The sequence below is a fragment of the Lithobates pipiens genome, unplaced genomic scaffold (genome assembly GCF_037356315.1).
Source record: "Lithobates pipiens isolate NorthernLeopardFrog02 unplaced genomic scaffold, aLitPip1_a1.2 Scaffold_27, whole genome shotgun sequence".
NCBI lineage: Eukaryota > Metazoa > Chordata > Amphibia > Anura > Ranidae > Lithobates > Lithobates pipiens.
The window spans coordinates 21,165,947-21,238,035 of NW_027507788.1; the positions used below are offsets into that span (position 1 = coordinate 21,165,947).

General features: G+C 42.0%; 1 protein-coding gene across 1 annotated transcript; it reads right to left on the reverse strand.

The window, feature by feature from the left end:
• Positions 1-1,519: 1,519 nt before the first annotated feature.
• Positions 1,520-41,522, reverse strand: LOC143933638 (uncharacterized). Its single transcript, XM_077456589.1, has 9 exons — positions 41,358-41,522; positions 34,048-34,154; positions 29,259-29,615; positions 26,892-26,933; positions 23,538-23,768; positions 20,330-20,368; positions 13,194-13,287; positions 9,101-9,239; positions 1,520-3,541 (listed from the first exon to the last, which is right to left on the reverse strand). Exons 2-9 carry the CDS (start codon positions 34,115-34,117, stop codon positions 3,392-3,394), a joined length of 1,122 nt encoding a protein of 373 aa, XP_077312715.1. The 5' UTR covers positions 34,118-34,154; positions 41,358-41,522; the 3' UTR covers positions 1,520-3,391.
• Between the last annotated feature and the right edge of the window lie 30,567 nt (positions 41,523-72,089).

Genomic DNA, 72,089 nt, shown 5'->3' on the forward strand with positions numbered 1-72,089 from the left:
TCAAATCTTTGCCAGTTCAGCAGGGTCCTGCCAACATTCGAACCATCTATGGTCAGGATGATTGTATCAAACTCGATACATCGATCGACTTGGGTAGAACCAGCATGTCGGATTTTTCCATGCGACTATTGCCAGTGGCTATAACCAGTAGCGTTCTCCTCAATCCTCATATGCTGGGCCAGGATAAATCGTCAATCAGTATCTCCACGTGTTTCACCAAACGGCTTTCTTTAGGAGATCTTATTTATGGCATCACATCCATGAAAAATCAAATAAAAATAGGGGGGGGGGGAGGAATTTAAAGGTTGCCATAAATAACCCCAAAGGAGGAGAAAAATGTTCCAACATCCACAGAATCAGATGTACAGTCACCACATCCCAATGATAAGTGCAAAGGATATCTCCTTGGAGAAACAGGACTTTAAAGGTGACCAGAACACCAAATTGGTATAAAAGGTTTATTATGACAAAAATTATATATAATGCATTAAAACTGTCTCTGCAAAGACAGAAAAGATGAAACACAAATGGTGATGATACATATACAGATACTTAGAGCCCATTCACACAGGGGCAACACGACTTGTAGGCGACTTGAGTCAGGCAACTTGGACACGACTTGGACAGAAGAAGAAGAAGAACGGAAGGTGGCGGCGGCGACAGAAGACCGGGCCACCGCCTGCAAAAGAGCTATAAGAAGGCGCGGTGGCCCGGCAGAAGAACCGAAGAGGGGGACAAGACCCCCGAAGTCGGGAGAAGAGGCCGGCGGCGGGGAGGAAGAAAGCCGGACTCCTCCGCTAGCAAAAGAGCTACAAGAAGATAGCGGAGGAGTCCGGCGAGAAGACCCCCGAAGACGGAAGACCCCCGGAGCTGTGCAATAAAATATTTTTTCCCTGTGTTGTGTTTTTTTTTTGTACTTTTTTTCCACAGGTGAATGGGTAGGGGTACATTGTACCCCATACTCATTCACATAGGGTGGGGGGCCGGTATCCGGGGGCCCCCTTATTAAAGGGGGCTCCCGGATTCCGATAAGCCCCCCGCCCGCAGACCCCGACAACCAACGGCCAGGGTTGTCGGGAAGAGGCCCTTGTCCTCATCGACATGGGGACAAGGTGCTTTGGGGTGGGGGGGGCCGCACGCCCCCCCTCCCCCAAGGCACCCCCCCATGTTGAGGGCACGCGGCCTGGTACGGCTCAGGAGGGGGGGGGGCGCCCGCTTGTCCCCACCCCCTTTCCTGGCCGGCCGGGTAGCGTGCTCGGATAAGGGTCTGGTGTGGATCTGGGGGGGACCCCCACGCCGTTTTTTCGGCGTAGGGGGTTCCCCTTGGAATCCATACCAGACCTAAGGGCCTGGTATGCTCTCGGAGGGGGAACCCACGCCAATTTTTTTTCAGAAATTTGCCGTGGAGTTCCCCCTTCAGAGCTAATAATTCTGTCAAAGTCGCCTCCGTATAGACGGAGATCCGACTTGGAGGCGATCTCCATTGAAATCAATGGGTACCGGTCGCCTACAAGTCGGATAGAAGTAGTACAGGAACCTTTTCTGAAGTCGGAGCGACTTCAGTAGTGTGCATTAAGACGGCTCTCATTCACTTACATTGCTTTTTAAATGTTGTCCGACCTGAGGCGACTAGGGGCGACCTGAAGTCGGATCAGAAGTTGCCCCTGTGTGAATGGGCTCTTAAAGAGGAAGTAAAGGCAAAATTTTTATTTATTTTTTAAACGCACCCTGTAAGGCAAAGGCATAATGAGCTAGTATGCATAGTTTAATACATAACTTACCGGAGATCGAAGCCCCCGAATCGGTCCTCTGTCTTCCTCTTCGTCGCTGCCATGTATCCCGTAGTGACTTCCGGGCATGCGCACCGGAGCCGATACTCGCGGCATATCGCCACGATCTGCGGCCTGCCCAGTGCGCCTGCGTGCCGCTGTCTACGGCGCATGCACCGTAGACAGCGGTGGCTGTCTTCGGGTAAATATCTCCTAAACCGTATAGGTTTAGGAGATATTTCTTGGACCTACAGGTAAGCCTTAATCTAGGCTTACCTGTAGGTCAAAGTTGGTTGTAAGGGTTTACAACCACTTTAAGACATCTCTGGTGTACCCAACGTTTTTGGCTTGACGCTTTTCTTGAGGCGTTTATACAATCAGAGCACTAGTCGTATAGCATGTCTATCAAAGAAACATATAAGGTTATAGCAAAACATCAAAAATAAAACATGGCTGGACAACAAAATGGATGACAATAGAAATCACATACCAATGGTATCCTAGGATTTGTGCATGGATAAAAGGCCCCAAAAGGGTCCCAAGAGACAAAGAAGCTGGACAGACAAGACGTAAAGGTGGTCACCCCTCAGAACAAAAGAAGACCCCATGGAGGTCCAGTAGGGAGGGCCACAAATAAAACACCAAACTTTATTTGACCTGAAATTATCAAAACATATAATATAGTATAATGGCTGGTCACTCCTATGGTTATACTCACTCATAAACCAATTACCTTATAGTATATATATGTATGTAATTATACATACCTAGATAGTAATAATGTGTCATGAGGTGAGAGGTCACCACACATGCGTATAGTGGCCGAATAGGACCATCTGTTATCGGAAAGGCATGGGGCCGCCCCACCTGTTTTTTAGGCTGTTTGTTAAACTCTAAAGTGAGTGTTTTTAACCATTTGCTGCCTGCCCACCGTCCAATGACGGCTTTGCGGCTCACGTTCTGTGTGGATGTTATATGATGATGCCCAGAACGGCTGCTCCCGCGCGCCCCCAGGGCCAGGACACAGCGCAACCCCCGATCTCTGTAAAGAGCCGTGGCTCTTTAACCACAAAGTAAAGGAAGGTTTGTCTGAGGGCAATACAAACGCTGATTACCCACACAGAGGAGCAGTCTGGAGACTGTAGGATTACCATTGGAGAGTGAAAGTTGATCCATTGTGGTGGACACGAGGAGTGATTTGTCTATGCTTTTACATTCATCTTTGAGGTGAGCAGGCACTTTAGCTGGTGGAGGTGTGCACTGGATATTGGTCCTTTTGAGGACGAACACACACAGACGTGATTGTTTTGGAAGCACTGACACAGATGAACTGTTTTTTTTTTTTGACATTTACATTTTTTAACTTAAAATATTTTTTTGATCATGAAATGTTTAATATAAATTTTGTATACACATTATTTAGTGAGACACAGAGCTGCACTATTTAGAAAATTTTATGAAAAGCTTCCGTTACTCGTAAGGTCCTCTGCTCTTTTTCAGCATCCAACATTCAACTTCTGTAGACTATCCATGGCAATGTATCTTCCTTTGGTTGTAAACTGTCCAAATGATGATTTGGGCTAAAAAGAAAAATGGTTAAATGTATATAAACTGTTCCAATCCTATTTGACTATTTCAGCATATTCTGTCTCGAGTTGTATTGGTAAGGTCCTGGTGGGTTGATTTGAAAAAACTATGTTTGAGTAAAGAATCTCTTCTTGGTCATTTGGGTTGTTGTTTGAGTCCTCTTGCTCCTTGGCATCATCAGATGTCTGATAACAAAACAAATTAAAATAAAGTAAGCATAGAGTTTGTGGAAATATTTTTATACCAACTTATCCCTAGTTCACCCTTTGCATAGGCATTTGGTCGACTGATCTTTCCCTTCATCGAAAATCAAGTGACAAAGTGTTTTTTGAATCTCTAAGGATTCTCTCACTTGACCAGTTGTTTTGGGATCTCAGAGTAAAGGTTTTATTGTTATCTGAGGCTCCATTAGAAATATTTCCCCTCATTTGCTGTTCGTATGACAATAGTTTCACCAATCAGGAAGTAACAGAAAATCTACAGCGGTATTGCAAAAATATATATTTTTTGCTTTTTTCATTATTATTATTTTATAGAGTAAGACTAGTAACTAGTAAATGAGTAGTCTTTGTTGCAAATATGCCCTCACTTTCTGTCTGGTAAAACCAATATTGCTCTGAGGGTAAGCTAAGAAGAATTGAATAGCTCGTACACACGATCGAACTTTCCACCAACAAAACCATGGAATTTTGTGCGAACAACATTGGCCCAAACTTTTCTTGCATACACACGGTCACACAATTGTTGACCAACAATTACGAAAGTAGTGAGGTACTAAACATACTATAAGGTTTTTCAGCTCTTTTGCGCCACCTTTTGGGCTCCTGCTAATTTTGTGTTAGAAGAAGTTTGGTGAGTGTTGATTCCCACTTTTCATTTCGTACTTTTCATTTCACACTTTTCATTTTGCGCTTTTCAGCTCACCATTCGTCAACCAGACATGTTGCAGAATCAGAGGAGATAACGTGTTATTTATTATTGGCCTTGGAGTAATTGCTTTGACATTATTTTTTTGGTTGAAAAATAATGATTTGATTTGGTATATTTTCTAGATTTTTGGATGCATAGAATGCACGTTTTGGTTAAGTTCTATTGGCAGATAGCATGTCTAATTTTATTTGTTTTCTTTTTTTAACGCACAATAAAAAAAATTGTGTAGAATAATACTTGACTATGTGTTTTACTTCAAATGACAGTTTGGGAGTAGCAGTTACATTTGAAAAAATACAACGTAAAAATTGACAAGGGACACCAACATAGATGTATCTTTGATCTTATAAACTACGGGATAATGGTGTTGTGCATAATAAAGCATAATAATATTATTCTTGATGTCACTAGAAAAAAAAGCCTTTGAAAAAAATTTTGTGCAATCACTCCATCAGTATCACCAGCAAAGCAGCTTCATTATTATCCCATTAAAGAGGAAGTAAACCCTGATGGGTTTACTTCCTCTTTTTTTCCCTGCAAAGGTAAAGCATAATGGACTACTATGCATCGCATAGTAGCTCATTATGTGTCACTTACCTGACACAGGAGCCAGCGAAGTCGCCGCTGTTACCTGTAGTCCGCCGCATCCATCTTGGTTGTGGCGTCTCTCGCAGCTCCGACGAATGACAGCGGAGAAGCCGCGATGACGTCACTCCCGCGCATGCGCACGGGAGTCGCATCTCGGAGCTCCGACGCTGCCATTCGCCGCAGCCGCGATGACGTCACTCCCGCGCATGCGCACGGGAGTAGACAAATTTGGCAAATCCATTCTTGGACTTGCCGCATTTAGTGCGCCTGCGCGCCGCTGTCTACGGCGCATGCGCCGTAGACAGCGGTGCCCATTTTCGGGCAAATATCTCCTAAACCATATAGGTTTAGGAGATATTACTTGGACCTACAGGTAAGCCTTAATCTAGGCTTACCTGTAGGTCAAAGTTGTTTGGAAGGGTTTACTTCCATTTTAAAGAAGAAATGAATTGTGCGCTGCATTTAGAGATTTTATAATTTGCCACGTCACGAATGTTAATTCTCCATTACGAATGCTAGTTTACAAAACCGACCGCTTCTGTCTAGTCCTTGCTTCCCAGCATGTGTGTTTGTACTTTGGACTTTTGTCCGATGGACTTGTGTACACACGATCGGAAAATCCGACAATACATATTTGTTGGCGGAATATTTGAAGACTTGCTAGCCAACATTTGTTGGTGGAAAGTCCAACAACAATTGTCCGATTTAGCATACATAAGGTCTGTCATCAAACATTTCAAGTCAAAAAATCTGATCGTGTGTACGGGCCCTTACCCTTCAAAGAAGGTTGAAGAAAAAAGTTTTGGAGGGTCATACACTGTAAAGCTGAATTTTGGCTAAAGAAAATAAAACCATTAGCCCTTGTACACACGGTCGGAGATTTCGGCAACCAAATCCGTCGGATTTTGTCCGTCGGATTTTGTCTGACGGATTTTGTCTGAAACTGTTGCATACACACGGTCGGACAAAGTTGTTGGAAAATCTGACGTGATTATGTTATTTTGTTACGACGGGACTACATTCACGCTAGTAGCCAATAGCTTTGGGGTAGGAATTTGAGCTGAGCATGCGTGGCACTTCGTCCGATCGGAATTCTCTACACATGATCGGAGTATGTCCGATCGGAGCATTTTGTCGGAAGATTTTACCAACAAGTTGGAAAACTTGGTCCGTCAGAGTATAGTCCGATGGAGACCACACACAGTCGGAATATCCGACAAAATGGTCCGATCTGACACATTTCGTCGGAATCTCCGACCGTGTGTACAAGGGCTTAGTGTTTAGCTCTTGCCCTATTCCCAGCAATTTTTTTCTTTAACTTTTTGATTTTGGTTTCAATGACTCAGTAATACATACCTTCATCCATGGTCCAGCATTTTAATTCCCCATTCGTCATTCCTACAAATTATGAGGGTACTTCTGGATGGGCCAACATCCTATCCCCATTATATGAATGCTGCGTATTTGTTAGAAGATTTTGAGTTAAATAATATTTTAAGTGACAAAAGTTTCTAAAAAATATATAATACACATGAATGTTATGCCCCGTACACACGAGAGGGATTAAGTCTGACAGACCTCCAAAGGAGTTCCGCCAGAGTTCCGACGGAGTTCTGGCGGATTTTTCGACCGAACGGACTTGACCACACACCATCACACCAAACTCCGACGGAGTCGAACGTGATGACGTACGACTGGATTCGACGTAGGAAGTTCATAGCCAGTAGCCAATAGCTGCCCTAGCGTCGGTATTAGTCCGTCGGAGTAGCACACACACGAGCGAATTTTTCGAAGGGGACCGGGTCCGGCGGAGTTCCGACGGGAAAATTTAAAGCATGCTTCATTTCTAAAGTCCGTCAGACTTTGGCGAATCAAAAGTCCGTTGCAGCCCACACACGATCGGATAGTCTGACGGACTCGGTCCGTCGGAGTTTGGATGTCGAAAAGTCCGCTCGTGTGTACGGGGCATTACTGTATATGTAATAGGTGATGGTCTTTGAAGGTCACAGGGACAGAGGGCAGAGAGAAGTCATTCTGCTGTATAGGTAATTCTATTCTGAGTAATTGTGTCAGGACAATGGGTGGAGTTATATAACTTAACTTTAGACTGAAGCCATATAAGAATGGGTGTTATTATTAGGAAATGCTGACATAACATTATGAAACAGTATAAGAATGGATAAGGGTTGTATGGTAGGGAGGAATGTGGAAGAGAGGTGGGAAGAGAAAGAACTCTACGCTTTGGAGAATGTAACATCTGATATCCCTTCCTCCTTCTGAGGCCATCACCATGCCACATGTTACCAGATGTCAGTTGTCTTTGCTTATCTTTCTGAACAATAAAGTACCTTTCTGGAAGTATCATATGATCAAAGGATTCTTCAATTTGTACTAAGAAACAAATTCCTAAAAGTAAGTTGGAAATGCGGCCATGGATAAATAAATACACACCCTCAAGGAGTGAGGACACTGACATATTACACAAAGACGTTGCTATACATCCAGAAATGTCCCTGTGAGTATAGTAGAATACTAGAATACTAGATTTGAGATATTTCTACATTTTTCAATTACCTTGAAAAGATACCATTCTATTGGTCCTACACTGATTATAATATAGATACACCTACCTTGGCATGAGGAGGCATGTAGAGTGATTTCAGTTGACCAATATCTTTTACTAGAATTGGCAAGGCAGAAGATTAGAGGACCAAGGATGATGGCAAGTATAACTGGGTCATAGAACTGCTCACAGAAGTGAGAAGAGAGCTAAATACTATTTTTCTCCAGCCAGCGCTCAGCTTGAAATAATATCTTATTTAGTTCTGCAGGCAGCAACTGCAAGCTCTCCAGCCAATCAGGTGAGAATTAAAATCCATAGTACTTGGCAGTGAATGCTATGTGCTCTGAGATACACCAATCTACCTCTATAGTCTGAGCAGGTTCCAACAGATTTCAGACTGAATTGATGTAGGGGAACTGTGCTACATTTGCCAAATAGTACTGGGAGACAAAAGGTACAGGGAGCAGCTGCAAAATGTAAAGTAAATTTAAAGTAATATAAGGATTGCAGGTCCAAAGGACAAGCCAAGGATCTTCACAATGGAAATATGCAAGACATTTTGGGTTTATGCAGGAAGGAAATGCAAGCCTGTTTGCTCCCAACTCCGTGGCTGTTTGTCTTAATCTTTCTACCACAGGCTCTGCTTTAAGCTCCCTGGAAGTATGATTATGTACGTTTTTTTGCGTCTCAATGTGGAACATTGTTTTGCATGGAAATTTTGTGTTTTATATAGTAAGCCTGTCATTTTTAGGAATAACTCACTTAAATCTGTCCAAACAAGAGTCTAGTGGAAATCCCAGGTATGATAAAGTTTGAAACACAAAATAATAAATGATAATATTATAAATAATTAAAGCAAATAATAATATAATACTAATAAAATGTATTCAATAATGTAATCAAATCAAAAACACTAAAATTTGCTCAGTTGCAGAGTTGTCGCTGTCTTCACTTTCAGTGTCTGATGAGGAATTTCCTTATGAATCACTATCACTCAATTCTGCAAGTGATTCTAATTCATTATTGCTGTTTTCTAGCTGGTCTAAAACCGCTTTTGACGTAAAGGGCCGATTTTTGGTTGCCATGGACAATCTCAAGTTTCCAGGCAGAAAGAACAGTATATATTTATATATATATATATATATATATATATATATATATATATATATATATAAAATATATATATATATATATATATATATATATATATATAAAATATAAAGCTGCAAACAGGGCACTGGACAAAGCACTAGGGACAAAAGGGATGTGAAATGATTTGATATAGTCATGTAATCTTACAGATTACAATGTATTATGTGTTATGTTTTTTGCAATTTTTGAATTTGCCTCTGGGCTTCACCACCATGCATTGTGACGCTCACAGGGAATGGACCGCGGCACACAGTAGATTGGGCGGAGGATCCGGCAGAGTACACAGCCCGCGGACACAGTGGGAGGACATTTCAGGATCCTGGGGACAAGGTAAGTAACTTTCCCAGGATACTGCAATGCAATCCCAAGTATGGCTTGGTGTTACCGCTTTTGGTAATGAAAATTCACCCCAGGCCACACTCGGGATTACCGCCAGGGAGGTTAAACTGCAGTAAATATTAATATATATGAAAGAAAGTATAGCAATGTAACCTTCTGTTAGTCTACTGACCTTGGTTATGGGCTTTAGGTTGTCAACATTCATATACACTTTGTCGAGATGTTTCTCTACTTTGTCTTCTTCGGGAGGTTCCTCAGTTCGTTCATACTCCATAGGTACACATAAACATATGTTCATTTTGAAATACTTCCTGAAAGTAGTATGAAAGATTAATTAATTCATATACAAATTTACGGTAGATTTTTATTTTAGTAACTATATTTAATAGAGATGCTGGTAGTTATTTTACAAGTTTCATTAGTAAAGAGTTAAACTCTCAACATACTCATGGAGGACTATTGCATGGTTTACAGCCCACAACACACAGGGGGATAAGGGTCTGTTTAACCTCCCTAGAGATAATCCCGAGTCTGGCTCGGGTTGGGAATTTACTAGCAGGAGCGGTAACCCCGAGTCTGGCTCGGGTTGGGATTTTACTAACACAAGCGGTAACCCAGAGCCAGACTCGGGATCGCTTCGCTGGATGCAGGGGAGGACACAGTGAGACTTACTTTCCTTGTCCCCTGGATCCAGCGATGTCCCCCATGCTGTGTGATCGAGCTGTCCTCCGCTCGATTCACAGTGCCGAATGCCGCCGAGCTCCATTCCCTGCGACGTTACGGCGCATGGGAGCGGAGAACAGCGGCAAATTCAAAAAAGTAAAAAGACACAAAACACACACAGTACTGCAATCTTACAGATTACAGTGCTGTATTAAAAAATTACACACCCCCTTTGTCCCTAGTGGTCTGTGCAGTGCCCTGCATACACTTTTATATTATAAATACTGTTTTTTCTGCCTGGGATTTGTAGATTGTCCATAGCAACCAAAAAGTGTCCCTTTTTCAGTGTTTTAGGATTTGATTACATTATTGAATAATTTTTATTATTCTTTATTATATTATAAACTTTATCATACCCGGGATGTCTGCTAGACTCTGGTTTGAAGAGATTTAAGAGCGTTATTCCTAAGAATTACAGGACTACAAAATAAAACGCCAGATTTCCATGCAAAATAATTGTACCGCTTTCAGCACCTAATTCCAGACTGAATCATACCGCCAGGGAGGTTAAGCGCTGGACCGAACTATAAGGCAACAATGCTGGGAAAGACTTATCGTTAGGGGAGGTCTTCTCATAGATGCTCATAAACTAAACAGGTGTCTATGACAGGACCTTTGTAGCAATGATTGCATCCCAACACTACTGATACAAAGACCGCATATCTAGTATGAGTGATCATGGTAAAACAGACTCATTCCGATAAGCCAAAATTTTTCCTATATAAAAATTTTGCCTATAGGCAAAATACAGTATAGAAGAAAAAGAACCGCTGATCCAGATGTATAAAGATACAGCTGATTGGAGTATCTTGCAAGTGCTAACCCTGGCCTGCCTCCGTGGGAAATTTGGAAAGAAGAAAGAAATGGCTGCACATCCAGAACTTCCGATTGCCTTTTATTTTGTTTCACAAAGATAACACCAAAGACACCAAACTTGAGTCACGTAGACGCATTTCGCGCACGGTAATGATTAAGCACAAGATGTATGTGTGAAACCCGTCTACGTGACCACAGTTTGGTGTCTTTGGTGTTATCTTTGTGAAACAAAATAAATGGCAATCGAAAGTTCTGGATGTGCAGACATTTCTTTCTTCTTTCCAGGCAAAATACAGTGGTGTCCATGGGAAAGCCAAAATTTGGTGGTTCAAGGCGGTTTAAAGTGGTTCTAAAGGCTCAAGGTTTTTTAACATCATGCATTCTACACGTGGAAGTAAAAAACCTGTTCTGTGCAGCAAAGCCTGAGCCTGATTTTTCTGCTGGGGATCTACCGCCTCATTGGCTGAGCAGCTTGCCATTGGCTCCCATTGCTGTCAATCACAGTTAGAACGCCAGTGAGTGAGCCATGAATCTGTGTGTGAATGGACACGCAAAGAAACAGCTCAGGAGTATGCCTGCGCAGTGCCCCCATTCCAAGCTACTTGCTCAGGGGGCACTTAGCAGGAGGGAGTGGCCAGGAGCACAGGTGGGGGACCAGAGAAAAGGAGCATCTGCTCTGGGTAAATCTGCTGCACCGAGCAGGTACATATATCTTTGTTATTAAAAAAATATAGTTTTAATTATCACTTTAAGGCTATCCAGAACTTGTTTGTGTTTCTTTTTTGTGTTACTACTATAATTTTAGACTTTTTCGTGTATGCTGCTGTTTATTTTAGACAAATTTATTTGCGACTATTGAGTTTGAGACAAAAAATAAATAAATTCTGACTAACAACTTGATATTTTTAAAGTGCATTTTTTGGTTTGGTTTGTTGGTTTTAACATTGAGTGGTTTGTAATACTGTATGTAACAATCTAATATAAAAAAAGGAAAAAATCTATGGTCACTTAAATAATCTTTGTTTACTATTTACTCTCTTCTTGTCTTCATCACAGTGTGTATGATCATGCTCCCTGATAATGGTGATTAATGATGATAAAAAATCTATAAAAATAACTACCCAAGTTAATATACATATCCCATCCTTGTTTTTTCACATTTTGGGTATTTTATTGTGTTTTGAGTTTTTTTTGAAAATAGGGAAACAAAATGGGTAAAAATAACAACTGTTGCAGTGTCTTAAAGTTATATATTCCGAAAAAAACAATCTTACTTCCCTTGATGGTACGATGTCTGAATTAATTCCCTTGATTGCAATTCCTGCAAGTACTTCAGCCTATTTAAATGAATTCAGCTACAATATTATACCATATGGTTATGTTTCTTTATAGATCACCATTGCATTCGCCATTGAAGAGTTGGTACACCCCAACGAAACGCGTCAGTTTTACATAGATGCATGATGTCCATACAGATGATTTTATGTTTTTTTATATTTTTTTCACTCTAGATTTTCCAACACCATCCAGCCCTTCCAGTGGCCCATGTTGTGCAGATCTTGCCTTTACCCCATGATATGCCAAGCACCATGGCGTCAATATTTATATGTGGTTTTTAGCATGCACTGCATTTATGTGATTCTGTGTATGCTTCTTTTTTTTGTGTCATTTAGTATGCTGTACATGATCTCACAAGGTGTAATAAAATGTTATTTGCTAAGACTGCTTTTTGGTATATATCTCTCATTCAAAGTCCCCCAAAAACTCCCCCATTTTTTTGTCGGAACCCATATCAGCAATACTGTGTTTATATCCAACACGCTTACTCTACATAGTGATTGGCCTCATTCAAAGTCCCACCGACCGAACCTTCTCTCTTTTTATTTAAATGAATGCAGGGACACAGGACCTGCAAGAGTGTAAACCTAGATTTATTTTTATTAACATTTTTGGTGGGCAGAACGATATCACTTGAATATTTTTTTTCCTTTTGCCCTACAGTATTAAAATAAAAATGAAATTTTGGGTCAGTTTTGGCAGATTCCAGCAGCCAAACCACCAATTTCACAGTGACCTCAAGTTCTGCAAAATGTTGCACATGAGGGCTATAAATAATTGCATTATTCCCATCACCAAGTGATTCCATTATAGGTATAGTACACAGAAAAACCTATGTTCCCATACCGAGACATCCAACTAAGCTTGGACCAGGGGAACGATCTTACAGGCTAGGAACCAGTGGCTCTCCTGGATGGTTGCATTCCATAAGGCTGGATTCACACCTATACATTTTTAGTGCTTTTTGCATTTTGCAGATTTGCACTACAGTCCATTTAACATGGTTTCCTATGGAACACATTCTGTAGTGCAAATCTGCAAAATGCAAAAAGCACTAAAAATGCATAGGTGTGAAAACAGCCTTAGTGAATATAAATTTGAAAATAAATTAGGAAAAAAAACTGAAGGATGAACCAAAAGGGCAACTCCCAATTGTGTTCATAGATTATTTTGACCCTTGCTGCCTCCTGTCTGGTGCACAGTACTATGCAAGTAGAAAATAATAAAATAGAGGATTAACAATAATTTAAAGTCACAAACTGAATTTTTTTGAAATTATTCAAAATAAATTGTAAAACAATTTTAAACATTCTCACAATAGATGACCTTTAAAGTGAATCAGGTGAAGCTACAAAATTAATAGTTTTTACAGTTAATCATTTACTCACCTGGCAATTAGTTTAGAAGCCAGGATAGTGAAAATGACAATGGCTATTCCACACACTATTCCGATCAGAAAATACAACCTTCTTACTTTGTTCTCTGTAATAGATAGATAGATAGATAGATAGAACTTAGTTTCACTTCATTTGAAAAAAAATTATTCTCATTCTTCTGCAAAAGAAGTATTATCACTTGTTAACAGGCAACATGATATTTCTGGAGTTTCTTTCTAGTTAATACAACCAAGCCTTTGCTTTTATGGGGGCAATCTGGAATGTCATTTTAGAATATCTAAAAGAAGAGATCAGGCTTCCATCCATGCTCTGGACCATCTGTTGTTATAATACAAACATGAAAGGGACCATAGCTGACAAGATGATTGATGAATGTCCTGTTACAGAAGATCAAAAGATCAAAGGCATTGAAGATTGACCAGGATACATAGACATGGACAATGCTGCCCCTAGAGGCCAATACAGCAGGACGGACAGTAATATAATATATTGAGGAGGACTACCCCATAAATACAGTAGTGTGAAAAAGTGTTTGCCCCCTTCCTCATTTCCTGTTCCTTTGCATGTTTGTCACACTTAAGTGTTTCGGAACATCAAACCAATTTAAACAATAGTCAAGGACAACACAAGTAAACACAAAATGCAATTTGTAAATGAAGGTGTTTATTATTAAAGGTGAAAAAAAATCCAAACCATCATGGCCCTGTGTGAAAAAGTGATTGCCCCCTAAACCTAATAACTGGTTGGGCCACCCTTAGCAGCAACAACTGCAACCAAGCGTTTGCGATAACGTGCAATGAGGCTTTTACAGCGTCCTGGAGGAATTTTGGCCCACTCATCTTTGCAGAATTGTCCTAATTCAGTTACATTAGAGGGTTTTCGAGCATGAACGGCCTTTTTAAGGTCATACCACAACATCTCAATAGGATTCAGGTCAGGACTTTGGCTAGGCCACTCCAAAGTCTTCATTTTGTTTTTCTTCAGCCATTCGGTGGTGGACTTGCTGGTGTGTTTAGGATCATTGTCCTGCTGCAGAACCCAAGTTCGTTTCAGCTTGAGTACACGAACAGATGGTCGGACATTCTCCTTCAGGATCTCTTGGTAGACAGCAGAATTCAAAGTTCCTTTTATCACGGCAAGTCTTCCAGGTCCTGAAGCAGCAAAACAGCCCCAGACCATCACACTACCACCACCATATTTTACTGTTGGTATAATGTTCTTTTTATGAAATGCAGTGTTCCTTCTACGCCAGATATACTTGGACACACACCTTCCAAAGAGTTCCACTTTTGTCTCATCGGTCCACAGAATGTTGTCCCAAAAGTCTTGGGGATCATCAAGATGTGTTGTGGAGAAATTGAGATGAGCTTTGATGTTCTTTTTGCTCAGCAGTGGTTTTCTCCTTGGAACTCTGCCATGCAGGCCATTTTTGCCCAGTCTTTTCCTGATGGTGGAGGCATGAACGCTGACCTTAACTGAGGCAAGTGAGGCCTGCAGTTCCTTGGATGTTGTTGTGGGGTCTTTTGTGACCTCTTGGATGAGTCGTCGCTGCGCTCTTGGGGTAATTTTGGGCGGCCGGCCACTCCTGGGAAGGTTCACCACTGTTCCATGTCTTCGCCATTTGTGGATAATGGCTCTCACTGTGGTTCGCTGGATTCCCAAAGCTTTGGAAATGGCTTTATAACCCTTTCCAGACTGATAGATCTCAATTACTTTCTTTCTCAATTGTTCCTGAATTTCTTTGGGTCTCGGCATGATGTGTAGCTTTTAAGGATCTTCTGGTGGACCTTACTGTGTCAAGCAGCTCCTATTTAAGTGATGCCTTGATTGTGAACAGGTGTGGCAATAATCAGGCCTGGGTGTGGCTAGAGAAATTGAACTCAGGTGTGGACAACCACAGTTATAGTATGTTTTAACAAGGGGGGGCAATCACTTTTTCACACAGGGCCATGATGGTTTGGATTTTTTTTCACCTTTAATAATAAACACCTTCATTTACAAATTGCATTTTGTGTTTACTTGTGTTGTCCTTGACTATTGTTTAAATTGGTTTGATGTTCCGAAACACTTAAGTGTGACAAACATGCAAAGGAACAGGAAATGAGGAAGGGGGCAAACACTTTTTCACACCACTGTATGTGATTTGCCAAAAGTCTAGATGGGATGGCAATGGGGTTGGGTCTGGATGGTGTATGATTGAAGTATAAAAGGACTGAATGAGTCAGAGAGCCTCCTCTCTCTCTACCCTTATTGATCTTGGCTTGTGCTTGAGCCGCATGGCTCTCTCCACCATTTTGAGCCTCATGGCTATCTCTCTACCATTTTAAGCCCAGCCGAGGAGACCATGTGATAAGTATCTTTGATGTTCTTGTATTATATGTTCTGTTGGTATATGTTTTGCAATATCTTTCTGTAGTATTTTCATGTTAGCATTTTCGTATTTTCCTGGGAAATAAATAAGACTTTGTTTTATTAAGCAGTGTGCTTGGTTTCATAGCTAACCTTTTATTATTGTGATATCAACAGTAACATGTGATCAGAGTTTTAATAGACTAGTTAACTATAAGAATAGTCAAGTTAATAAATAGGTGCAATAAATAGAGGGGATCCGTAACCACCCTCGAATAATTTTTTTTGTACCAATTACGTCATTTCTCCTCTGCATTTAAGTACTGCATATCAAAGTTAAATCCATGCAATCACATTGACTTCAGTTCTTTTAAAAGTGCCTGTAAAAGTCTGTAAGGGTTGACAACCACTTTAAGGACTTTTACTATATTATTATTGTAAAACTGATGGATCCTTGGGTGTTGTTATTATGTTTTCCATTTCGTTACTAAATTTGTGTTGATATATTCAATGTTGATATGTCCATATTAGCCTCTAGATGGGGATACTGTCTATTTGTTCACTTTTATATTAACCACTTCAGCACTGGAAGGTTTTACCCCCTTCATGACCAGGTCATGACCAGGCCATTTTTTTTGGTTATTTTAACTGACAGTTTGGCGGTCGTGTGACGTTGTACCCAAACAAAATTGATGTCCTTTTTTCCCCACAATAGAGCTGTCTTTTGGTGGTATTTGATCACCTTTGCAGTTTTTATTTGTTGTGCTATAAACAAAAAAAGGCCAACAATTTTGAAAAAAAAAAGATTATTTTTTACTTTCTGCTATAATAAATATCCAAAAAAAGGGTAAAAAAAATCTAATTTCTTCATCAATTTAGGCCAATATGTATTCTTCTACCTATTTTTGGTAAAAAAAAAAAAAAAATCGCAATGAGCATATATTGACTGGTTTGAGCAAAAGTTAAAGCTTTTACAAACTATGGGATAGATTTATGGACTTTTCATTTTTTTATTGTTTTTACTAGTAATGGTGGAGATCAGCGTTTTTTAGCAGGGCTGCGACATTGCAGCGAACAAATCTGACATGCAATTTGGCTGTGATTTAAATAAAGGAAAAAACATTGCAGTGTCTGATAAACTTTCAACCAAAAAATTATTAATTAAATTGATCAAAACACACGTGTGTCACCAATAGTTTCAAGAAAATAATTTGTGCAAAAACAAGGATTTTATGAAAATGAACACATAATATATACAATCATGCATATAATACACCTAATAATGTGCGCATATGTGAATAAATAAATATCCAGTGAATAAATACATAAAATGCATAAAAAAGTCCATATAAATTAGATCAGGGATCCTGACACTACGGGCCCTCCAGCTGTTGCGGAACTACACATACCATGACATTCACAGACATGACTAGGCATGGTGAGAATTGTAGTTCTGGGACAACTGGAGGGCCATAGTTTGAAGACTCCTGAATTAGATCATGAAGATGAGTTAAAGTGTGCTTCTCCCAGTGTTGAGTGCTCAAATCACTCAAATCAAATCAATCTAATAACAGGCTTTCAGTGCTCCAAAACTGCTGAAAAAGTATAATACATCTAGAGATGATTTATGCATTTTATGTATTTATAATCACTGGATATTTATTTATTTACATATGGGCACATTATTAGGTGTATTATATGCACGTTGTATATATTAAGTGTTCATTTACAGAAAATCATTGTCAAATCATTTGCACAAATTATTTTATTGATACTATTGATGATCCCCCTTTTTTTATCAATTTAATTTATTATTTTTTAGTTGAAAGTTTATCAGACAGCTCAATATTTTTATGGACTTTATGTTATTTGCACAAATGTATTTACTTAATAATTATATGCATATTTTTTTTTTTTACTCATTACCAATTCAGCACGATTTTTTACTTATTTTTATCACTGTTTGTGTTGCACATGTTAATTGCTACTTTCCAAATATATTTGATAGATGTTTTTAGCGCAGTTTTTATATGTATATATATATATAATATATATATATATATATAATATATATATATATATATATATATATATATATATATATATATATATATATTTATTATATATCTATATTATAATATATATATATTTATCTATCTATATATATATATATATATATATATATATATATATATATATATATATATATATATATATATATCTATCTATATTAGATATCTATATTAACCAAAATAATTACTGAAGTCTAGTACCCAGGTTATGTGTAGTACATCCTGTCTTTCTGCCTCACTACCAATTCCTACCAGGGCGTACTGCCTACTCCCGACTGTCAAAATGACAGCCAAGATTTACTCTATAAATATAGTGGCTGTAGAAGCTGTTGCTGTAAAAAAAAATGAACAATCTGACTCATTATTTATAAACATTGTTCATATGTGAGCGATACAAAGTAACATTGTAACTTTTGTATCTACTCTGTTTCATTCATCTGAATATCTAAGGCGTGAGAAAGAAAAAAAATACATTTTGTAATCAAATTTGTCTTTAAATAACCCATTATTAATCCTTAAGCCGCGTACACACGAGCGGACTGTCTGTCCAACTTAGTCCGCCGAAACACATTTCAGCGAACAGTCCGCCCGTGTGTGGGCTTCAGCGGACTTTTTCAGAGTGCAGTCTGGCGGACTAAGTCTTTCGGAATTCCCGTAATATTGTCCGTCATACTTTGGTTTCAGAGGACAGTCCGCTCGTGAGTAGGCTAGTTCGACGGACTAAGTATGGCACATGCTCAGAAAGGATTTACACGGCGGAAGGTTGCATTGCTGTGTATTGGACTTCCTGTTTCTAGTCCCGTCGTACGTGCTGTACACGTCATCGCGCAAGCTTTCGACGGACTGTCTGTTCATCCGTGTGTGGTCAAGTCCGTTCATTCGAAAGTAGGACGGACTGTCCGTCGGATTGTATGACGGACTAAGTTGGCCATACAGTCCGCCCGTGTGTACGCGGCTTTAGTTTAACCTGAATAAGCCCTAATTAAATATTGTTTTTCCCCTTCTCTCTTTCACTATTATTATTCACTATTATTTTCCTGATAATTTCTATTTATATAAATATTAACTTTTTTCATTTTTATTCATCTCAAATGTTGCATAAAAAAAATAAAATTGAATAAAAATGTGCTTCTTTTACTTCTTTGCAATGCTTTGTACCACAATCAAAATTGTAGTGTAATTTTAAACAATACAATTTAATCTGCATTTTTTGGTCTATTGATTTCACCAATAATATTTTGTTTGTTTTTCTAGACAAGTATCATCAAAAGAAAGTCTTGCTTGTTTTTACAAAAAAAATATTACTTTCTAATTTCAAATAATGTTATAGATAGATAAGATAAAATAGATAGGTAAGTTATTGATGAATAAACTGTTTCATAGCAGACATTTTAAAATGAATCCTGATGGTTGATTATTAGGGTTGCCACATGTCCAGGATTCACACAGACAGTTCGGGTTTGGAATCATGCGTCCAGGTTTCAGACTGCCTGAAACCCAGACACATTATTCAGATTGGACTATGGCTTCCAAATGCATCTGGATGAGAAGTGCTGACTGCCAAGGGGTGAGTGAGCTCACCATCCATCCCTGTCTGTGACTGAAGTTTCCCCCCTTCTCTCTCCTGCCTCTGAGTGAGTACACTAAGGTAATTCAGGGTTCTCAGAGCACCCCTTACATCAGAGTTCCCCTTTACACCAGAGGCCACAGTATTCCCCCTTACATCAGAGTTCTCAGTGTTCCCCCTTTAATTCAGGGGTTCCCAGAACATCCCTTATGTTAGAGTCCTCAGAGTTCCCCCTTACATCAGAGTTTGCAGAGTCCCCCTTACAGTGAAAGGGAACCCTGCAAATTCAGATGTAAAAGGGGAACACTGTGGACTCTGATTTAAAGTTGTTATTAACTTAAAATGATTACAAATGTTATTTAATAGCAAAATATATGTATAATTTATACTATAAAAAAAAATCAATTGCTGTGCACCGCTAAAGTGCTCGGGTTTGACTTGAAGAAAAGGTGGCAACCCTATTGATTATTTAAAAAAGCTGATCCATAGAAAGTGTATAGGAGTGAAATGTGAACTGATTAAAGTCTCAGTATTAATTGTAGCTTTATGTAAATAATTAAGTACAAATGTGGCACCTTTATCACTTACTAATTAATCAGGTCTTTAAAGCGGAGGTCCACCCTAAAGTGGACCTTCCGCTCATTGGAATCCTCCCCCCCTCCAGCGCCACAATTGGCACCTTTCAGGGGGTAGGGGGGTGCAGGTACCTGTACAGTACAGGTATCTGCACCCACTTCCGGGATAGCTCTCTGCGGAAAGGGGCGTAGATTACGCCCCTTTCCGAAAGTCCCCCGCTGCCTGCTGGGAAACACACAGATCCCAGAGGCAGCGGGTCCATCCTTATTGCGCAGCGAGACTCGCGCATGCGCAGTAGGGAACCGGGAAATGAAGACGAAAGGCTCCACTTCCTGATTCCCATACCCAAGATGGTGGCGGCAGCACCCGAGAGACGATCGAGAGATCGGCTTCGGGTGCCGACATCGTGAGCGCGCTGGGCGGGTAAGTGTCCTTTTTTTTCAGTAGCAAGTCAGCAGCTGCAGTATTTGCAGCTGCTGGCTTTTAAAAAAAAAAAAAAACAGCGGAACTCCCGGGGGACTCCCGCTTTAATTAGTCAAATATGCAGATATGGATAATTATACCTTTGTCAGAAAGCAAAGCTTTGTCTTCTGTTTTGTTATCTGTAATGGAAACAGAATTATGAAAATTATAAATAGTGCATGAAATATATTTGTTATATTATTGTTACATTAGTGTCATATAATGTAAACATGTGTAGATTGTGAAATGGCAAAAACATAACATTTAATGTGTTAATTTCAATAAAATTCCTATATATATATATATATATATATATATATATATATATATATATATATATATATATATACACACAACACACACACACAGAGATAGATATATAGATGATATATCTCTATCTATCTATCTATCTATCTATCTCTCTCTCTCTCTCTCTCTCTCTCTCTCTCTCTCTCTCTATATACACTACCGTTCAAAAGTTTGGGGTCACATTGAAATGTCCTTATTTTTGAAGGAAAAGCACTGTACTTTTCAATGAAGCTAACTTTAAACTAGTCCTAACTTTAAACAAATATACTCTATACATTGCTAATGTGGTAAATGACTATTCTAACTGCAAATGTCTAGTTTTTGGTGCAATATCTACATAGGTGTATAGAGGCCCATTTCCAGCAACTATCACTCCAGTGTTCTAATGGTACAATGTGTTTGCTCATTGGCTCAGAAGGCTAATTGATGATTAGCAAACCCTTGTGCAATCATGTTCACACATCTAAAAACAGTCTAGCTCCTTCCAGAAGCTACAAAACTGACCTTCCTGTGAGCAGATTGAGTTTCTGGAGCATCACATTTGTGGGGTCAATTAAACGCTCAAAATGGCCAGAAAAAGAGAACTTTCATCTGAAACTCGACAGTCTATTCTTGTTCTTAGAAATGAAGGCTATTCCATGCGAGAAATTGCAAAGAAATTGAAGATTTCCTACAACGGTGTGTACTACTCCCTTCAGGCCGCGTACACACGGGCGGACTGTTCACCCAACTTTGTCCGCTGAACAGTGTTTCAGCGGACAGTCCGCTCGTGTGTGGGCTTCAGCGGACAGTTTCAGTGGACAGTCTGACGAACAAAGTTTTTCGGAATTTCCGTAAGACAGTCCGCTGAAACTTGGTTTGAGCGGACAGTCCGCTCGTGTGTAGGCTTGTTCGACAAACTAAGTTTCGCGCATGCTCAGAAAGGATTTACACGGCGAAGGTTGCATTGCAGTGTATAGGACGTAGTTTTTCTAGTCCCGTCGTACGTGCCGTTCACGTCATCGCGCACGCTTTCAGCGCACTGTTCGTTCATCGTGTGTGGTCAAGTCCGTTCATGCAAATTTTGAGCGGACTGTTTGTCGGATTGTTTGACGAACAAAGTTGGGCGAACAGTCCGCCCGTGTGTACGCGGCCTCAGAGGACAGCACAAACAGGCACTAACCAGAGTAGAAAAAGAAGTGGGAGGCCGCGTTGCACAACTAAGCAAGAAGATAAGCACATTAGAGTCTCTAGTTTGAGAAACAGACGCCTCACAGGTCCCCAACTGGCATCTTCATTAAATAGTACCCGCAAAACACCAGTGTCAACATCTACAGTGAAGAGGCGGCTGCGGGATTTTGGGCTTCAGGGCAGAGTGGCAAAGAAAAAGCCATATCTGAGACTGGCCAATAAAAGAAAAAGATTAAGATGGGCAAAAGAACACAGACATTGGACAGAGGAAGACTGGAAAAAAGTGTTGTGGACGGATGAATCCAAGTTTGAGGTGTTTGGATCACAAAGAAGAACGTTTGTGAGACGCAGAACAAATGAAAAGATGCTGGAAGAATGCCTGACGCCATCTGTTAAGCATGGTGGAGGTAATGTGATGGTCTGGGGTTGCTTTGGTGCTGGTAAGGTGGGAGCTTTGTACAGGGTAAAAGGGATTCTGAATAAGGAAGGCTATCACTCCATTTTGCAACGCCATGCCATACCCAGTGGACAGCGCTTGATTGGAGCCAATTTCATCCTACAACAGGACAATGACCCTAAACACACCTCCAAATTGTGCAAGAACTATTTACAGCAGAAGCAGGCAGCTGGTATTCTATCGGTAATGGAGTGGCCAGCACAGTCACCAGATCTGAACCCCATTGAGCTGTTGTGGGAGCAGCTTGACCGTATGGTACGCCAGAAGTGCCCATCCAACCAATCCAACTTGTGGGAGCTGCTTCTAGAAGCGTGGGGTGCAATTTCTCCAGCTTACCTCAATAAATTAACAGCTAGAATGCCAAAGGTGTGCAATGCTGTAATTACTGCAAAAGGAGGATTCTTTGACGAAAGCAAAGTTTGATGTAAAAACAATGTTATTTCAAATACAAATCATTATTTCTAACCTTGTCAATGTCTTGACTCTATTTTCTATTCATTTCACAACGTATGGTGGTGAATAAGTGAGACTTTTCATGGAAAACACAAAATTGTTTGGGTGACCCCAAACTTTTGAACGGTAGTGTATATACACACACAGGTAGAAGATATATAGATGATATAGCTATAGCTATCTATCTCTATAATGGCAATAAGTGTATATTGATTGGTTTGCACAAAAGGTATAGCATCTAGAAAATAGGGGATAGATTTATGGCATTTTTATTATATTTTTTTTACTAGTAATGGCATCGATCAGTGGTTTTTAGCCGGACTGCGACATTGCAGCAGACAAATCAAACCCTTTTTTTTGGGACCAGTGACATTTATACAGAAATCAGTGCTATAAAAAATGCACCAATTACTGTATAAATGACACTGGCGAGGAAGGGGTTAACACTTGGGGGTGATTAAGGGGTTAAATGGGTTCCCAAGGGAGGTGTTTCTAACTGTGGGGGGGAGGGGACTTACAGAGAGATTGCTGTTCCTGATCACTAGGAACAGATGATCTCTCTCTACTCCCCTGACAGAACGGGGATCTGCTTTGTTTACACTGACGGATCCCCATTCTGGCTCTCTGTGGAGCGATCGTGGATGGCCGGCGGGACATCGCATCTGTCGGTCACACGCATCGGCTCCCTCCCCGCCTGCCGTGCAGCGGGCGCATGCCTCCTACAGCTCTTAAAGGAGCCGACGTACCCATTCGGCGATTCGGGGGAACAAGTTGACCTGCCGAAGTATAATGACGGTGGCTGCTCAGCAAGCGGTTCATTTTATTTATTTATTTATTTAGCTTTTACCTGGCATTTGGTCAGGCAGTTTTATTATTACTACATATAAATAAAAATAAATAAATAATACACATGTTTCTACCTTGTGGCAGGATTTGAAGGTGTTTTTCAATGAAACCATGCTTATCCCATGCCAGGCATCTGTAAGTATCTGCTTCAGACTGTGTGATGGTAATAGTAGACCACACCAAACTTTGAGTATTTCCCTTAATCCAGGTCACTTTGGCTATTTTATTGCCAATTGCTGAGCAATTTAGAGTGAGAGGTTGTCCTTCTTTAACAAACACAGTGCTATTTGTATAAACCAGTCCACCTGTATAAAATAGAAATACAAATGTGATGTTATGGTAATGGGGTCTGAATATGGGTTGATCTGGTGTGTTTCTTGAGAAAACACATTTACTGCTGTATTTACTTTCATGTTCTTATAACAGGGACATAGGACACAGATTTTTTTTTATTTTATAATTTTTTTAATATATTTTTTTCTGAAAATTTTTTGCTCTTAGACTGTCTACTCATGAGTGCTTGTCAGCCCAAATGCAATCTTATTACTAAACAAGGTTCTTGAGTTGCTGATAAACCTTACAAGACTATCTGAAGATGAAGCATCACGCATTTATTTCCTCTTATGCCCTGTACATGCGGTCAAACGTTCCGATGGAAAATGTGCGATCGGATCATGTTGTCGGAGAATCCAATCTTGTGTGGGCTCCAGCGGACTTTGTCCGTCAGAATTTCCGACAAACAAAGTTTGAGGGCTGGATCTAAAATTTTCCGACAACAAAATCTCATGGTTTAAATTCCGATCGCGTGTAGACAATTCTGACGGACAAAGTGCCACGCATGCTCAGAATAAATTACGAGACAAAAGCTATTGGCTACTGGCCTCTTTATAGTCCCGTCATATGTGGTTTACGTCACCTCGTTCTGAACGATCGGATTTTCCGACGACTTTGTGTGACCGTGTGTCTGCAAGAAAAGTTTGGGCCAAAATCTGGCAGAAAAAATTAGACAGATTTTGTGGTCGAAATGTCCGACCTTGTGTACGGGGCATTACTCTGTAATTATCTGACCACCTAAAACTCTTCAAATAACAAAATGTAAAAAAGACAGAATGCTGCTCCCAATGGCACATTGGGGGTTATTTACGAAAGGCAAATCCATTTTGCACTGAAAGTGCACTTGGAAGTGCAGTCGCTGTAGATCTGAGTGGAAGATCTTCAGTTCATTTGATTTATCATCTGTCAGCGGCCACGGATTTGAGACTTTATCTCCCTTCTCCCATATCCCCAGGATTGTTCCACAATAGCAGTGTCCCCTTCAGCCATAGACTGTTGTCCATTGGAATTGTGATTTTTGCAACGGCCATTGCTTATTTTGTTATCCAGATTACAGGACTGCCTGGCCTGGTGGTGCTTTCTTCTCCATCTGCACTCACCCATAGTGCTACATAGGATATATTTGGATTCATGTTTGGTGTCTAGATGCTCTGTTTTGTGTTTGTCCTTGTCACCAGACAACATTGTCAATAGATGGTGTTAGATTGTAGGATTTGTGTTTAATTGTATGCAATTTTTGTAATCTATTTTCCAATAAAATTTAGTTTTGATATTTATTGATTCCATCTGGATACTATTTCCCTGGGCAAATGTGACACTTGCACTGTGCCTCCTTCTGGTACAGTGTTACATTTTTTCTGTATGCTTTTTTGGTCACTGTGTACCACTCTATGGAGTGAGGGGATACATATCAGGTGGTGCCTTGTGTATCTTTTATCCCTGTTGGCTTCCTCCTTCCTTGTGTTTATACGTTAAGCTTGAGGAACCACTGATAAATCACATCAAGGGGCTTAAGGCTCGGTTCACACAGGTGCGACTTGTCCAGGCGACTTAGCCGCCTGACAAGTCGCGCTCCATTCTGTACTATGGAACCGTTCTAATAGGAGCGACTCAAGTCTCTCCGACTTAGAAAAAAGGTTCCTGTACTATTTTTGGGGCGACTTCAGGCGACTTGCATCGACTTCTATACAGAAGTCGTTTTGCAAGTCGCCGCTGAAGTCGTGTGCCGGTGTCTTGTAAAATAGTGTCCCCCATCAGAAGCTGTCCCCTGCGTACTGCGCATGCGCAGTACACAGGAACACAGATTCCGAAAATTGCCGAGGACGAACGGCGCCTGCGCCGTGAGTCCAGGTTCTATCCCCACTATCCAAGTGGACATAGAGTTAGAATAAAAAAGAGCCGAGCGGAGCGAGGCCGAGCCCGAAGCGTGGCGAGCGAAGCTCGCCCACGAGGGGCCCTCTAAAATTCTTAACCCTATGTCCGCTTGGATAGTGGGGCTACCTCCTCCACTCACGGCGCAGGCGCCGTTCAACTTCGGAGTTTTTCCGAAGCTTCGGCTGCTCCGTACTGCGCATGCGCAGTACGGAGCGGACAGCAAATGATGGGCGGACTGTATTAGGCAGAACACCGGTCGCGTCTGTGAGTCGCGCTGCAAGTCGTGCCGCCCCTGTCTGAACCGAGCCTAACCCACCAGTATTTTGGTGTGTAGAGGCACAGTAGGAGGGGAACACGTCTGGACTACTACTGGCATCACGATTTTATGAGCACGTTCTACACTTTATGAAGATTGTGGCATATTGCCAATTGATGGACATTTGTGCTATAAGTTTTATTTGTACTAGTATGTGTGTTTAAAGACATTTTGGTCACGTTGTATAGCACAGTTTTAAACATTTATTAAAGATAAAAGACAGCGCTGGAGTCACATATATATCAAGTCTTCAGGACTGCTCGGCTGGCCATATATGGGTCGAATTCCGAAAGAATTTTCTTTTGAAAATCAAAAAATGTGTGCGTTTTGTGATCCGATGGTGCCACCATTGATTTCGAAATTTGGCCACCCAAGCCTTCAATTTAACCTCATGTTGCTACAGAAAAGAATTTTCGTGGCCAGGAATCTTCTTTTCTTTCCGGTAATTCTCTTTTCTTGCACATTTCTTTTTCGAATACATTTCTCGCACGATTCTCCCATCATTGATTAGAAAATCCTTTGTTTTTTTAAAAAATTTCCAACATGTTCGATTACTCAAATTTGATTGCTGCACGAAAATCGGCTGTTGCTCTGGCCCACTAATGGTGCGAAATACGAACAAAAATTCTTAGATAAGATTTTCGAATGAAAATTCTTTCGAAATTCGACCCGTGCCTTAGGGAAGGGTCCACATGACCAGGATGTGATGTGGACACCCGAAGAAGGACTTTTGCACTCTGCAGTGAAGAAGCAAGAAGACTCCAGATTCAGTGTGCCACATGACTGCAGATTTAGGTAAGTATTTGGGGCATTTAGCTTTATTTTTTTTAGTGAATGGTTAAAAGGGGGTAGGGGTATTGTATCCTAAAAGGACTTAAGCTTTAAGCCACGCAATTTAACCTACCATCATCTGAAGTAATGACAACTTCTGGTTTCTCGGGTGGGTCTGTGACAAAACAGCAAATAAATGTTAAAGTAAATCGCAGTGATAAAGGTTAATCAAATTCTACTGGACTGTCTAAAGATACTAAGTTGTACAAAGGCATATTTTGCTTTTATATATATATATATATATATATATATATATATATATATATATATATATATATATATATATTAGGGCTGTGGAAAGTAAAGATTCATTCGTCGATTAATCGATCAAAAATTTTGATCGATCAAAATTCTTTTGATCGGTACTCACCTCTGCGCCAGCTTCCGCTCTTCAGGGAGTTCCGTCAAGATCTGGTGACGTCACGGACATCAACGTCACTGGACTCCTCCCCCATCCCCAAGTGCCTCCGTCGGCTAACAAAGAGAAGGGGGCAGAAGCGTAGTGATGTTGAAGTTCTGATTGAATGTAATGCGTACAGCAGAGGAGCGACGCATGACGTCACCCGCTGCTGCCCTATGGAACGAACACAATTGTCGGCTTTACATGCTGTGTTTTTATTATCTTTATGTGAGTAGTTTGTGTTTGAACACAAAAATTAAATTTTATACTTAAGAGGAGAGCACTTTTCTTTCTACCCATGACCTGGCGTCCTTGCTGAGATCTAAGGAGATGTAAGAGAAGTTTATGGTCCGTGTTAACCCTTTTGAAATCCGCTTGCATGACCACCTGTTTGCACAGGGGTCCATGCCATAAGGTGAGAGGGATTAGTTAGACCGGAGGTGGAGGGATCGTCACGCTACTGTGGAAAAAAATGACTTACGTCAGTGCTACAGTTTGAATTTAAAACGTATTTGTGTGAACTGTCATGGATTGTGGAAACTGACTAGTGTTGGGTGGTTGTATATAGTGTATACCACATTTACCATTGACTAATGCAGAGTTGCAATATTCAGGCCTAAAATGATTTTTTTAAACATGTGTGCAAAAACCGCAAAAACGGCCCTGGCAGCGAAAGGGTTAATATGGTTTATTTACTAAAGGCAAATAGGCTGTGCAGTTGCTCCAGAGCTTAGTAAATGGGGTACAGCTTCACTTTTCAAAGAGTACCCAATCACGTGCAAGGAGAATTAAAAAAAAAATAGCTTGCACATGATGATCCATTGGACCTGAGGCCCTGGCTTGCAACCTTCCCAGTGTCAACAGTGTCTTTGTATGTGCCTTATCGTAATGATTGGATGATAGAAGTCAGCAGAGCTTATTCTCCTTTACCAATCTCTGAAATTTGGAGTTTTCAAAGAGCCCAGTCTATTTCAACCCTAAAATCTCAATCCAGCACGGGAATAGAGTGGCCAAACACACCGTGGTGCTGCACTAGTAAGTTGATGCATTTTTGGAGAAGCACCCTCTTCAGAGAGCCTCCCCAAAGAAGGGGTGCTTCCCTTGACACGCATCAGCTTGCCAGCTGAACATAACGGTGTGTTTGGCCATGCTATTTTTGCAGTGGATTGAGATTCTGGGGTTCATTTACTAAAAGCAAATAGACTTTGCACTAAATCAACCCCTTATGCTGCGTACACACAATCAGAATTCCGGACAGAAAAAGACGGATGAGAGCTTTTTATCGGAAAATGCGACCGTGTGTATGCTCCATCGGAATTTAGCTGTCCGAATTTCCGCCAGCCAAAAATTGATAGCATGTTCTCAATTTTCCTTATCGAATAACTTTCTATCAGAAATACCGATCGCGTGTATTCCGACACGCCAAAAATCACGCATGCTCAGATTCAACTACGAGATGGAAGCTATTGGCTACTGGCTATTGAACTTCCTTTATCTAGTCCCGTCGTATGTGTTGTATGTCACTGCGTTCTAAACTATTGGAATTTGGTGTGACCATGTGTAGGCAAGACAGCCTGAGCCGAATTCCGTCGGGAAAACCATCAGAGCTTTTTCCGACGAGAATTCCGATAGTGTGTACACGGCATTAGTGTCATATAATGCCTCTATACATTTTTTTTTTGTGAGTATTCATTTGGCTGTACGTTTTTTTTTTTTTTTTTTTACAATAAACCTTTGGTACTCTTTTACAGTTGTCTACTAGATTCCCCAATCAGAGGAGGGCTGCATTGACGAAGCATACCAGAAGGATGCGATTCCATTGCTTTTCATGATCCACTGCACAAGTAGACTTTAAGGCAGAACTCTATGCTCTGGAGGTGTTTAGGGGTGTCCACTGGTCTAAACAATGATGTTGGCCTTTACATTGTGAACACTGCAAATTTATTTTAGTGAAAAGTGTGATTTTGATTAAAGGTCAATAAATGTTTGTCTCGGTGCAAACATTCTGCTTTGTAGTTACCAGATATTTAACACACTCACCTGTCACATTCACTGTTATATTTTTTATTTTATAATTATAATTTACGGATCCTTCAAATCGAAAAAAATAAGTTCCAGAATCTTGTTTCTTGACATCAGTTATTGTCAGACTACAGTCCCCCTTATCTGTATCTCCTGTTATATTGAAGTTGGATTTAGTTCCTTTATCAATAGATGTATTAGTGGCTGCCACAATATCATTAGTATTTATGTTGATCCAATATCCTTTGGAATTTGTGAATACATTGTTATATGAAGCGCTGAAGGCACACGGGATAGTGACACAACAATGCTCTTGGACAGTGACTCTTCTAGTCACTTGCAGAGTGTACCCTCGATGAATCTGACACTCAATATCTGAAAAAATCATTAAATTACTGTGTTAGAAGCATTCATACACCAGAAAAAAAAATCATATTATGCAAATGATAAAAAAAAGAATGTCATGTTAGAGGCAATATAATACAAAGCCGTTTTCCCCAATTTGTAGCAGAACTTGATGACCCTACCTCCCACCCACCTCCTTCTGACTACATTCAACCGCTTGCGGCTTTACTAGGCTTGTGTAATTAGTTTCGTAACGAATCGAAATTCAGACGAATTTTGCATCTTTCAGATATTCGGATGCATCCGAATGTCCGAATAAAAAAAATAATGAATAACAACGAATACGAAAGAAATATAACGAATGAATTTGAATGAATTCAACATGATTCGGTAATTCTTTAAAGATCTAATGAAACAAAAGGTCAGCTCAAAGTAAATCTTATAGTCCAATCAGCTAATTAATTTTGTTGCGGAGGATGGATTACTGGCAAAGTGCATTCCTGAGAACCGAGTTAGAAGGGTGTTGTATTGTATTTGAGCCGAGGAGAAGAGACGTTGTCATTGTGTGTGTTAAAGGATTCAATAAACAAACAACTTTCCAAACTACGAATCATTATCATGAATGTCTATACATACATAAATAGCGAATTTCAATGAATACGAACAAATGAATTCGACACTCTATGAATAATAACTAATTATCCGAAAACGTATTAACGTAACATAACGAATATAACAGAATGAAATGATGTATTTTACGAATGACAACAAACCGAAACTAAGCAAAATTTTCCGTTGTGCACAAGTCTAGGCTTTACCCTGATGGTCACGTGTACTCCATGCTAGGTGGCTCTTCTCAACATGTCTCTCGATAGCCATGTACATGCACGCACACCTGGCCCATGTTGGCACTGAGACATTGGACTTTTCACCAAACTTTTTAGACACACCTTGTACGTACTTCATTGGCAGGACTACTATCCAGCTATAAAGACGACCAATCATCGTAACCACAGTGACAATCAGTGTGTAGCAGAAATATGCATTCCAATTTGGGGGGGGGGGGGGTTGCACTTTTTGTCATGTGTTAACACACATTGCATCTAAACAAGACAAATGCCCTGAAGTAACTCCAGAACCAGTTTGGTCATGGATAGACAAAGGCAATTTGTTTCGTTACAAATTAGTTTTTGGCGAAATTTGGCAACACTCTTTTGACAAATGCATACGAAAATGAATTGTCACAAAGAACGAAAACCCGAAAGAACGAAAATCCGAAAGTCCGAAAGAACGAAAAATGATTCAACCTACAAGTTTCACGAATCGATTACACTCAGGTCATTTTGTTTTCTGTATTTCCTATTATTTTTTCATATCTGGTACTTTAACCACTTAAGCCCCGGACCAATTTGGAGCCAAAGGACCATGCCCCTTTTTGAGATTCGGCACTGTGACACTTTAACTGACAATTGCACGGTCGTGCGACGTGGCTCCCAAACAAAATTGAAGTCTTTTTTTTCCCACAAATAGAGCTTTCTTTTGGTGGGATTTGAGCACCTCTGCGGTTTTTATTTTTTTGCACTATAAACAAAAATAGAGTGCCAATTTTGAAAAAAAATTCAATATTTTTTACTTTTTGCTATAATAAATATCCCCAAAAAATATATATAAAATTTTTTTTTCCTCAGTTTAGGCAATACGTATTCTTCTACATATTTTTGGTAAAGAAAATTGCAATTAGCGATTATTGATTGGTTTGCGCAAAAGTTATAGCGTTTACAAAATAGGGGATAGTTTTATAGTATTTTTATTAATTTATATTTTTTTTACAAGTAATGTCAGTGATTTTTATCATGCCTGCGACATTATGGTGGACACATCGGACATTTTTGACACATTTTTGGGACCATTGTCATTTATACAGCAATCAGTGCTATTTAAATGCATTGATTCCTGTGTAAATGACACTGGCAGTGAAGAAGTTAACCACTAGGGGGCAGTGAAGGTGTTATGTATGACGTTATGTGTTTTTTTTTTTATTGTAGGGGGCATGGCCTGGCATGTGATGTCACTGATCGTCTTTCCCTATAAAAGGGAAGAGACGATCGGTGACAGCCACACAGGAAAGCACGGGGAGAGGTTTGTTTACACAGACCTCTCCTTGTTCTTCAGCTCTGTGACCCGATCGCGGGACACCAGCGGCCATCGGGTCCGCTGTTCCCGCGGCCACGGTCATGGAGCTCAGGACCAGGTCGGTAGCATGTCGCCGGCGGCGCTCCCGACCCACGGCTGGGCACTTAAAAAGCAATGTTTGTGCCCAGCCGTGCCATTCTGCCAATGTATATTTGCAGGAGGCGGTCCTTAAGTGGTTAAAAGTCTGCCTGTATCTAATGGGGCCCATACACTAGATGAAAAATAGTTAAAAAAATCAGTTTTTCATTCAGTTAACCACTTCACCCCCCGGAATGATTTACCCCCTTCCTGACCAGAGCACTTTTTGCGATTCGGCACTGCGTCGTTTTAAATGAAAATTGCGCGGTCGTGCAATGTTGCACTCAAACAAAATCGATGTACCTTTTTTTCCCACAAATAGAGCTTTCTTTTGGTGGTTTTTGATCACCTCTGTGGTTTTTATTTTTTGCGCTATAAACAAAAAAAGAGTGACGATTTTGAAAAAAACGCATTATTTTTTACTTTTTGCTATAATAAATTTTCCCCAAAAATATATATATAAAAAAATCATTTCTTTCTCAGTTTAGGCCGATATGTATTCTTCTACATATTTGTGTTAAAAAAAAATCACAATAAGCGTATATTGATTGGTTTGCGCAAAAGTTATATCGTCTACAAAATATGGGATAGATTTATAGCATTTTTATTATGAATTTTTTTATTAGTAATGGCGGCGATCTGCATTTTTTTTTATAGTGACTGTGACATTATGGTGGACACATCGGACTCTTTTGACACTATTTTGGGACCATTGTCATTTATACAGCGATCAGTGCTATAAAAATGCACTGATTACTGTGCAAATTACACTGGCAAGGAAGGGGTTAAACACCAGGGGGCGATCAAGGGGTTAAGTGTGTCCTAGGGAGTGATCCTAACTGTGGGGGGGGATGGGCTCATTACAACATGACAGAGATCACTGCTCCCAATGACATGATGCTAGACAAAACCGGGAAATGTCTCGTTTACATCTCCCCGTTCTGCTGCTCAGTGACACGATTGTGGACCCCCAGCTGACATTGAGTCCACGGGACCCACAAGCACGGTCATTGAGGAAGCAGAGGGCGGGCGTGCGGCGCCCACAATGCCGCGATTTAAAGGGGCTGTACCTGTACGCCCATTTGCCCAGCCATGCCATTGTGCTGACGTATATTGTTGTGCGCTGGTCGGTAAGGGGTTAATGAGCACAAATAGAAAATCTGGGCACAAGCATTCAAGCACTGTACAGGAATCAGTGGTGATCCGCTAATAAAAATAAAGATTACACATATAAAAATAACAAATGGGGTTCAACGCATGCAGCATAAATTCAGTAATGCCCCGTACACACGAGCGGAATTTCCGTCCAAAAAATCTTGGATGGTTTTTCCGACGGAATTCCGCTCCAGCTTGTCTTGCATACACACGGTCACACAAAAGTTCTCTGAACTTTCGACCGTCAAGAACGTGGTGACGTACAACACTACGACGAGCCGAGGAAATTAAGTTCAATGCTTCCGAGCAAGTCAAATTGTTTCCGATCATGCGTGATTTTTTGCGCGTCCGAATTGCATACAGGCGATCACATTTTCGGATAGGAACTTTTCCCGACCAAAAAATAGAGAACCTGCTCTCAGTCTTTTGCTGGCTGGAATTCCACTAGCAAAAGACCAATGGAGTGTACACACGGTCGCATTTTCTGACAAAAAGCTCTCATCTGAGTTTTGCTGGCGGCATTTCCGATCGTGTGTACGGGGCATAAGGCTGGGTTCACACTCTTGCCAATTGGATGTGGGTTTCCCCTAATCCAATTCACATAGCAGGAGATTGTGACCGACTCTCTATGGAGCCAGTTCACACATCTCCGGAGCGGCTCCGGTGCGAATTGCACAAGAGTCCTGTGCGTCTTTTGGTCTTTTTCAGGTCCGAATTTAGCCGAAAATTTGGGCTGAAATTGGACCTGAAACAGTGAATGGAGACGTAGCGGACTCCTGCTGTGAGCCGCTATGATCTCCAGTGTAAACCCAGCCTTAATGTTACCTAGACCAGTGATGGCAAACCTTGGCACCCCTGATGTTTTGGAACTACATATCCCATGATGCTCATGCACTCTGCAGTGTAGTGGAGCATCATGGGAAATGTAGTTCCGAAACAACTGAGTGCCAAGGTTCACCATCACAGACCTAGACCATCAAAGAATAGGAAATATTGTCATTGGGGGGATGGAGGTTAATGAAACAGTCTAACTTACCTTTGCTAAGGTCAAAGAGAATTATGATGACCAGACATTCCAAAATATTCCAACCCTTATCCAGCCTCATCCTGACTCTGAGCTGCAATCAGGATGTATAATTCATACTACAAAGTAAACAAAACGCAGAAACATGTCAAACACATTTTAAACAGTCAGTTTTTATATAAACAAGTATAAGGTCAATAGGGATTTAGAGAAGATCTGTAAAGAAGAGTGGACCAAATTCCAAGGAACGTTTTACCTCTGTGCTTGCCAACACGGGTTTCTCCACCAAGTAGGCTAAAAGCCTTGTTTGGAGTCAAAAGTAAAATTTCAGGTAAGGTACACAGCGAAAAACCATAGCCAAGCATTCAAGCACTGTACAGGAATCAGTGGTGATCCACTACATTTTTTTTAAAAAGATGACATAAGGTTCAGTGCATGCAGTACAAATACAGTAAATGTTACTTAGACCATCAAAGTATAAGAAATATAGTCTTTGAAGGATGAAAGTTAATGAAAGGGTCAAGTGTTGTGTGGCATTATAATTGACATATCTTATCTAGCCTCATCCGGACTCTGAGTTGAAATCGGGATGTGTAATTCATACCTGCAAAGCCGTGGTTTACTTTGTATTTTGTGCTTCTTTAGGCCTGACTAAACCTTTGCACCCCCTAATTTAAATATGATCCACCTCTTCCTGTCAATGACATGCCCCTTTTTGTTTAAGGCCCGCCCTGTCACCCTTCCTATTTAGGCTCCACCTTTTCCTCTTAGAGCCCCACCTCTTCCTCTCTGTACATTAAAATTGGGTACCATTGGGTATCATCAGTGCCCATCAAAGCAGCCTCATCAATGCCCATCAATGCAGCCTGATCAGTGTCCATCAAGGCAGCCTCACCAGTGCCCATCAATGCAGCCTCACCAGTGCCGCAGTGCAGCCTCATCAGTGCCCATCAATGCAGCCTCATCAGTGCCGCAGTGCAGCCTCATCAGTGCCCATCAATGCAGCTTCATCAGTGCCCATCAATGCAGCCTCATCAGTGCCCATCAATGCAGTCTCACCAGTGCCCATCAGCACAGCCTCATCAGTGCAGTCTTATCAGTGCCCATATATCCGGTTTCATCAGTTTCATCAGTGCCCATCAATTCAGTCTCACCAGTGCCCATCAATGCAGCCTCACCAGTGCCCATCAATTCAGCCTCATCAGTGCCCAACAATTCAGCCTCAGCAGTGCCCATCAATGCAGCCTCATCAGTGCAGCCTTATCAGTGCCCATCTATCCAGCTTCATCAGTGCCTATCAATGCAGTCTCACCAGTGCCCATGAATGCAGCCTCACCAATGCCCATCAATTCAGCCTCATCAGTGCCCATGAATGCAGCCTCACCAGTGCCCATCGGTGCAGCCTCATCAGCGCAGCCTCATTAGTGCCCATCAATTCAGCTTTAGCAGTGCCCATCAATGCAGCCACACCAGTGCCCATCAATGCAATCTGATCAGTGCCATCAATGCAGCCTCACCAGTGCTCATCAATGCAACCTGATCAGTGCCCATCAATGCAGCTTCATCAGTGCCCATCAATGCAGCCTCTTCAGTGCCCATTAATTCAGCCACACCAGTGCCCATCAGCGCAGCCTCATCAGTACCCAATAAGGGTCTCCAATTGCGTTCTAATCATACCAAATTATGTGAGCAGACTGTAGTTCCTCTTTAAGCACCTGTTCACATCAGGCTGATTTGGCAGCAATGGCACTGTCCGAATTGATGTGACGCCATATTTGTGGTGCTGCAATGATTCCCAAAAGTACAAACTACTTAATTCCAGAAAATAATACTTGCTTCTGTATACTCTAAAAGGGGCAGTACTGGGAGGAGGGTAGGGGGTGGAGCCAAGGGACATTGTTAGGAGGTGGGCAGAGGGCAGAGACAAGGGGTGACCCAAAAGGGGGGAGTACCTGCAACTATTCCCTGAGAAGAAAAAATCCCTGAATATACTCATTATAAATTATTAACAACTATGAATGTTTTTGCTTTCCTCAGGCTGTTTCCCATCCCCAAAATTCTAATATTTGCTAAATATTATAACTTTCACATCACACTTCCTCTTCTAATAATGCAAACAAGGCATGCAAAACTTTGCATCTTCTTCCTCAGTTGCATCACCGAATGTAAAAAAAAAACAAAAAACTATTGAAAACTACTTGCTCTATTTTAAATCGCAATGTAGGCCTAAAAAGCGATATTTAGACCCCTTTCACACTGGGGCGTTTTTCAGGCGGTTTTCATGCGCTTTAGCATTAAAAAATACGCCTGAAAGAAGCCGCAACTGCAATCCCAATGTAAAAGCCCGAGTGCTTTCACACCGAGATCCCTTTCATACTGGGGCGTTTTTGAGGCGCTTCAGCGTTAAAAAAAGCGCCTGAAAGAAGCTGCAACTGCAATCCCAATGTAAAAGCCCGAGTGCTTTCACACCAACGCTGGCAGGGCGTCAAAAAAAGTCCTGCAAGCAGCTTCTTTGCAGCGCTTTTGGAGCGGTGAATACAACGCTCCTAAAGCGGCCCTTCCCATTGAAATCAATGGGAAGTGCCTGTAAAATGCCAGAAAAACGCCTGAAAAAGGCTATTGGCAGCAGCGTTTTGTGGGCGGTTTTAACCCTTTATTTGGCCACTAGCAGGGGTTAAAAGCGCCCCAATAACGCTCTAAAAACGCTGGTAGTTTAAGCGGCGCTTTACGAGCGTTTCTCGGGCGCTGACATTGTGAAAGGGTTCTTAAAGCACTTGGGCTTTCACATTGGGACTGCAGATGAGGCTTCTTTCAAGCGCTTTACAGGCGCTTTTTTTAACGCTAAAGCGCCTGAAAAACGTCTGAAAAACGCCCCAGTGTGAAAGGGGTCTTATTTCAGTGCAGAATTGTGAGAGAAAAAGTGTAAAAAAAAGTGTTTGTGTATATAACACTGGTGTATAGGGATGAGCTTCGTGTTCGAGTCGAACGTACGTTCGACTCGAACATTGGCCGTTCGGCCGTTCGGCGAATTCCGAACGTTTTGGCCGTTCGCGTCAAAATTCGAGTGACGCGCGCGCGGACCACAATGCACTGCGTTGGCGCAGTGCATTGCTGCCCGATGATTGGCCAAGCATGCACTGTGACCCCGCATGCTTGGCCAATCGCAGCGCCGGCAGCGAGGAGAGCCATGATTGGCCACAGGCATCCTGCCTGTGGCCAATCATAGCTCAGGCTGTGTAGTGCACGCCCCACACTATATAAGGCCGCCTTTAAGGCGGCCTCCTGTAGTGTGTTACTTTGCATCTGAAGCAGTGGGTGTTCTGTGTACCTTCAACACAGTACACACCAATCGTTTTTGGCTGATTTCCTATCTTGCTGCTGTGTAGTGGTTGTTGTCTGTGCCCTGACTGCAGTATACACCACTATATTCACCTCACCTATATAGCTAGTGATCTAGCTTTAACCACTTAACAACTGCCCATTGCCGATTAACGGCTTCAGGGCGGTTGTTTAACTCAGAGAGGCCGTTAATTAACGGCCTCCCAGAATTCTGCTCTCGCGTGCCCCGAGGTGTACGCACTCGAGAGCATCCGTGACCGCCGGGTCCATAGGACCCGGCGCATCACGGTAAACGGCCGCTCATAGCGGCCGTTTACCACGTGATTGCTCCGTCAAATGACGGAGTGATCACTTGGAAACAAACCAGCGTCATGTTATGACGCCTGTTCCTCCCTCCCCTTTCTGTACCGATCGGTACAGCGGAGGGGAAAGAGATCGGTGTCAGCAGCGATGTGGGCTGCATCTGCAGTGCCCACATCGCTGCTCACCGAATTTAACCCCTCAATTCCCTGCCAATACTCTGCAATACCAGTGCATACTCTGCAGTACCCTGCCATTACTCTGCAGTACCCCGCCATTACTCTGCAGTACCCCGCCATTACTCTGCAGTGCAGTACCCCGCCATTACTCTGCAGTGCAGTACCCTGCCATTACTCTGCAGTGCAGTACCCTGCCATTACTCTGTAGTACCCCGCCATTACTCTGCAGTACCCCGCCATTACTCTGCAGTACCCCGCCATTACTCTGCAGTGCAGTACCCCGCCATTACTCTGCAGTGCAGTACCCTGCCATTACTCTGCAGTGCAGTACCCTGCCATTACTCTGTAGTACCCCGGCATTACTCTGCAGTGCAGTACCCCGCCATTACTCTGCAGTGCAGTACCCTGCCATTACTCTGCAGTGCAGTACCCCGCCATTACTCTGCAGTACCCCGCCATTACTCTGCAGTGCAGTACCCCGCCATTACTCTGCAGTGCAGTACCCTGCCATTACTCTGCAGTGCAGTACCCTGCTATTACTCTGTAGTACCCCGCCAATACCCCGCCAATACTCTGTAATACCCTGCCATAAATTGCCATACCCAGCCATACTCAGAGATACCCAGCCATACTCGGTGATACCCTGAAATACCCAGCCATAGACGCCCCCCACCCCTCACCGCCCTCCGGTGCTTCTACCAACTCGCCAGTACGATCAAAGCCAGAATATTTTTTTTATTTTTTATTTCAGGCTTTCCAGCCTAGAGGTGAGATGTGGGGTCATATTGACCCCCCAGATTTCACTGTAAAGAGGACCTGTCACCCCATATTCCTATTACAAGGGATGTTTACATTTCTTGTAATAGGAATAAAAGTGATCAAAAATATATTTTTGGGAAAAAAAATGTCAAACTAAAATAAATAAAGTAAAATGAACAATAAAAAAATAAAATAAAAATTAAAGCGCCCATGTCCCCATGTGCTCGCATGTGCCACACATGTGAGGTATCGCCGAGAATGTTAGAGCGAGAGCAATAATTCTAGTCCTAGACCTCCTCTGCAACTCAAAACATGTAACCAGTAAAAAAATATTTAAAGCGTCGCCTATGGGGATTTTTTAAGTAGCGACGTTTGGCGCCATTCCACGGGCATGTGCAATTTTGAAGAGTGACATGTTTGATATCTATTTACTCAGCATAACTTCATCTTTCACTTTATGCAAACATTGGGCTAACAAGTGGTTAATAATAGAGCTTGCAGTCAGTAGTGTTAGGAGATAGTGCGTGCTGTCTGCGTGCTCTGTACCCAGTACATACCGCTATAATATAGGGCAGGCCCCTACTTTCAAACATCCAACTTATAAACATCTCCTACTTGCAAACGCAAGGAGACAGCAGCAAGTGAGATGAAAAAAGATGGACGACAAAACAAATTATACAGGGGTGATAACCCTTCCCTATGTTTTCCAAAAAGCTTAAAGATAGTTTTTTTGACTGGAGCTACACTTTAAAAATGTACCGGTTGAAAATGACAAACAGATTCAACTTAACACAACAAACCTACACAGTCCCTGTCTTGTTTGCACCGCCTGTATACTGCTGTTCTGAGTATATAGGGCCTGGGGGCCACACGCATTTCCTTTTTTTAATATGGGTACGGGGTTCCCCTTAATATGCGTACAAGACCCAAATAGGCTGGTAATGGGCAGGGAGGGCTACCCATGCCATGTTTCTCAATGATTTTCAACCATATTGCAGGAACCAGATATAACATTAAAACCGCAAGCAGTTTTAAATGGTGTTATTTCCGTTTAATGTCATTTTGTGCAGGGACTGTTCTAAACACGGGAAACACGTGGCACTTCACAGGCATACTACAGACACCCCGCAGGCACCATATTTAAAGGAATATTTCACTTTTTTTTTCACTTTAATCGTCATTAAAATCAGTGCTCCCGCCAAAACGGTAGTTTTTAAAACTTTTTTTTGCAGTGACCCATGTCCCCTGAGGCAGGAGGCAGGTCGCCAAACCCTTTTTAGGACACTATCTTGCATATTAGCCGTTAAAATGAGCACTTTCCAATTCGAACGTTCGAGTCCCATAGACTTCAATGGGGTTCTAACGTTCTTACCGAACGCGGGGGTCGTTCGCAAGTTCTGGTGCGAACCGAACCGGGGGGTGTTCGGCTCATCCCTACTGGTGTATGATTCAATTGCATTTTTTTTTATTTTATTGGTCACTATTTATATGTGATTTTTGAATGAGCGCTGCACTTTTTCACTTTACAACTCCTACTTACGAACGGCAGGTGGCGCCGGCGGGCACATCGGGAAAAAAACGACATCGGAAAACAGTGTAAAACATCGGAAAGCATCGGAAAAACACCATTCTGCACATGCGCGTCCGAATTATGTACAAATCCAACTTAAAGTGGTGTTTCCACCCCCCCCCCCCCAAAAAAAAATAGCTTAAAATTCATAAAAAAACAAAGAAATAAATAATTGCAAAAAAAAATGTTTTTACTCACCTCTAAATGCCTGTTGCTAGGGGGTCCCTTGTTGTCTGCCTCCTTCAGTGCCCAAGCACTGACATCACTTCCCCTCGGTGCCGCACAGTCATCTGTGAGCTGCCACGTGTCCCAGATGACTGTGCAGGGTATCACAGCGCTTGGCGCCGCTCGCACATGCACAGTGGGTGCCCACAGTAAGAATAATAAATGATTATTTCTGCGCTACCAAAAAGCTAATTTTAGGAATAGCTGCTTACACCGAAATGGTTTAAACTGTATCCACTGATGCAAGAATTATGGGGTGTATTGATGTCGTGGTAATCTAATTAAATTGTAAGTTAAGGGACTATCTAACCTTCTTAATCTACCTTGCTTGGTACAAGGTTAACCTCTTACAAATAGACAAATGGTTAAAAAATTACGGTATACAATACACTCTTGATGTTCAGATATTACCATAAATTGTTAACAATTGCAGTGTAGGTATATATATATAATAATAATAAGAATGTCGGTGCCGTGAGCGGAGCGGGGAACGCTTCCCCCGCATCGCTAGAACCTGGGACAGGCAAGTGTCCAATTATTAAAAGTCAGCAGCTGCAGTATTTGTAGTTACTGACTTTAAATTTTTTTTTTTTAGGGGGCACCCCACTTTAAGGACAAACCTGTTTGTAACTTGGGGACTGCCTGTATGCCTAAACACTTCAAGACGAATTGTATATGTGAATTCACTGTTTTTAATGGTGTTTTGTACCCTATTGTTTTTATCTTTATGGAATGAGAATTAATTATTTGATCATTTCTGTGTGATTTCCCAGTGGCGCATATAAAATCCCATCCATGGTCTCCCTGCCTTGTCTGAAATTTAAAAGGGGCATTTTGTTCCACTGATACAAACAGGGATGATATCCACTGAGAAATAAGGAAATAAGATATGTGTTGACAAGAACAGAACATTTTTCTATATAATAAATAAGACAATTATTCTTCCATACCTGGAATTCGGAGAGTGGTATAGCCAAGTTATTTCCAGTCCAGCTTTCCCTGATTAGATCCAAATGAGCTCTCGGAATTTCTGGCTGGTGCAGAAAAATCAAATCAGCGTGCCATCTTCTTTATAATCCTTCTCTTCTCTAATGTCTTCATACAACGTGACCTACTGGCAATTCTATTTCTTAGTTCTCCTTTTTAATTTCCTTCTTCTGTTTCAGTAATTCAGCATTGAAGAATAAATTATAATTTCACCATAACACATCCTTCCTACGCAACTCATTCGGCATTACATTACACCAGTGATTCCCAACCAGGGTTCCTCCAGAGGTTGCTAGGGGTTCCTTCAGCATTGGGCAATTTCTGCCTCTCAGATAAGTTCCCACTCACACTATTGATCCTTTTAGCTATCTGTAAGGAGGTAATTCTTCCCAAATGACCACAAGTGTAAGCCCCTGTACACACGGTCGGAGATTCTACCAACCAAATCCCTCGGATTTTGTCCGTCAGATTTAGTCTGACGGATTGTGTCCGAAACTGTTGCAAACACACAGTCGGACTAAGTTGTTGAAAATCCGATCTTTCAGAACGTGATGACGTAATTTCGTTACGATGGGACTACATTCAGGCTAGTAGCCAATAGCTTTGATGTAGGAATTTGATCTGAGTATGCGTGGCACTTGGTCCGATCAAAATTCTCTACACATGATCGGATTACGTCCGACCGGCCCAGTTGGTCAGGAAATATTTCCAACATGTTGGAAAATTGGGTCCGACGGAGATTCGGACGGAATCAGTCCGATGCATACCACACACAGTCGGATTATCTGACGACACGGTCCGATAAGACGCATTCCAACGGATTCTCCGACTGTGTGTACGCGGCATAAGGACCATTCTTCCCACTGACCATCACATTAATGTATCATGAATTGTAGATTTCTAATTTTTAGCAGGAGTTCCCCGAGACCGGAGAAATATTTCAAGGGTTCCTCTGTGTTGAAAAGGTTGAGAAAGGCTGCATTACACTGTAAATACAAAAATTAGAAAAAAAAATTGCAGTATACAGTATACAGACCATACTTTTACTATTACAGACTTGTTATTATTATTATTATTATTATTATTATTATTATTATTATTATTATTATTGTTAGTCAGTTATTCTACAGAAGCAAAGGATTGGAATAACAGTATTGATCAGTAGAAGGAGAATAACAATAGTACATGTTAATTAAAGAGCTTATATCTTGGTAGATATGAACAGATTGAAGTCCCACCTTCCGATGTGCATTTCCTCATCTCTAATGCCCCGTACACACGGTGGGAAATTCTGACGGAAAAAGTCAGATCGGATTATGTTGTCGGAAAATCCGATCGTGTGTGGGCTCTATCGGACTTTTTCCGTCAGAAATTCCGATGGAAAAAATTGAGGGGCTGGATCTAAAATTTTCAGACAAAAAAATCCAATCTGACTTTTTCCGATCGCGTGTAGAGAATTCTGACGCACAAAGTGCCACGCATGCTCAGAAAAAAAAATTGGAGACGAAAGCTATTGGCCTCTATGTAGTCCCGTCGTACGTTTTGTATGTCACCTCAACCCAAACGATCAGATTTTTTTGTGCTACCATGTATATGCAAGACAAGTTTCGGACAAAATCCATCAGAAAAAAATCAGATGGTTTTTTTGGTTGGAATGTCCGACCGTGTGTACGGGGCATGAGTGTTAATCTTTGGGATACATCATATTTTCTCAATACATCTCACTGTCTTATTTCCATTAGTTCTCATTTTTTATTTCCTGTTTCTTCTTCTTATGTTAATTTCATCTCCACTTTGACATATCACTTATTCTTAAAATTCTCACCACTAACCACTTTGGTGTTAGTGGTTGGAACAAAGTGGTTTTCACAGCAGAATCAACAGTGTCCCATTAGCAGATCAAGAGGGCTGGTCATGTTGAAAGTTCACACAGCAAATGCTACTTGTATATACTATAGTTATGCAATATCTCACAAAAGTGAGTACACCCCTCACATTTTTTGTAAATATTTTATTTTATCTTTTCATGTGACAACACTGAAGAAATGACACTTTGCTACAATGTAATGTAGTGAGTGTACAGCTTGTATAACAGTGTAAATTTGCTGTCCCCTCAGAATAACTCAACACACAGCCATCAATGTTTAAACTGCTGGCAACAAAAGTGAGTACACCCCTAAGTGAAAATGTCCAAATTGGACCCAATTAGCTTTTTTTGCTCCCTGGCATCATGTGACTCATTAGTGTTACAAAGTCTCAGGTGTGAATGGGGAGCAGGTGTGTTAAATTTGGTGTTATCGCTCTCACTCTCTCATACTGGTCACTGGAAGTTCAACATGGCACCTCATGGCAAAGAACTCAGAGGATCTGAATAAAGAATTGTTTCTCTACATAAAGATGGCCTAGGCTATAAGAAGATTGCCAAGACCCTGAAACTGACCTGCAGTACAGTGGCCAAGACCATACAGCGGTTTAACAGGACAGGTTCCACTCAGAACAGGCCTCGCCATGGTTGACCAAAGAAGTTGAGTGCACGTGCTCAGTGTCATATCCAGAGGTTGTCTTTGAAAAATAGATGTATGAGTGCTGCCAGCAGGTTGAAGGGGTGGGGGGTCAGCCTGTCAGTGCACAGACCATATGGCACAGAAGAGGCAGTGGCTGCATTAGATTCCTTTTTTTTTTCTGCAGGCTAAGTACATTTTTAGCAGGGACAGAAAAATATGTTGATCCTCCATAATTTCAGTGTCATTATAACTTTCTGTTCACGGAACCGAAATCTAAAACAATGTCATTAGTTTTCCCAGATATATTCTGTGAATAATAAAATACAAAGACGAGGAAAGGGAGACGTTTTCTTTAGTGCTATCCAAGGGTGACAACACTGCTCCTCCATAGATAAAGTACAGTAATGCTGCATACACACAATTGGACTATCCGGCAGACAAACTTCCAGACTTTGCAGCTGAGGTCCGCCGGACTTTCCGAACGAGCGGACCTGCCCACACACGACCGGACTTTACCGGTGTGAATTTACCAGGTGAATGGGTAGGGGTACAATGTACCCCATACTCATTCACATAGGGTGCGGGGGCCGGTATCTGGGGGCTGCATAAGATTCCGATAAGCCCACCACCCGCAGACCTCGACAACCAACGGCCAGGGTTATCGGGAAGAGGCTCTTGTCCTCATCAACATGGGGATAAGGTGCTTTGGGGTGGGATTCAAGTTAATTTAATGTAATTGGGTAGACAGTATAACTTACCTTTGCTGAGCTCAAAGAGAATTATGGCGACTAGACATTTCAAAATGTTAAGCCTTGTACACACGATCGGATTTTCCGACGGAAAATGTGTGATGACAGGTTGTTGGCAGAAAATCCGACCGCGTGTACAGTCCATCAGACAATTGTTGTTGGATTTTCTGCGGATAAATGTTGGATGGCAGGCTTTAAAATTTTCAGAGGACAAATGTCTGTTGTCGAATTTTCTGAGCGTCTGTACACAAGTCCGTCGGACAAAAGTCCAAAGTAAAAACACGCATGCTCGGAAGCAAGGACGACCCAGAAGCGGTCGGTCTTGGAGCAATAGAGAATTAACACTCGTGACGCGGCGAATTATGAAATCTCAAAATGCTGCGCACAATTCTCTTCTTCTTTAATGGGATAATAATGAAGCTGCTTTGCTGGTGATACTGATGGAGTTATTGCAAACTATTTTTCAAAGGCTTTTTTTTTTCTAGTGATATCAAGAATAATATATACAAATTTTTTGTTTTTTTTTGTTTGGGCATGTTACCACAACACCATTATCCTGTAGTTTTTAAGATCAAAGATACAACTACATTGGTGTCCCCTGTGAATTATACATTGTATTTTTTTAAATGTAACTGCCGACTCCCAAACTGTCATTTGAAGTAAAACACATAGCCAAGTATTATTCTACATAATTTTTTTTATTGTGCATTAAAAAAAGAAAACAAATAAAATTAGACATGCTCTCTGCCAATAGAATTTAACCAAAACGTGCATTCTATGCATCCAAAAATATAGAAAATATACCAAATCAAATCATCATTCAACCAAAAAAATAATGTCAAAGCAATAACTCCAAGGCCAATAATAAATAACACGCTATCTCCTCCGATTCCGCAACATGTCTGGTTGGAGAATGGCGATTCAGAAATTACCTGAAAATTGCGAAATGAAAAGCGCGAATCAACACTCACCAAACTTTTACTAACATGAAATTAGCAGAAGGAGCCCAAAGGGCGGTGCTAAAGAGCTGAAAAACCTTGTAGTACATCACTACATTTGTGATTGTTGGCCAACAATTGTGTGGCTGTGTGTATGCAAGACAAGTTTGGGCCAATGCCCTTCGGATGAAATTCCACAGTTTTGTTGGCCAACAATCCGGTCGTGTTTACAAGGCTTTATACTCCTTATCCAGACTCATCCTGACTCTGAGCTGAAATCAGGATGTGTAATTCACACTGCAAAGTAAACAAAATGCAGAAACATGTAAATCAAATTTTAAAGAGTCAGTTTTTATATAAACAAGTATAAGGTCAATATGGTCTAATAAAAGTCTAATAAATTATATTTTTAATTACATTAAAAGTACCTATGTCCAGATGATGGTGAATTTCTTTCACAGGGACTGAACATCTAACCTTGCAAGGGAATTTGTCTCAGAGCTTAAGCCTCGTACACACGATCGGACTTTCCGACAACAAAACTGTGGAATTTTGTCCGAAGGGCGTTGGCCCAAACTTGTCTTGCATACACACAGCCATGCAGTGGACTTTTTTATTTATTTTTTTACAATTGTACGTTTTACAATTTTTTTTACATTTTTAAAAGTTTTTCTTTCTTCACTATTTATTATAATTTATTTTTTATTTTTATTAGTACTATTTTTTATTAGCCCTGTTGGGGGGGGGGGGGGGGACTTTGGTGAGATATCAGGGGTCTAAACAGGGGTCTAAACAGACTCCTGACATTTCCCCTTTAAGACACAGAAAGAGACTGAGGGCACTGATTCCCCAGTGCATTTCTCTGCAGCCTCAGTTGGACTGAATATGAATGGAGAGGAGACAGAGGCTCCTCTCCTTTCATAAACTGAGACATAAATACAGATTATGATGCTCAGATTATGTGTCAGTTGTCAGTGACTCTGTTCATTCAGAAAAGGAAGGAGCTGGTAAATGACAGATTTACCGACTCCTTCCACTGTTCTCCATCCTGACACATCCGGAGGAGGACAGAGTGGGACCAGAGTAGTGTGGAGGACGTGGCAAGGGACCAGAGGACAGGATGGGGGGGCTGGAGGAGAGTGGAGGACACGGTGGGGGACCAGAGAAGTACAGAGGACATGGCGGGGGGCCGGAGGACATTGCGAGTGACCAGAGGACATGGCGAGGGACCGGAGGACATGGTGGGGGACCAGAGGACATGGTGGGGGAGGACAAGGATGAGGACACAGGGGACAGTCAGGGGTGATCAGAGCGGCGGTGGGGGGAGTTACAATTGTGATCTTCCTGTATAGATTTCAATAAAGCAGCTGAAAGATGCAGGGGGGGGGAAGCGGCTGTCAGCAACTTTATTGAAATCTATACAAGGAGATCAGTGATTGTAACTCCCCCACTGTTGCACCATTTACCCCTGACTGCCCAGGTATCTGGTAAAGTATCCTAACATTTACACAAGCACAAATACTTGTGCAAAAGCTCGGTATCGGCACAGATACCGAAACTAGTATCGTATCGGTGCAACCCTAATAGAGACCATACTTTTACTATTACAGACTTGTTCAGGTCAGTGATTCTACAGAAGCAAAGGATTGCAATAACAGTATTGATTAGTAGAAAGAGAATAACAATAGTACATGTTAATTAAAGAGTTTATCTCTTGATAGAGAGATTGGAGTCCCACCTTTCTCATCTCTAATGCCCCATGCACATACCCCATTTTTTCTATATCCCCCATACACGCGGTTGGAAATTCAGACGGAAAAAGTCAGTTCAGATTACAGTATGTTGTCTGAAAATCCGATCGGACTTTTTCTGTTAGAATTTCGGATGGAAAAAGTTTGAGAGCTGGATCTGAAATTTTCCAACAACAAAATCCGATCTGACTTTTTCCAATCGTGTGTAGAGAATTCCGATGCACAAAGTGGCACGCATGCTCAGAGAAAATTTGGAGACGAAAGCTACTGGCTACTGGCCTCCACGTAGTCCCGTCGTACGTTTTAGACACTACCTCATTCCGAAAATCGGATTTTCCGACAACTATGGAGGACTGTGTGTATGCAAGACTAGTTTCGGCCAAAATCTGTCTGAAAAAATCAGACGGATTTTGTGGTCGGAATGTCCGACCGTGTGTATGGGGCATAAGTGTTAATCTTTGGAATACATAATATTTTCTCAATACATCTCACTGCCTTATTTGCATTTATTTTCTTTTTTTATTTCCTGTTATTCTTTTTTTTCCATAAACTTTTTAGTGAAGTTAAAAGAGGTAATTGCTGACAACAGGGCCATCTTACTGAGTGGGCAACCCTGGGCACTGCCCGGGGGCCCCAGGTTCACCTGGGGCCCCAGCAGAGCCAGAAAAATAGCACTAGCAGTGGGGCAAGAGAGGCAGGCTGAGTGGGCACAGTCAGTCCAGTGTGCGGCAGCATCTTTGGTTCCACCTGCCACCTGGACTGTCACCACCTCTCCTGAGCCTCCTTCAGTAACTGTGTCTGTAATGAATCATCAGCTGAAGTTCCATGGATCCCCCTTTCCGTTCGCTCTCCTTACGACAGGCAAATAATAGGAGCACCGATGGCAAGTGGGTCCAGGGAGAAGAAACTGTGCTGCCGCCCTCCTTGAGTCGTCGCGTCAGAAAAGCGCTCTATTTCCTGCCTATCCCCCCTCATCCCTCCTTCTGTCAGCAGTGGAGAGAGTGGCTGTGTCTCTGGAGAAAAAATGCAGGTGCTGCTTGCTTGCCCTCACGCCCCGCTTTTTGGCCTCGGGGGACTTTCCATACATGTAACTCCTCGTAAGTTTCGCAGTGATGCTTCTTGATCCCTTTGATCCCCTTCAATCTGGATTTCACACTGATCAATCCACAGAAACTGCTCTTTTAAAACTCACAAATGACCTACTAACTACAAAAACCAACGGACACTATTCTGTACTCCTACTTCTGGACCTTTCAGCTGCCTTTGACATGGTTGACCACCCCCTCCTCCTCAAAAAACTTTACTCCCTTGGTCTCCGTGACTGTGCTCTTCAGTGGCTCTCATCCTACCTACCCCAACGCACCTTCAGTGTCACAACTCTACAATTCTACTTCTTCCACTCCTCTTTCCTTCTCTATCGGGGTCCCCCAAGGTTCTATTCTTGGACCTCTTTTATTTTCAATCTAAACCTCTTCCCTGGGTCAGCTGATAGCCTCTCACGGGTTTCAATGTCATTTCTACGCTGACGACACACAAATCTATCTCTCCACCCCTCAATTCAATCAGTCTCCTCACGCATCACCAACTTACTAACTGACACACCACTTCACCACTGGATGTCACACCACGTCCTCAAACTCAACTTGTCCAAAACTGAGCTTATAATATTTCCTCCCCCACGTGCCTCTTCCCCTGACTTCTCTGGCAAGAGTAATGGCACAACCATCCACCCATCCCCACATGTCAGGGTGATAGGTGTTATCCTGGACTCTGAACTCTCCTTTCGGCCCCACATCCAATCACTTTTCAAAGGTTGCCACCTCAACCTCCGCAACACCTCTAAACTACGTCCCTTTCTAACCAATGAGACCACAAAGCTCCTGATTCACTCCCTGGTTATCTCTCGCCTTGACTACTGCAACTCCCTCCTCATTGGCTTACCTTTAAATAGACTATCCCCCTTCAGTCCGTCATAAATGCTGCTGCCAGACTCATCCACCTTACAAACCGCACAGTGTCTGCTACCCCTCTCTGCCAATCCCTCCATAGACTGCCACCCACTCAACAAATTAAATTCAAAACACTAACAATAAGTTACAAAGCCATCCACAACTCTGCCCTTAGCTATATCACTAGCCTAGTCTCAAAATACCAACTTAATCACCCTCTTCATTCCTCCCAAGACCTCTGGCTCTCTAGCTCCCTCATCACCTCCTCCCATATCCGCAGTGGCGTAACTAGAACCTTCAGGGCCCCGGTGCAAGAAACCATGGAGGGCCCCTCTGACCTCCAGCCAGGGCCCTTCCCACTGATCCCGGGGGCAACAGGACCTGGATAGAAGGGGGAACAAATCCCCTCCATTTTCCTCCTGCAGCCACTTAATGCCTATCAGAGCGAGAGGAGGAGATGCAGACTTTTAGTGGCTGCAGGAGAAAAATTGAGGGGATTTGTTCCTCTAAATGCCCCCACCCCATCCCGGTGTTTAGGGGCAACATGTGCGCTAATGCAATTGTGATCCCTGTAGTTACGCCCCTGGGATGAGTGGCAGCGGTGGTGGTGGGGGAGGGTTAGGATCAGTGGCATCGGTGGTGGGGGATGGGATGAGTGGCAGTGGTGAGGGAGAGATGGGATGAGTGGCAGCGGTGGGGAGTGTGGGATCAGTGGCAGCAGTGGTGGTTGAGTGGGGGGGATGGGATGAGTGGCAGCGGTGAGGGGGGATGGGATCAGTGGCAAGGGTTGTGGTTGGGGAGGTAGGCTCAGTGGTAGAGGGGTTGAATGGGATGAGTGGCAAGGGTGATGGTTGGAGGGGGATGGGATTGGATGAGTGGCATCAGTGGGGGGCATTGGATGAAATGTGTGGCAGTTGTGGTGGGAGGATGGGATCCGTGGTGAGGGTGGTGGTTGGGAAGGTGGGATGGGATGAGTGGTGGGGAGGGGAATGGTATCAGTGGCAAGGATGGTGGTTGCGGGATGGGATCAGTGGCAGTAGTGTTCATGGTGGGGTGGATCAGTGGCAGCAGTGGTTGTGGTGGTGTGGGGGGTATTGGTGGTGGTGTGGGGAGAGGGAATCAGTGGCAGTAGTGGTGGTGTGGGGGGTACCTGTGGCAGTAGTGGTGGTGTGGGGGGGTACCTGTGGCAGTAGTGGTGGTGTGTGGGGGTACCTGTGGTGGTGTGGGGGGTACCTGTGGTGGTGTGGGGGGTACCTGTGGTGGTGTGGGGGTACCTGTGGTGGTGTGGGGGGGTACCTGTGGCAGTAGTGGTGGTGTGGGGGGGTACCTGTGGCAGTAGTGGTGGTGTGGGGGGGTACCTGTGACAGTAGTGGTGGTGTGGGGGGTACCTGTGACAGTAGTGGTGGTGTGGGGGGGATCAGTGGCAGTAGTGGTGGCGTGGGGGGTACCTGTGGCAGTAGTGGTGGTGTGGGGGGTACCTGTGGTGGTGTGGGGGGATCAGTGGTGGTGTGGTGGGGATCAGTGGCAGTAGTGGTGGTGTGGGGGGTACCTGTGACAGTAGTGGTGGTGTGGGGGGTACCTGTGACAGTAGTGGTGGTGTGGGGGGGGATCAGTGACAGTAGTGGTGGTGTGGGGAGGATCAGTGACAGTAGTGGTGGTGTGGGGGGGATCAGTGACAGTAGTGGTGGTGTGGGGGGGGATCAGTGACAGTAGTGGTGGTGTGGGGGGATCAGTGGTGGTGTGGGGGGATCAGTGACGGTAGTGGTGGTGTGTGGGGGGATCAGTGACAGTAGTGGTGGTGTGGGGGGGATCAGTGACAGTAGTGGTGGTGTGGGGGGATCAGTGGTGGTGTGGGGGGATCAGTGGTGGTGTGGGGGGATCAGTGACGGTAGTGGTGGTGTGTGGGGGGATCAGTGACAGTAGTGGTGGTGTGGGGGGGATCAGTGACAGTAGTGGTGGTGTGGGGGGATCAGTGGTGGTGTGGGGGGATCAGTGACGGTAGTGGTGGTGTGTGGGGGGATCAGTGACAGTAGTGGTGGTGTGGGGGGGGATCAGTGACAGTAGTGGTGGTGTGGGGGGGGGGATCAGTGGTAGTGTGGGGGGGATTAGTGACGGTAGTGGTGGTGTGTGGGGGGATCAGTGACGGTAGTGGTGGTGTGTGGGGGGATCAGTGACAGTAGTGGTGGTGTGGGGGGATCAGTGGTGGTGTGGGGGGATCAGTGACAGTAGTGGTGGTGTGGGGGGTACCTGTGGCAGTAATGGTGGTGTGGGGGGATCAGTGGCAGTGTTGATATTGAGGGATGGGTGCCACTCACTTGCAGATCACTTGTGGTTCCTTTTCCTTGCTGTCTTGCTTGGGCGAGCAGAGAGGATGGGCGGGGCTTGTGAGTGAAGGCGGAGCCAGAGAAGATGGCAGGGACTGTGCCCATAAGTGCAAGCGGTGACAGAGAAGATGGGCGGGGCCTTGAATGAAGGCGGAGAGGATGTGCGGAGCGGGCGGGGACTGATTTCGTGAGTGCAGGTGGTGACACAAGATGGGCGATGCCTTGAGTGAAGGTGGAGCCGGAGAAGATGGGCGGAGCGGGCGGGGACAGAAAAGACTGTGAGTGAAGAAGAGAAGATGTGCAGGCGGAGAGGATGGGCAGAGTAGGCGGGGACTGTCCCCGTGAGTTCGAGAGCAGAGGATGGGTGGAGAAGATAGCGAAGCAGCCCATCTATCTCCCGGGCATGTCTATCTCCCGGGCGGCGGCGGGCCCCCCTACAGTGGCGGAACTCAAGGGCCCAGTCGCAGATGCGACTGGTGCGACCCTGATAATTCCGCCACTGCATATCCGCCTCCAGGACTTCTCCCGCGCCTCACCCATCCTCTGGAATTCGCTACCCCAATCTGTCAGACTGTCTCCAAATTTATCCACTTTTAGGCGATCCCTGAAAACTTTCCCCTTCAGAGAAGCCTATCCTGCCTCCATCTAACAACTTCACTATTGTCTCCATTAGCTCATCCCCCACAGCTATTACCCTTTTGTATAACCTGACCCTCCCTCCTAGATTGTAAGATCTAATGAGCAGGACCCTCTGATTCCCCCTGTATTGAATTGTATTGTAATTGTTTTCCCCAATGTTGTAAAGCACTGCGTAAACTGTCGGCGCTATATAAATCCTGTATAATAATAATATGCAGTCTATGTCCTTTCATACACATGTTCACAGTTGCACTTCAATGAAAACACACACAAACTATTATAATGTTTTGTTTAAATAAGTTTTATTTTAGTAATTTTCAAAGGATGTTTCTATTATTGGTGAAATAGTTTTATTAACATATGAAATCAAATAAGTATTTAGAATATTCACCAATTTGTATGCTTGTTTATCAGTTTTAACAACTACAATTAGTTAATTATATTTAAAATACAAACTCCAGTGTAATTATTGTAAAAAAAAATTAACAAAAAAATGAAAATTAGATTGCTGAATTAGGAGTTTCAGCATATTAAATAAATACAATTTAAAATGATGCATTTTTTTTTCCATACAGATGTTCACGGTTGTACTCCAGACAAAACACACAAGAAGTAACACAATCTTTTTGTATAAATATATTTTTATTTTATTGCTTCCTAATAACTAGAAACTGGATACTCTATAAGAACAGTAAAAAAAAATAAAAAAAATAATGAAAATATGAAAATACAAGAGTCTATTCTATTATGTTGTATTTCAGCAGAGAAATTCTTTCAAATTGGTTTATTGAAAATCAAGAAATCATTTTCCATTTACATTTTATTATGGTCACTTGATAGTGTGATAGATGGAATTTCTCTGTCCACTGAGATCCTAAAAGATAAAAGCAAGAGTGAAATCAAATGTTCAGTATCTAAAAAAAAGTAGTGGTATAGTCTAATTTAAAAAATGTTATTTTTAAATTTGAATAGAGTGTGGGAAGGGTTAATATTATTGTCAGGTTTTTATATCTGTCTGACTCCATTGGGAGGGGGGGGGGGGTTTCCTTCATTTTCTGTCCATGTTACCCCAGTACAAAAAATGATAATAATTGGCAACGGTTTTCACTGGGATAGGAAGGCACAGACAGCAACGTCGCCCAGTCAACTAAAAATATATTTTTCTTCTGTATGTTACATTGAAGAGATTTCCAAAAATTTCCAACATATGGCCTCTGGGAGTGAGTTGAGTTTGCTGATTGAAGAAAAATACCAGGTACATTCGGATATGTACACTATATTGTCAAACGTATTGGGACACCTGCCTTTACACACACATAAACTTTAATGGCATCCCAGTCTTAATCTGTGGGGTCTAATATTAAGTTAGCCCACCCTTTGCAGCTATAACAGCTTTCACTCTTCTGGAAAGGCTGCCGATAAGGTTTAGTAATGTGTTCATGGGAATGTTTGACCATTCCTCCAAACGCAAATTTGTGAGGTCAGGCACTGATGTTAGACAAGAAGGCCTGGCTCGCAGTCTCTTCTCTAATTCATCCCAAAGGTGTTCTATCGGGTTGAGGTCAGGACTATGGTCTATGGAAATGTTTGACCATTCTTCCAGAAGCGCATTTGTGAGGTCAGGCACTGATGTTGGACAAGAAAGCCTGACCTTCATCCCAAAGGTGTTCTATCAGGTTGAGGTCAGCACTCTATGCAGGCCAGTCAAGTTCCTCCACCCCAAACTCACTCATCCATGTCTTTATGGACCTCGCTTTGTGCACTGGTGCCCAGTCTTGTTGGAACAAGAAGGGGCCATCCCCAAACTGTTCCCACAAAGTTGGGAGCATGAAATTGTCTGAAATGTCTTGGTATACTGACACCTTAAGACCTTCACTGGAACTAAGGGGCCAAGCCCAAACCCCTGAAAAACAACCCCACACCATAATCCTCCCTCCACCAAATGATTTGGACCAGTGCGCAAAGCAAGGTCCATAAATACATGAATGAGCAAGTTTTGGATGGAGGAACTTGACTAGCCTGCATAGAGTCCTGACCTCAACCTGATAGAACACCTTTGGGATGAAGGTCAGGCTTTCTTGTCCAACATCAGTGCCTGACCTCACAAATGCGCTTCTGGAAGAATGGTCAAACATTTCCATAGACACACACATAAACTTTATGAACAGCCTTCAGAAGAGTTGAAGCTGTTATAGCTGCCAAGGGTGGGCCAACTCAATATTGAACCCTACGGACTAAGACTGGGATGTCAATAAAGTTCATGTGCGTGTAAAGGCAGGCATCTCAATAATTTTGACAACTTAGTGTAGAAGCATATATCTCATTCCCCTTCTTTGTGAACAGCCTTCAGAAGAGTTGAAGCTGTTATAGCTGCCAAGGGTGAGCCAACTCAACATTGAACCCTACGGACTGAGACTGGGATGCCTATAAATTTCATGTGTGTGTAAAGGCAGGCATCCCAATAATTTTGACAATTTAGTGTAGAAGCATATATCTCATTCCCATTCTTACCTGTGGGTGAGCTGGTGCTTAGTGATTTGCTACTCAGACACCAAGCTTTGCCACATGTGGGTATATAAAGAGCTACCCCTTGTAGCTTATACAAAGCTAATACAGAGCTAAAACTGGCCATACACTGTAGGTTTCCTCTAGTTTAACCCATAAGCTGAGCAAGCAAAATCGATCAAGTTCTTTATCCATGCTAAACAGTGCTGATAGTGAAATCTCCCCTACCGTCTATTGTATTATTATAGACAGCATGGCTGTCAAAATACCCAAGCAGTGGCTGCGTCTGATTGGCTGCGGCCCTTGTTCAACAAGTTTAAGCTGGTCTACTTCCATTTTCAGATCCAAGGATGTCAGGCAAAACTGGCAACAGGGTCACCCATGGCTCAAATTTTTGCTTGATTTATCAGAAACCAGCAGAACTTTGCTCCGTGTATGACCAGCTTAAGTCCTGGCATTCAAATTGAACATCAAGGGGCCAAAGGAAGGGTGAGCGTGCAGCCGATGGCCATCATTAAAGTTAATCTGTTTGTTTTAGGAAAACACAACTCGTTTTAACACGTGATTAACAAATTATTATTATTATTATTATTATTATTATTCAGGATTTATATAGCGCCAGCAATTTAGGCAGAACTTTACAATATAAATTCATAGCAATGCCCATGTGATCATACCTGATATACAGATTCGGCTTTCTTTTGATCATCAAGTTCATAAACATGGCTTCCACTTCCTAGAAATATATAACACAATGATGTAAAACATTCACCTGCTCATTTCCAAACACTTTCTCTAGTTAACATTTTTGTTTGAGATGTGGCAAAGAATCGCTAAATAGGTGATATGAGTAAATCAATTAAAAGGAAGATAGCAAACAGGGGTTTGACTGCAGATTATGGAGTCCAGTAGCAAACTTTTGATAGAGCCTCCTGGTAGCCTTTCTGGTGGCATTTTGCAATGTTAACTGGGATAAGAGTGTATTGATCTTAACAAAAAAGATATGAAATCAGGTACAGATAGAAGAAAAGGGGTTATTGTTGTCAGTAAAGTACAAGGGACCTGTGCTGAGGATAAAAGAGAAATAATGCATAGAATTATAGTGATTGTAACCAATATATTTTTTAAAATAGCAAACATGTTATACTTACGTACTTGCTCTGTTGGATGGAAAAGGAGAGAATTGGAAGAAGGGGAGAGAGGGAGGGTGGAAAGAGGTGGGGGACAGAGAGGGAGGGTGAGAGAGAGGGGTGAGAGGAAGGGGTGTTGAGAGCGAGAGAGAGAGAGGTGGGGTGAGAGAGAAAGGGGTGAGAGAGAGGGGATGAGCGTGAGGGATGTTAAGAGAGGTGGGGGGAGAGGGGGGTCAGAGAGAGGGGGGGGTGAGAGAAAGGGGTGTTGATAGCGAGAGGGAGAGGTGGGGTGAGAGAGAGAGAGGGTGAGTGGGAGGGATGTTAAGAGAGATGGGGGAGAGAGGGGGCAGAGAGGGGGGATGAGAGAGAGTGGGGAGAGAGAAGGGAGTGTGAGATAGAGGACGGTGAGAAAGAGGGATGTTGAGAGAGGTGGGGTGAGAAAGTGAGGGGGTGAGAGAGAGAGAGGGGGGTTAAAGAGTGGGGTGAGATAGAGAGAGGGGTGAGAGAGAGGTGAGAGAGATGAGAGACAGGGGTGAGAGAGAGGGGTGAAAGAGAGGGGGTGAGAGAGGGAGGGGTGAGAGAGAGAGGGGTGAGGGAGAGGGGTGAGAGAGGGGTGAGAGGGGTTGAGAGAGAGGGGGGGTGAGAGAGGGGGTGGGAGAGAGAGGGGGAAGGAGAGGGGTTGAGAGAGAGGGGTTGAGAGGGGGGTGAGAGAGAGGGGGTGAGAGAGAGTAGGGGGTGAGAGAAATCAAAGGAGTTAGAGAGAGGGGGTGGGAGAGAGGGGGGAGGAGAAGGGTTGAGAGAGATGGGATGAGAGAGAGAGGGGTGAGAGAAGTAGGGGTGAGAGAGAGAGGGGGTGAGAGAGAGGTGAAAGAGAGTAGAGGGTGAGAAAGATTGCTAACCTCCATACTATACCAGGAGACCCTTCCATCCCCCCAGAAAAACACTACACTGGGCTCTCACTTTCCCATAGCCCACCAGCTCCTTTTTACCAGCATACATGTAGTGAGGACGCCAAGGCACGATCACAGCCCGAGACTCTGACCCGCTCTGCCAACTGAGCTACTTCTGAGATTGGAAGCTGCAGCCACCACCGCCACCTGCTTCCACTTTGCTCCCCTGTCACCAAACAGTCAGTCCAGGGCTGCTCCTGGTGACATCCCTCTGGCGGGTGTCACCCAAGTGTGGTCTGCACCCCCCGCACCCCTGTAGATACGCCACTGCTTCTCTGCAATCCTCCTAGTGTCCCTTCTGCCTGCGGGTGCCCCCCCATGTAAAATGCTACCCAAAGCAGACATCTTTTTTGCTTCACGGTAGATACACCCCTGCTTCTGAGCCCTGCTCTGTGAGTCCATAGGCTTGACCCTGCTCCCTCCTCCGTGGCTGTGATTGACAGGATCCAACAGCATAATGTGCTACATAGACTTTCAACTATGGCCAGCAGGCTTAACAGGGCGAAAAAATATGTTTTTGGATAAGCCAGCCCCCTCTCTCTCAAAAAAAGAGGGCATAGAGCAGCCATAATGTCAGTGCATTAGAAACTGCTATTGGGAGACTATAGGTGCACCGGACAAGGTGCACAGGGAAGAAATTAGCACTATTGTCTACAAACAAAGAATTTGAATTAGATTAAGTTTAGAAAATAATAAAATAAACACATAGAAAATGCATTGACTTTGGCAGCCCCATTTAAATAATTTATTAGCATAATTGTTTTCAGCTGAAGATACAGTGAATTAAAATTGTTCATACTTGTTGGTTTCTTCTCCTTTTGTCTCTTAATGAAGCAGTAGAGTCCCAAAGCAACCAGGAGCACAAAAATAACAATACCAGACACTATCCAAGCAATCACAGATCTGGAAACTATAGAAAGTAGATAAATAAATGAATAGGCACACAAATGCACATGAATACATGAATGATTGCAGTGTTTCTCAACCTTCTTTCGGTCAAGGTACCCTATAAAATCATACAAAAATCTCGAAGTACCCCAATTGAAAATGTAAAAAGCTAAACCAAAAGTTTTATATAACACACGGGATACCCAATGTTACAGATAATGTATTCTTTCAAAGCAAATACACCTTTGAACAATGGCGTCTGACAATCCCCCCTTATCAACCGATGTCGTGGCTGGGAGGTTGTACTGGTGCAAAATGAAAACCCGTGGCTTTGTGAAACTAAAAGGCTGATCCACCTACTGGCTTGTATACAATTTTTGGGCAATTTTTTTATATTTCGCCAAGGCACCCCAGGGTGCTTGGGCACCCTGGTTGAAAAAGGCTGAAAGATTAGAAAAATTAAAGAAAACAGCTGAACGGCCGCACTCCGAATAACACCTCTTACATCGTGGTGATGAAAGTTACAGACAGGCTAACGCGTTTGACGCGTTTCACATCAATATAGATGCTTAATCATTAGATATGATTAAGCATCTATATCAGCGATTCTCAACCAGAGTTCCTCCAGAGGTTGCTAGAGGTTCCTTCAGCATTGGGCAATTTCTGCCTCTCAGATATGTTTCCACTGACACCATTGATCTTTTTAGCTATCTGTAAGGAGGAAATTCTTCCCAATGACCACAAGTGTAAGGACCACTCTTCCCACTGACCATCACACTAATGTATCATGAGTTGTAAATTTCAATTTTTAGCAGGTGTTCCTCGAGACCGGAGAATTATTTCAAGGGTTCCTCTGTGTTGAAAAGCTTGAGAAAGACTAATCTATATTGATGTTAAACGCGTAAGCCTTCTACACTGTTTTGCCATGAACAAAAGGTGTTATTTGGAGTGCGGCCGTTCAGCTGTTTTCTTCAATTTTCTACACGATTGCAGAGCCTGCACCCGAAGGTGTGAGTGGGGAGGGCGGCTATTCGAGAAACCAAAACGTTTGGAGCAGAATTGGCGTCCTTTTTTCCCCACAAATAGAGCTTTCTTTTGGTACTATTTGATCACCTCTGCGGTTTTTATTTTTTGCGCTATAAACAAAAATTGAGCGACAATTTTTCAAAAAAATGCTATATTTTTTTACTTTTTTCTATAATAAATATCCCCAAAAAATATAGCAAAAAACATTTTTTTTCCCTCAGTTTAGGCCGATACGTATTCTTCTACATATTTTTTGTAAAAAAAAATCGCAATTAGCGATTATTGATTGGTTTGCGCAAAAGTTATAGTGTTTACAAAATAGGGGATAGTTTTATAGCATTTTTATTAATATTTTTTTTTTACTAGTAATGTCGGCGATCAGCGATTTTTATTGTGACTGCGACATTATGGCGGACACATCAGAACATTTTTGACACATTTTTGGGACCATTGTCATTTATACTGCAATCAGTGCTATTTAAATGTACTGATTCCTGTGTAAATGACACTGGCAGTGAAGGAGTTAACCACTAGGGGGAAGTGAAAGGTGTTATGTATGACGTTATGTGTTTTTTTTAACTGTAGGGGGGCGTGGCTTGGCGTGTGACATCACTGATCGTCTTTCCCTATAACAGGGAACAGACGATCAGTGACGGGCTCAGTAGGAAGCACAGGGAGAGGTTTGTTTATACAGACCTCTCCTCGTTCCTCAGCTCTGTGACCCGATCGCGGGACACTAGCGGCAATCGGGTCCGCTGATCCCGCGGCCACGGTCACGGCTGGGCACTTAGACCCCATTCACACCTGAGCGTTTTGTAGCTTGACGCCTGAAGCTACAAAACGCTGGAGGGGAAAAAATCCATTATTCTCAATGGAGATGGTTCACATCTCCACTCCAAGTCGCCTGAAGCCCTACGCCTGAAGCTCAAACAAGTTCCGGACCCTTTTTTGTCGCGCGAATCGGGCTGATTTGGGCGTTTTTCTTCTTTTAACATTGGTGACCTTTTGCCCTGCACAAATTTGCGACAAAACGCGGTAAAAAACGCCGCGAATCGCGGTAAAAAACGCCGCGAATCGCGGTAAAAAACGCTGCAAAACGCAGCAAAAAACGCTTGAAAACGCTACGCTCAGGCAACGTACAGGTACGTACTTGTGCCCAGCTGTGCCATTCTGCCGACGTATATATGTGCAGGAGGCGGTCCTTAAGCGATTAAAGAGTTTGATTTTATCGTCAGTTTAGAGACGCTTTAAGTGTGGAATCCTTTACCATTCTCTCTATTCATTACATACCTTATTTTATTCCCAATGACATCATCACTATTGGGGTTGATTTACTAAAGGCAAATCCACTTTGCACTACCAGTGCACTGCAAGTGCACTTGGAAGTGCAGTCGCTTTAGATCTGAGGGGAAGATCTGAAATGAGGGGAAGCTCTGCTGATTTTATCATCCAATCATGTACAAGCAAAAATGCTGTTTATTATTTTCCTTGCATGCCCCCCTTGGATCTACAGCGACTTTACTTCCAAGTGCACTTCCAAATGCAGTTGCAGTGCACTTTGCAAAGTGGATTTGCCTTTAGTATATAAACTATTATATGTGTATATTTATAGTATGTTAAAGTTTTTACCTGAATATCCAGTTTTACCAATTGAATAACCTGTAGGCATAAGTATAAATGCAAAAATGTCAATACAATGTATTCTACCATTGTATACAATATGTCACAAATAACCAATTGATTTGTAAGTTAATCAAATATATATTTTTTAATTTTCTTCAGCAATCACTGGACAAAAAAATGAAAATAAATATGAATATCAAGTGTAAAATATAAAAATAATGCATTGCTATTATTATTATTATTATTATTATTATTATTGTTAATATAATTATTTCATTAAAACTGGTGACCATAAATATCTATAACAGTATAGAAGTATTCTAAAACTTACATTATTGTTTTAATTGTTTTTATTATGTGATAAAAAAATTGGTGACTAGAAATATCCATAATAGTAATTCAGTATTCTAAAACCTATATTCTTGCTATTATTGTTGTTATATTATTTATTTAAAATAGTTGCAAAGGCAGAAGGTTTTTTATCGTAATGCATTCTATGCGTGTAGCAGTCCTCCTAAATACTTACCTGAGCCCCATTTCTCTCCAGCGATCCACGAATGTCCAAGCCATCTGGTACACTACTCCTGATTGGCTGAGACACAGCAGCAGCGCCATTGGCTCCCGCGGCTGTCAATTAAAGTCAGTCAGCCAATCAGGGGAGAGAGAGTCAGGCCTCCGTGTCTGAATGGACACACGGAGCTGTGACTCGGCTCAGTTGCCCCCATAGGAAGCTGCTGACTGTGGAGGCACTCGATAGGAGGGAGGTTCCAGGAACAGTAAAGAAGGACCTGAGAAGAGGAGGATCCGGGCTGCTCTGTGCAAAACCAACTGTACAGAGGAGGTAAGTATAACATTTTTTTTTTGTTTTTTGTTTTGTTTTTTTAACCAAGACTTTACAATTACTTTAATGTATGAAGGTAAACAAAAAAAAAAACATTTGTGTTCTGCTTTCTCCCCCCTGATACTTTCCTGAGCCTGATCTCAATCCAGCAACAAGAACAGAGGCTCTCCTGATTCTCTTACTCCTCATTCCTCCATTGGCTCTGGCTGCTGTCAATCACAGCAGTGAGGAGAGAGGGGGTGGGGCAAAGCCCTGCTCTGTGTGGCCATGGCCACACAGAGCAGGGCAAAGCCCCACCCCCTCTGTGTCCATGGCCACACAGAGCAGGGCTTAGCCCCACCCCCTCTGTGTCCATGGCCACACAGAGCAGGGCTTTGCCTCACCCCCTCTGTGTCCATGGACACACAGAGCAGGGCTTAGCCCCACCCCCTCTGTGTCCATGGACACACAGAGCAGGGCTTAGCCCCACCCCCTCTGTGTCCATGGACACACAGAGCAGGGCTTTGTCCCACCCCCTCTGTGACCATGGACCCACAGAGCAGGGCTTAGCCCCACCCCCTCTGTGTCCATGGACACACAGAGCAGGGCTTAGCCCCACCCCCTCTGTGTCCATGGACACACAGAGCAGGGCTTTGTCCCACCCCCTCTGTGACCATGGACACACAGAGTGGGCTCAAGAGCAATCACGCATGAGTGCCCCAAAAATAAGCGTCCTGCTATAGGGGCACTCAGCAGGGGTCAGGAGCGTTGGTGGAGGACCCAAGAAGAGGAGGTACGGGTCTGCTCTGTGCAAAACCATTCCACAGAGCAGCTAAGAATAACATGTTTGTTATTTAAAAAGAAAACAGAGCCTTTAATATCACTTTAAGTATTCTTGTTATTATTATTATTATTATTATTTGGGGTACAATGTGTAAAGCATGTGTTGAAAACAAGGTTGAATAATATAGATACATTTGAAAAATAAATAAATAAATGCAATATTGCCCAACCAAAAAATATGTTTTTTTACCCTTTACAGCTGACTGACTAATCTGAGGGTCTGTTAGTGAATAAACCTTTGTGATCACTGTGATTGGCCTTACATAGTAATCATACCATAAGGATTAGACTATAATCAGAATTTTTTTAGAGTTCATCTTGTTAATGCTCCGACACTGTGCCCCTTGGAACTAAGAGCATTAACTTCAGTGGGCTCCTCTTTCCAAAATCGATACAAGATTTATGTTCTTTTAGTGAAGAGAATCGTGCTGGCGAACGTTAATCTATAGATTGTGGACAGGAACCACAGGGTTTATTTGTCACCCTAAAGGCTATCCAAAATTTACCCAAATTCCTCCTCCAACTGTTGGAAGTGTGGTATAGCTGAAGCTGACTTCAACCATTTGTTATGGTCCTGTCCCAGGATCCAGTCCTTTTGGACAGAGGTCACAAAATTAATAGAAATTCTGTTCATGATCTATGTTCCCCTGAAGGTGTTGATCTGCTCGCTGGGTCTGGTGGGCCCCCTGGCCCGCTGCCGAGCAACCAGAACCCTAATAGAACTCCTGTTATTTTATGCTAGGTAGGCTTTACTCATAAAGTGGAAACAACCAGAGGTACCTTGAATTCATGGAAATCGTTGCTCAACTCAGTGATTCCATTATACAAAGCGGCTTATCTCACTAGATGCTGCCCAGCCAAGTTTGACAAAATTTGGCACGTGTGGTTAGATTCAGACATCTCGAACGCAACACAATAAGATCTAGATCGCTGTGTTTGTTTACTTTAACCAAATGTCTTGTAGTGCTGAAGACCTAATTTTGCTAATATTTGATGGTACACCTAGATGTGTTTCCACCAGCCTCAGCACCTCTCCCTGAAGTGGTCACCTAAAGTACATGATCCATTATCCTTCCCAATATCCCTTGAAATTGATAGCATGAGCAGTTTAAGTTGTATTTGTTACAATAGATGTATTAGAACTTATAGAACTGTTACATGGTGTGTTGTTTAAGCTGGGGGAAGGCCCAGAGGCTTTATTTTGTAAATGTTTTCTTTCTTTTCACACAACTCAATAAAAAGTGTTTTAAAAAAAATAAAATAAATCTTTACCTGATGGATATATCCTAATACTTCTTGCTATTGCTCCAAACTGGTTCCACGCTAAGCATCTGTATGTGCCTGGACTGGTCACATTTAGAACTAGACTTTTGGTATGCGAATATTCAAAAACAGCATCTTCTCTTAACCAGATGGTGGTGGAAGGGATGTAGCTATTTACAATACAAGTTAAAGTCACCGATTGCCCTCTGTTTAGAATTAAGGAATCATCCAGTGAACTTCCTGGAGAACAAAAATATACAAAAGAAACAATACACGTGACTTCCTTTGCCACAATATAGGGTTGCACCAATACCGTTCTTTTTACTGGCAAGTACGAGTATCTATACTTTGGGCCAAGTAATTGCCGATACTGAGTACCGATACCTTTGCTGTGTTATTTGAGCCCATACAAAATGAATCGGCTCAAATCGCACTGCAAAGAATTGCATGCGATTTGAACAGAAATGTGGTACAATTCCTGTCCGAATCACATGTGGCTCCCCGCTCCCCGCTCCGCTCCTGTGTGAACACTGGCTGAAGTCACTATCGTATGGGCTCAAATCGTATTGCAAAGGTTTCAGGTATTGGAGCATTTGCATGAGTACTCGACCAAATACTCGGTATCGGCACCAGTATCGGTATCAGTGCTAACCCTACCATAAAACATATTTACAGTATTTGGGAAAATTATGGTATATTTCTACATCTAAAAGTACCTTGAAACATCATTTAAAGCAGACCTTCAATCCCATAAGGGAGTTTTTATGCTTGAAACCACCCTCTCCTCTGCAGTATAATTTGGCTTATTTTTTTAATCCATGTTAATTTCCAGGTAGGCTAGTGGGCAGGACTGATGAACGTCATCAGCGACCAACTGCCTAAATCCAGAAGAGGTATTTGGACTTCTGGTGACATCAGAGAGAAAGATAGCAATGTGGGACTTAAGCTGCCTGCACCTGAGCAATGGGTAGCAGAATGACAATACTGTATTTGTAGGCTAGGTGAGTAGCTGAACTGAGAGCAATCCTGGATAACAGGTAAAGAGAAAAAAATAAAAATTGGCCTGCACCCCCACAAGTGGCTTGGTACTGGTTGGCCTGATGTCCCCAGTTCATGCTTGCATAGTTGCCCTATTCTTTCATTTTTGGGGGGGTGGCAGCCCGGCACACGTGGGCCCTTTGCGGCACCCCATGTGGGGGCTGCTCTGGACTATTTTGTGGCCTGGGGATGCACAGTAAGTTTCCTTGATTTTCCTTCCTGTTTGCTCTCCAGTTTAAAGCACAGGCAATGGCCAAACAGCTGCCAGCCTTATGATACACCACTGGGAGTTTTCACTTACCAGCCCCGTGCAATAACCTCCCAAACTTTGGGTTTTCCCCAGAAAAGTAATAGAGGGGAAATGGGGGCCTGGGGAGTTCTGGTGACCTGTGGGTCCCCTTTATCTGGAGGAATTTACTTTCACTTCCTGTTTTGGCTATGGGACAGGAAGTGAAGGGAAATATCCTCAATAGGACACAGATGACAACAAATAAACTTTACAGTGGTTATAACTCTCCCTTATTCTACACAAAATAAAAATAAATGTCTATAGTTCTACTTTAAACACAAATATATGCCTTGTTGCAAATTGATAAATGGGGTTTTAAAGCAGAATTCACATTTTTATTTTAATGCAAATTTTAAAATTGTCCTGAGAGCAGCTGTCTGTATGCAGATTTCTGTAGATGTGTTAGAATTGAAGAGAAGAAGAAGAGTGACTCTAGCCATGTGTCTTTCTTTTAAGAAACTCAATTTTCTTGTTGAAAGCGTGCCTAAAAATAACCACTCCCATGTTACTCCCGTTATAACCTCCCCTCCACTCCCTATAAGGGTGGAGGCTAGGAGTAAGAATTCCATTTGGCCAGGATGACTAAATAAAGACAGAGCAGGAAGGGAGGTGTTGAGACATCTTGGCTCAATATTGATTGAATCGTCAATCAATGTATCTTGACAGCCTCTTGAAATTGAGAACTCAGTTCAAATGTCAACATCTGTAAGTCATTAGCTCAAAAGACCTTCCTTGCACACACAATTACGGGGGATTTCATAACCTCAGTTATAAACTTATAGGACAGAATTAAAATTTAGATATTAAGAATATAACAAAGATTAGAGCATATTCACTTGGATTTTCAAAGAGCGAACAAGCTTTACTCCTAGTAAATCAAGGTCACTGTGTTTTATTTTATGTGATTAAAATATAATCCAAAAAAGAAAGATTTTTAATGTAAATTACACATAATACCGTTTACTGTGGCAATTGTGACTTCTGTAAATAGTAAATAGATGGTGTTGCGCTCCACATAAAATAAATTAAGTCTAATAACACAATTAATAAATAATCTCATAAAATCTTGAAAACGCACTCATGTGATTAAAATTAAAATCACTAAATAATCGCATAAAATCTTGAAAATGTGCTCATGCGATTAAAAATTCCATTAATTCTAGAATAAATACCAAGTGAATAATACAGTGCTTGAAGCTATTTCCTACTAATATTCATAAAATGAAGAAGCTAAAATAATCTATATACTCGTGATAAAGTGACAAGAAAAAAAATCGCAAGTCTTAAAATTATCAACAAAATCGTGACATCAAACAAATCTGTGTCAGTCCATGAAAGTGCATACAAGTGCCAGCAATATGTGCAAAAAAGAGTATATATAAAAATATACAATAAAAATATAAAAAACGGTGTATGAAAAAATTATTATCACAAAATGCAAAAGATAGTAGTCCAGCAAACGTGATAAAAAAATGTCTCTAAATAAGTGTACAAAGGCTAAATCATAAAGTTCATGCAGAAGATGAAATAAATCCACGCTGTGCTATGTGAGGAAATGAATCCTATGAACAACCCCGGGATGATTCCACCAGTGATTTTTCAGCTCCTTAAACGTGGGTGCTCACACACTGAGTGCAGTGGGTACCTTACCTCACTGCTGTCAGTAAGACAGCAAAATACTCCAGTGCAGCAGTTGTGTCCTCAAATGGGGTGTATATCCTCAGTAGGTATAGGGGAACTTCAACACTTTGCGGTGTATATCCTAAATGTAGTATGGGCGCCCCCAAAACCTTTTCCTCCAGATATTCCGCAAGGGATCGCAAATCAGACCCAAGAAAGAAAGAGGGGTGCTCCAATAGTGAAGTACGTTCACACAAATACTTTATTATAAAAAGGAACTAAGTCCTGGGTACTCACACTTATACAGTAACAATCAAGCGTTTTTTTCACTAACAAACAACGAACGGCTTCCTCGTTCGTACCCCGGACGTCACTTCCGGTATCCTCCTAGGCCAATCCTACGCGTATCGTCATTGATCACGTGACTTCATCAGGGACTAATGCATAGGAGGTGGACGAACGTTTAAATAGTCTTTGTAATGGGCGGCCATTTTCCTGTAGTCAATCCTATTTACTACTATTCGCAGGCACGACTCTAGTTAGACGGCCATTTTGTGATAGACTACCTTCTCGACCGGTTCTTGTGCGCTTCACGGTCGTATTTTCTATAGATACAGAAATAGTCTATTCGTGTATTAGGTAGATCTGTGTCCGCTTACCTGGCTTCAAGCCTAATTGGGACATTTGGTGGTTATGTTTATTCAAACAATAACCCGGGATCTACCTAATAGCATTCTTAATGTCAGTGGCAATGTAAACACATTCGCTTGCTATTGGAACGACGGGACCACAGTTCGTTCGTGAGCTGGTTTAAAATTAAACTTAAAATTGAACTAGTATTGTAATAGGAAATAGAAAATTCATAAAAAATTATAAAATTATAAAAAATGGCTTGAGATGGAGGGTAATGTGCGAATTATTAGATATTCTTTAATTGGTAAAAAAACATATTGACTCTAAATCTTTCCTATAAATTAAAATATTGGTACTGGTTAATAAGTAAAATATCTAGAATAGTGTGACATAGTATTTTTCATATTAAGATAAAATAAAATTAAAATTGCTCCCGACACTTTAAGCGATGATCAAGATATCAAAAGGACGCATATATATGCGATTTGGGGGATGGGTACCGGAAATGAAGTCCAGAGTTCCAAACACACCCCTTTCAGTATATCATTGTAGAGTACAGTAACAGGCAAGATGTTGTATGTCATAATGCTTTAAATATATAAAATTCAAATTCATAATAAAATATCTAAAATTACCTAAAAATCGCTGATAAAACAGTTAAGATCAAATTCTATGTTGAGTCCTTGAGGTGTGAAAGTGTCTAAGGTAAAAATCCATTTAGATTCTAGCTGGCTGAGCGTTCTCACTTTATGCCCCCCCCTCCAATGCTTTCTGTAGGGCTCGATCCCCCAAAATGTGAGGTGGGTGGGATCCTTATTATGGTGTGTTAGAAAATGTTTTGACACACTGTGTTTGTCAAATCCATTAATTATATTTTTAATATGTTCCTTTATGCGAACCCTCAGCGGTCTCTTGGTGCGGCCTACATACTGTAGGCCGCAACTGCATTGTAGGACATAAACGGCCCCTTCAGTGTTACAACAAATAAACTCTTTAATATCGTAGGAATTCCCAGTGCTTGTGGAGCTAAATTTGAATCTTTTTTCTGGTGGGCGTTTTGTTTTTGTACACGCGAAACACCGCTTGCATGGAAAAAAACCCTTTCCTGTGAAAAAGGTCACACCATTGTATGGTGGGTCAGGAACATTCCGGACGATCTTATCCCTCAATGTTGGTGCCCTTTTGTACACGAACTTGGGAAATTGGGGTAGAAGGTCTTTTAGATGCACATCTGAGCGTAAAATATACCAGTACTTTTTAATAATTGCCTCTATTTTCTTATATTGGGCATTATAATTCAGAACGATTGGTACTTTGCCTGCTTCCAGCTTAGGGATTTGTTTGTCTTTAATCATCTCCATGCGATCCATATTTCTAACTTCTAAAATTTTCCTTCTAATTTCTTCGTCTTTATATCCTTTATTTGTGAACCTATGACCAATCTTCTCTGCTTGTGTCAGATATTCTTCCGTTTTTGTGCAATTTCTGCGCAATCGCATCAGCTGCCCTTTTGGAATATTGCACAACCAGTTTTTGTGGTGGCAGCTCATGATTGGCAAATAACTGTTTTTGTCCACATTCTTAAAGTGCGTTCTTGTGCGTAGAGTTTCATTTTCTTGCAATATTTCTAGATCAAGAAAAGAGATGGATTCGCTATTAACTACCCATGATAATTTAATATTTCTGTCATTGCGATTCAGTGTCTCCAGGAATAAGGTTAGGCTATCTATGTCTCCTTTCCAGAGTATGAGGATGTCATCTATATACCTCTTATATAATATTAACTCTTCAGGTTTGCCAGGTAGTATCGCATCCTCTTCCCATTGAGACATATAAAGACAAGCTACACTGGGCGCAAACTTCGCTCCCATCGCAACTCCAGTTTTTTGGTAGTAATACTCGCGATCATACCAAAAATAGCTGTTCTTGAGGCAAAAGTCCAAACATTTCACTAAGTATTTTCGCTGTACGCATGGCAAAGTACTGTATTTCCTTAAGCCCCACTTCACTGCCTCACACGCTTGATGGTGTAGGATTATTGTATATAGTGACGAAACGTCTGCAGATGCCATAATCCATGGGCCTTCCTCTTTTGGTAGCCCTTCCAAAATTTGTAATACTTGTTTGGTGTCTCTGAGGTACGCTTTTGTTTGTTTGACTACTGGTTGAAGATATTTATCGATATATTCCCCCATTCTAGAGGTTAAAGAGTCGATCCCATTAACTATGGGTCTTGGGGGCGGGTCTGCTTTATCCTTATGGATCTTGGGAAGTGAGTAAATAATCGGGGTCCTGAGGATATACACCCCATTTGAGGACACAACTGCTGCACTGGAGTATTTTGCTGTCTTACTGACAGCAGTGAGGTAAGGTACCCACTGCACTCAGTGTGTGAGCACCCACGTTTAAGGAGCTGAAAAATCACTGGTGGAATCATCCCGGGGTTGTTCATAGGATTCATTTCCTCACATAGCACAGCGTGGATTTATTTCATCTTCTGCATGAACTTTATGATTTAGCCTTTGTACACTTATTTAGAGACATTTTTTTATCACGTTTGCTGGACTACTATCTTTTGCATTTTGTGATAATAATTTTTTCATACACCGTTTTTTATATTTTTATTGTATATTTTTATATATACTCTTTTTTGCACATATTGCTGGCACTTGTATGCACTTTCATGGACTGACACAGATTTGTTTGATGTCACGATTTTGTTGATAATTTTAAGACTTGCGATTTTTTTTTTCTTGTCACTTTATCACGAGTATATAGATTATTTTAGCTTCTTCATTTTATGAATATTAGTAGGAAATAGCTTCAAGCACTGTATTATTCACTTGGTATTTATTCTAGAATTAATGGAATTTTTAATCGCATGAGCACATTTTCAAGATTTTATGCGATTATTTAGTGATTTTAATTTTAATCACATGAGTGCGTTTTCAAGATTTTATGAGATTATTTATTAATTGTGTTATTAGACTTAATTTATTTTATGTGGAGCGCAACACCATCTATTTACTATTTACTGTCACTTTGAGGGGAGGGTTTGCACCTCTGTCGGTGTTTTCTGCTGCAACCACATCAACCTGCTCTAACTTTACCACTATAGCGCGAGGATAACCTACCATTACTACTTTGACTTACTCTCCCATATATCCTTGCAGCCATAATGGAGGTATTTTCTTTTATGGAAAAAAGGAAAATTGATCTAGAACAAGTATTTAATAGCTCAGACTCCAATGTAATAAAAAATGGGGGTTTAGAGAGTCTGATGCGGAAGTTGGGCCACAATATGGAGAAAAAAGTGAGCCTATGGTGGGACATAACCACTTTTGAGCAGTACCAGAAAGACAGCATAGTGCCGAGAAGACTCAGATGGGATATTACACCAAACGATGGTTTGGTTGACCAGGAGTCGATTGATGAATGGTTTTCTTTCTTTAACACAAAAGGTTTAGAATTACTTATTTTCCTACTCAAAAGAAAACAGAGGAAATTAAAGAAAATAGACCAGACCATAGGAGAGATAAAAGGGGAACTGGAAACACATAAGGATAAGCCTGAGCTCACCTCACTCATGTCACAATTGAATAAAGACCTAGCCAAGAAGGACAAAGAAGTCCAGACTAGGAAAAGCAAGAAGTACACAAGGGATATCAATGATTTTAAAAATGATGATGTTTTTAAATGGCAGAGACAGAGAGGTAATTTGGATCCGATCTCTACATTCTCCACCCCAGAGAGAATTACACAACCTGGGAGTATCCAATACAGACCAGAGCAAAATGATCTACAAACTGGAAATCGGGTAGAACCATCTAGGGCCCCAAGGGGTAATGAGAGAGAAAATGACCACAACTACTCCACACCACAAAGAGCTGAGAGGAGACCGCCCTACTCAAACCAAACACCACATAATGGGGGTAAGAAGCCTTACTGGAAAAATAATAACCAGAGAAGGACACAGAATGGCAACTACAATAAGCCACCATATGACCTTAGGGATCAAAGGGAAAATAGGGGCCCACCCCAAGGAATGCAAGGCCAACGAGGAAGGACCCCCCCACATAATTATGGGACTGGTCATAGAGATAATTGGGGCACACCGCGCGATTACCCCTATCCCGATGGACGCTATCCAATACCTACAAACAATTATTATGCTCCCCTAAGGGACCATTATGAGGAAAATGGAGATGGGAGATCCCATGGCTACTACCAGGACCAGTATCAAAGCAGGCCTTTTTTAGGGAGGGGCACGGAGAATCACCCACCAAGACGCCTAAACGATCAATGGGATCAAAGAAGAAGTCCTGTAAGAAGAGAGGGAAGAGGTCCGGAAAAAGAATACAGGCAAAGAAGAGACTAAAAGGTGAGGGGATCTTCAACTTGAGTGGCCTCCCCCTGTCCCAAGAAGAGATTGGCGTACTAGATAAAGGTCTCAAATATGCCCCGACAAAGAATTTAGACAAATTTGAAACTTATGTAGGAATACAGAAGTATGTAAGGACCTTGAATATTAAAAAATACTTGGCTGGTAACCCGATTAAAAAGCGAATTCAGAATGAGGATCAAGATATCATACGGAGCGAATTAAGAAATAAATCAGTTTTTAACCCTTTGATTTCGAACAACAGACATATTGAAGTTTTTAAAAAAGTGGTTTTACAAGACTTGAAAGATTTAAGAATTAAGAAACTGGAGGAACCTAAACATATAAAGAGCGGCATCAGAAAACTAACAAAGAGGAAGGATATAGTTATCCGACCTGCTGACAAAGGGGGAGGGATTGTAATCCTCTCTAAAATACAGTATAAGAACAGTATGACAAAATTACTGTCAGACAGTGTTACCTATACTAAATTACCAAAAAACCCAGTGTTTAAATGTAGAAAGGAGCTGGAAAAGGTGGTGCATCTGGGATTAAAAAGAAACATCTTGACTAAAAAAGAAGCGAAGTATCTGATCCCCGAGGCATGTAGGACCCCGATTATTTACTCACTTCCCAAGATCCATAAGGATAAAGCAGACCCGCCCCCAAGACCCATAGTTAATGGGATCGACTCTTTAACCTCTAGAATGGGGGAATATATCGATAAATATCTTCAACCAGTAGTCAAACAAACAAAAGCGTACCTCAGAGACACCAAACAAGTATTACAAATTTTGGAAGGGCTACCAAAAGAGGAAGGCCCATGGATTAT

Coding starts and splice junctions, on each gene's coding strand:
- LOC143933638 (XM_077456589.1), bottom strand. CDS start 34,117: ATGAGGCTGGATAAGGGTTGGAATATTTTGGAATGTCTGGTCATCATA. Junction 23,769..26,891: donor TGTCATTACTTCAGATGATG/GTAGGTTAAATT, acceptor TATTTTATACAG/GTGGACTGGTTTATACAAAT. Junction 13,288..20,329: donor AGCTTTGCTTTCTGACAAAG/GTATAATTATCC, acceptor TATCTATTACAG/AGAACAAAGTAAGAAGGTTG.